This window comes from Juglans microcarpa x Juglans regia, chromosome 4S, assembly GCF_004785595.1.
Source record: "Juglans microcarpa x Juglans regia isolate MS1-56 chromosome 4S, Jm3101_v1.0, whole genome shotgun sequence".
In the NCBI taxonomy this organism is placed as follows: domain Eukaryota; kingdom Viridiplantae; phylum Streptophyta; class Magnoliopsida; order Fagales; family Juglandaceae; genus Juglans; species Juglans microcarpa x Juglans regia.
Window position 1 is genome coordinate 7,342,618 of NC_054601.1, and position 70,796 is coordinate 7,413,413.

General features: G+C 35.2%; 8 protein-coding genes across 9 annotated transcripts in view; 1 reads left to right on the forward strand and 7 right to left on the reverse strand.

Annotated features, from left to right (window-relative positions):
* Positions 1 to 7,382: 7,382 nt before the first annotated feature.
* On the reverse strand, positions 7,383 to 13,447 carry LOC121262912 (rop guanine nucleotide exchange factor 1-like). 2 transcript variants are annotated; one of them, XM_041165607.1, is made up of 6 exons: positions 13,303 to 13,447; positions 12,888 to 13,197; positions 11,886 to 12,002; positions 11,062 to 11,600; positions 8,413 to 8,766; positions 7,383 to 7,980 (listed from the first exon to the last, which is right to left on the reverse strand). In XM_041165607.1, the coding sequence occupies exons 2-6, from the start codon at positions 13,132 to 13,134 to the stop codon at positions 7,654 to 7,656; spliced, it is 1,584 nt and encodes a 527-aa protein (XP_041021541.1). In that variant the 5' UTR covers positions 13,135 to 13,197; positions 13,303 to 13,447; the 3' UTR covers positions 7,383 to 7,653. The 2 variants fall into 2 exon arrangements, with proteins under 2 accessions (XP_041021541.1, XP_041021542.1); XM_041165608.1 differs by having other exon boundaries at positions 12,888 to 13,303.
* Positions 13,448 to 21,790: 8,343 nt separating this feature from the next.
* On the forward strand, positions 21,791 to 27,327 carry LOC121262853 (prolyl endopeptidase-like). The gene is made up of 13 exons (XM_041165512.1): positions 21,791 to 22,004; positions 22,168 to 22,387; positions 22,484 to 22,684; positions 22,810 to 22,880; positions 23,266 to 23,428; positions 24,080 to 24,673; positions 24,787 to 25,167; positions 25,273 to 25,348; positions 25,420 to 25,483; positions 26,332 to 26,467; positions 26,593 to 26,706; positions 26,856 to 26,964; positions 27,153 to 27,327. The coding sequence occupies exons 1-12, from the start codon at positions 21,895 to 21,897 to the stop codon at positions 26,919 to 26,921; spliced, it is 2,196 nt and encodes a 731-aa protein (XP_041021446.1). The 5' UTR covers positions 21,791 to 21,894; the 3' UTR covers positions 26,922 to 26,964; positions 27,153 to 27,327.
* A 1,242-nt stretch (positions 27,328 to 28,569) lies between these two features.
* LOC121263050 (enoyl-CoA hydratase 2, peroxisomal) lies at positions 28,570 to 32,118 on the reverse strand. Its single transcript, XM_041165833.1, has 11 exons — positions 31,877 to 32,118; positions 31,721 to 31,743; positions 31,516 to 31,621; positions 31,225 to 31,295; positions 30,971 to 31,043; positions 30,610 to 30,649; positions 30,267 to 30,339; positions 30,048 to 30,198; positions 29,803 to 29,873; positions 29,048 to 29,221; positions 28,570 to 28,889 (listed from the first exon to the last, which is right to left on the reverse strand). The coding sequence occupies exons 1-11, from the start codon at positions 31,931 to 31,933 to the stop codon at positions 28,802 to 28,804; spliced, it is 927 nt and encodes a 308-aa protein (XP_041021767.1). The 5' UTR covers positions 31,934 to 32,118; the 3' UTR covers positions 28,570 to 28,801.
* Positions 32,119 to 33,198: 1,080 nt separating this feature from the next.
* Positions 33,199 to 38,315, reverse strand: LOC121262911 (T-complex protein 1 subunit beta-like). The gene is given in 13 exon segments (XM_041165606.1): positions 33,199 to 33,565; positions 33,887 to 34,202; positions 34,861 to 35,038; positions 35,041 to 35,345; positions 35,465 to 35,541; positions 35,927 to 36,042; positions 36,280 to 36,351; positions 36,745 to 36,873; positions 37,116 to 37,227; positions 37,342 to 37,407; positions 37,693 to 37,749; positions 37,832 to 37,888; positions 38,179 to 38,315. Coding segments are annotated over 12 exon segments (1,581 nt in total). The 5' UTR covers positions 37,838 to 37,888; positions 38,179 to 38,315; the 3' UTR covers positions 33,199 to 33,418.
* A 1,164-nt stretch (positions 38,316 to 39,479) lies between these two features.
* Positions 39,480 to 46,183, reverse strand: LOC121262897 (L-ascorbate oxidase homolog). The gene is made up of 8 exons (XM_041165579.1): positions 45,785 to 46,183; positions 45,565 to 45,674; positions 42,806 to 43,076; positions 41,771 to 41,873; positions 40,853 to 41,198; positions 40,307 to 40,669; positions 40,087 to 40,165; positions 39,480 to 39,981 (listed from the first exon to the last, which is right to left on the reverse strand). The coding sequence occupies exons 1-8, from the start codon at positions 45,944 to 45,946 to the stop codon at positions 39,769 to 39,771; spliced, it is 1,647 nt and encodes a 548-aa protein (XP_041021513.1). The 5' UTR covers positions 45,947 to 46,183; the 3' UTR covers positions 39,480 to 39,768.
* A 4,747-nt stretch (positions 46,184 to 50,930) lies between these two features.
* LOC121263167 lies at positions 50,931 to 51,610 on the reverse strand. Its single transcript, XM_041165993.1, has one exon. The coding sequence runs from the start codon at positions 51,593 to 51,595 to the stop codon at positions 51,122 to 51,124; it is 474 nt and encodes a 157-aa protein (XP_041021927.1). The 5' UTR covers positions 51,596 to 51,610; the 3' UTR covers positions 50,931 to 51,121.
* A 577-nt stretch (positions 51,611 to 52,187) lies between these two features.
* LOC121263011 (cytoplasmic tRNA 2-thiolation protein 1) lies at positions 52,188 to 57,655 on the reverse strand. Its single transcript, XM_041165769.1, has 10 exons — positions 57,447 to 57,655; positions 56,921 to 57,035; positions 55,536 to 55,678; positions 54,641 to 54,760; positions 54,262 to 54,374; positions 54,086 to 54,178; positions 53,942 to 53,982; positions 53,599 to 53,665; positions 53,376 to 53,487; positions 52,188 to 52,855 (listed from the first exon to the last, which is right to left on the reverse strand). The coding sequence occupies exons 1-10, from the start codon at positions 57,552 to 57,554 to the stop codon at positions 52,691 to 52,693; spliced, it is 1,077 nt and encodes a 358-aa protein (XP_041021703.1). The 5' UTR covers positions 57,555 to 57,655; the 3' UTR covers positions 52,188 to 52,690.
* A 12,038-nt stretch (positions 57,656 to 69,693) lies between these two features.
* The window catches only part of LOC121261985 (ubiquitin-like domain-containing protein CIP73), an 18,752-nt gene continuing 17,649 nt past the window's right edge, over positions 69,694 to 70,796 (reverse strand). The window contains exons 16-17 of the mRNA XM_041164436.1: positions 70,111 to 70,263; positions 69,694 to 69,976 (exon numbers count right to left, since the gene is read on the reverse strand). Of these exons, the coding sequence (XP_041020370.1) occupies positions 69,899 to 69,976; positions 70,111 to 70,263 (231 nt within the window). The 3' untranslated portion in view covers positions 69,694 to 69,898. The remainder of the gene's footprint in view (positions 69,977 to 70,110; positions 70,264 to 70,796) is intronic.

Below are 70,796 nucleotides of genomic sequence, written 5' to 3' on the forward strand. Positions count from 1 at the left end.
TTGATATCAGCTATGCTGTCCATGTTTTGAGCCAATTCATGACTACACCGAGCTCTTCACATCTCCACACTGCTCAGCAGGTCCTTAGATACATCAAGAATGCGCCAGGCCAAGGTCTTCTCTTTCCTTCCAATTCTACACTCCTACTTCAAGGTTACACAGATTCGGACTGGGCCTCTTGCCCCGATTCTCGACGCTCTATCACAGTTTTTTGTATCTTCCTCGGCACTTCACTCATTTCATGGCGTTCGAAGAAACAATCTGTAGTATCTCGCTCCTCGGCTGAAGCCGAATATAGGGCAATGGCCACCACTTCTTGTGAATTACAATGGTTGTCTTATATCCTCAAAGATTTGAACATCTCTCTCTCGCTACCAGTTGACTTGTACTGCGACAATCAAGCTGCACTCAGCATTGCTGCGAATCCCATCTTCCACAAACACACTAAACATATTGAGCTCGATTGTCATCTCATCCGGGATTAAATACAAAGTGGTTTCCTTCGCACCTGCCATGTTCGTTCAGCCTCACAGCTTGCGGATATCTTCACAAAAGCATTACCTTAATCTCAATTTACATTTCTTCTTTCCAAGATGGGAATAGAAAATATCTATTCTCCATCTTGCGGGGGGGATATTACCAGATGATAATACTGCTGATACACAAAAGGAGCACAACAGAACATAGCAAAACAGAGCACCCGTTTCTGCACAACAACATTGCGTGCCTCCCGAATATCCTAACAAACTTTCTGCATTGTATAGTTGTTTAGGGGTAGTTTAGTATATTTAATTGTACATAATATTCTCTTCTTCTTAGATAAATAGTGTACTGTACAGCACAATTCAATATATACAATTTTATAGAAGGAATCAATATTGTCTTCTTCATATTTTCCTCTCTTTTTGTCTGATGGCAAGCACATTAAACCAGACCTCATGCCAACTCTGACAATTCACAATTCATCTCAACTCATCTTCGAATCCAAACGACACTAAGTGATTTTTAAACATCAAAGAAAGTTTTCTATTCTTTTAAAGAAAAATCTGATCATTTGTTTAGGTATTTTTTTTTTAAAATATAGAATAAATTTAAACATTTTTTTTACAGAAATTTAAACCCACCTCGTGATTTTTTCAAACAATCTACGAACAGGCCCGAGTTTGTGCCTAAATTTAGACTTTTTCTTTTTAATAGTATTATTGTTTTAAGATTTTGAAAAATTAAATTGTTTAGTATATTTTGTATAGAAATTTAAAAAGTTATAATAATAAGATTAGATGAGATGAGATGAAACGAAACATTTCTTATATCTAAACGAGACTTTAATGCAACATTCTAGATTATGGAAAGGATTTGAATAAGACTGCATATTATTTGAAATTGATATATAAAAGTTCTGACGAAATCTCATGAAACAAATAAGTTCATGCTTTAAATGGCTAGCGAGCTAGTGAATATTCTTGAAATCAATATAAAATTGTGAATATTGTTGAAATCAATATAAAATTCAGCTCCACAATTAAAAAATTAAATATAAAACTCGACACTCAATACATCTTTATCATAGTTATCATGATTCATGCTTTTGATATATAAAAGTTGTAATGAGATCTCATGAAACATATGAGTTAATCATACTTTAAAGAAATAGCGAGTGCATATTTTAGAAATGTGAGATTGACATTCAATACATCTTTATCATGATTATCGTGATTCATACTTTTACCATTCAAGATCATGGGAAACAAACATCATATCTGATCTCGTGGCAGTCGTACAGATCACTACCATATTTTGGTTTTTCTTCAAAACTTTTTTTAGTAAAAAAATATGAGGAGCATTATTATTAGAGTTTTATTATACATTAATTATTATTTACTTTCGCATTTTATATCTGACAATTTATATATGTATATATATATATATATATGATATGAAATATAAAATAATAAATAATGATTGATAAAAATATTATTTTTATTATTATTATTATTATTTCCTTCAAAACTCTCCTAAAAACAACCCAAAAACACTTTCCGCATATTCACAACACAAAACACCTTTTTAACACAGAAACACCAAAGACACTTAAGTTGACCGTTGAAAAGAATTGTCAAACGGAGCCGATGTAATTAAACATTTGACTTCATCAAGATGATACTCGAGTTCCATAGGTTGTTATGTCCAACGTTTTGTGTAATCAATGCGCGTGTATGGACTCCACCGCAACTATAAAACGGATAAGGGACATCTCTCATCGTCTCTCCGTTGTCTCTTCTGGATTGGAGTGGGAGGGATCGGGACAATTTTATGGAAAAAACAATTTATTTCTCCAATTAAGTAATAATTGAACAAATTCTTGAATATAAGTAAATTTCGATTTTAATTATGTGCTACAAATAGGTACGAGGAGATAGTTTTAGATAAAAATTTAAAATTAAATAAAATATTATTTTTTAATATTATTATTATTTTATAATTTAAAAAAATTAAATTGTTCATTATATTTTAAGTGAGAATTTAAAAAAATTATAATTATAAGATTAAATAAAATACTTTTACTATCTAAACGGGATAATAATATCTCCAAAAGGAGTCATATCCCTCATATATATGTTAATTTTCCAGTATGCATCATGTCATATGCACAAAGTTGAAAAACACATAGATCATATATTTATCTGTGAATAATAGTGAGTTGATATGTTTGAGTGGATTTTATGAATTTTATTGAAATATATTTTTAGATGCATGATATAATTTGATATTATATTGATTTAATATTTTCATGAAAAGTTAAAAAAATAGGGAGTCACAGTAATAATTAATTTGTTATTGTAATAATGAAATAATAATAAAAGTTTTATCAATAAATAATGATGAGTTAAGATGAAAAAAATAAATTATTTTAAATAAAATAAATTGTATAGGTTTGGATGAAGATGATTCATCGTAAGAAATCATTGCAGATGGTGTAGATCACCTTAACACCCAAATTAACAGGAAAATTGGAGATAGACGTTACAGTTCTATTAGTTGCAACAGTAGATAAATTTCTAATATTTCATAGCAGTTAAAACTGGATTAATTTCACGTGAATGAAATTATGAAACTAGAGTTGGTTCAACAGTTTGAAAGACCCATCAAGAAGGAAAGTTCCTGCTAAATCTGCGTCAGATTTTTTGGATCATTTCTTAGTAAGCCCTTGACGGTACGTGTGAGAGATAGCTCATAGCCATTGTCGCATTACATCACATAACTACAGGAGGTGAGATATGTAACTTGAGATTCTCCTTAATCCGAAATCGATTCGGTTGCTAAACTTGGCCAATCCCTTTCCTTCATTTCTGCAGAGAAGATGGGGTGTGGGACTTTCGGCATCAGAAACGAGGGACGAAAAGAGATTAAGAGAGGGGGATGAGAAAGGCAAGAAAAGACTGATGGGAGGGGAAAGGAGGCATAGCCTTAGGGGTTTGTTTCATCAGGAACGAGGGGAAGGGGAAGAATAACTATGATGATCCTTTGATCTTCTAAATATGCCACCTATGTGAATGAACCATCCAATCTGTGATTATTTATTTATTTTTTATTTTTTTACTGAAACCACCTCTACTTCACTTTCCTTCTCAATTATTAATTACACCCACCCCTCCCCCCCCCTCTCTCTCTCTCTCTCATTTAATGTGCTTGCTCCATCACATCTTAAATAGAACCCATCTGCCTATCTCCCTCTTCCTCTCCCATGTAGTTTTCAGTCCCTCCGTTACTGTGTGTATGAGTTTATGTGTTTTGATCTTCAATGGTGAATACAAGGACAGTGCTTTCATGTGGGTTTATCAAAGGGTTTTTAACAGAGTTTATTGGCATTCTGTCCACCTCCCTTCAATAGAAAACCTAGTCCTCTCTCTCTCTCATGGAGGTGGGCATACTGCCAACTGAGCTCTGTTGGCTTCTCTTTGTAAGATCCTCGTGATGTATCCTCTCCAGCCGTTCTATTTGTAAGACCCTCGTGATATATCCCCTCAAGGTATAATAGAGCGTTCATATTTCATGATAGATCTTCATGTTCTGCTGGCTAGCTCCATCCATCATTCTATGTTATTTTTTGCTGATGATGAATGGTAATGCAATGGCAGTTCTTGGAGTTGATGCTTATCTACTGAATTAATTACCCTTACTTTACTTTCGTTTTGTTTCCGAAAAAGAAAGGAACAAATATATATATATATATATATATATATATATTTCATCTATACTTTCTTCTCGTGTTTATTGCCGTTTCCTCTAGTCTGCTTACATAAGTTGTATGCATTTATCAAAAGCATCCTCCATAACAAACCCATGGTTTCTGTTTGATCATATGTAGATACTGTGTGGCTGCACTTGGGAACCCTAATTGATTTCTTCTTTGTGCCTTCTAATAATCTTTTGGGTATTTCTACCTAGGGTCTTTTCTGTATCTTCTTTTATTTCCATCTGATGCAGGAAGGTTAAAAGCTCAAAAACCTTCTGAGGAACGAAAGCCGTCTCTACCTGTACTTTGTACAAAGCAGAAGGTGAAAAAAAAAAATAGATGATGAAAAGTAGAGGGTATGGCGGAAATGGGAAGAAAGACAGTATTCTGTCAGAGCTCATGACACCAAAATTATGGTGACATTCTGGGACTAATTGGAAATTGTTTTTGCAATAATCTTTCCATGTTTTATTATTGTCTTTGTGTATAAACATGGTGAAAGATTCAGTCAAAGGAGAAGAGAGGGGAGAGGTTTGAACTTTGAAGACCTACCGAGTGTTCAGTTATAGCCATAATTTAGTGGTTAGCCTAATTATTTAGGCACTCAGGCTGTTACTGATACTGAATAAGTTGCCCTACTACTTCGGAACCTGCATATACTTAGTAGGCTCATGATTGAAGACTGGCAGTGCTCTTAAATAATGCAATAAAAGCAGTACTTTCCATAGCGCAGTAAAAAAATATATAAGAACACATACAATTGCAAAAACAAAAGTAGAAAACCGGCATCTTTTAACAAAAATAGCGAGAAGGGTCGGATAAATGATGAAAAGTTTCTCTGGCCTCTATCATGTAGCGGTATTATTACATTTTGTTGTTTATTTTCACTGCTGAGTTGAATCATGAAAGGTGCTTGGGTGGGTAGCCTTTTGCTTTCTAGCTAGGTGGGGAGGTCAAGCTTGAAAGCAAAATTGGAAGGCACGGCCACCGCTTCACCTTTCAGCTTTCTCAAGAGGCCTGAGGCTATGGCCGACCCTAGTAGTTGCAGCATTTTATCAAAATCTAGTTGCTGGCAATTCAGTCCAGTACTTATTATTAAAAAATTAATTTTTTTATATGATCTGTATATATTTATTTTTATAGTGATTGTGTGCATTATCGACTGGAACTCTTTGAAAGCATCTTTGATTAAAGGAAGCATATAGTCAAATGTCTGTTCATTTTTTTCCTTGGTTGGATGGCCCCATGTATTCTAATTTTAATCTCTCTTGTATCAGCATTGCATGCAAAGGTGTAGATAGATTAATTGGACGTGTAACAAGCAGAAGCCCTGCATCACTTTATGTAATTTGCTTTATGATGACAATATTACTACCCACACTTGTAAATCTCTACTTTTTGTACACGCCCAAAATTTAATAGAGAGATCAACTCTCACCCCTTCACGTGAAATCAGATCCAATATTCCAAGCAGGAATACATCAGAAAAGAAGGAAGAGTCTGTCCTTGACTGGATAGAATAATGATTGTCCCTATGAAGTTATTACCACAATCCTCAGATAAAAGCTTGGGTGTCTGATACCTCAGTACCATGTTATCTTTTATCCGAACAAGACAAATACCAGCACAAAGTTAGCTGCTAGCGCTTTTGCTGTGCTTGCCGAACAAGTTCTGGATGCAGACATTATGTTCTTTGAGTTGGGGGCCACCTAACATTCTGGATATATTCATTGAACTCTTGTGAACATGCTATATAATATACTGAACACGAGCACAACTCTGTCGCCTTTCGCCTTTCTTGAGGAGTTTCAGTATCACTGGGCTATATCGGGGATGTACCAGCCATTAGGTGAATCATTCCCTGTGATATAATCTGTCGCGATCTCTCCCACAAGGCGGTTGTTGGGCAGTCTCATTACTAGAAAAGGAAATTTGATTCCTGTGATCACAATATTTTGAGAATAGCAAAATTTTAACATAAAATGATCATAATCTAATATGGGAGAGAGATTAAAGACTAGCTCGGTTGGATTGAAAAATATTTTTAACTTATTTCATCTTATTATTATAATTTTTATAAATTTTTATAAAAATATAATAAATAATTTAAATTTTAAAATTTAAAATTTTAAAATAATAATAATATTAAAAAATAATATTTTATTTATATTTTATCTTAACTCATTATCTAAATAATATTATCTGAAATCATTTCAAAGGTTTGAGTAGATTGGGCCAACTCAGCAGATATTGGCCAGTAAAAAGGTGTAACTGAAGTTATGGATTTGAACCCAGCCAGCCTTTTGGACAGACATATAATTGCACTGTTTTTTTAAGTATCTCGAGGTGCGTAGCTTTGCTGTGCTGAGTAAAAGCAGGCAGAGAATTATGGAGGGTAAGTTACTTGAAAACGTGAATCTCGCTTGAGCCTCTGTTCGTAGTCCAAGCAATACCCTCTTACGCATATCCTCTTGCATTATAGAAACATAGATGGAAGCAAATCTCATGGGAGAATGATGGTACGATGCTCTTAATTAGTGAAAATACATGATATCTGCAGTACTGACTAATCATAAGTGGCTGCTGACAGTCTTTGACTATTTGTTTTTTTTTTCCCTTCTCTTATTGTTCTATGCTTAACGGAATTACCCAAAATTTTATGGTCAGAGATGGAAAAACTCGAATTCTTGTACTCTAGGACTGATAAACATCAATTTACTTTTAGCACTTAGGTGTCGTTTAGATTCGAAGATGAGTTAAGATGAATTGAAATAAATTATAAATAGTAATGAGATTGACTGTAAATAGTAGTGAGATTTGTGAGTTAAAATTAATGAATAGTAATAAATAGTAGTGAGATAACTTAAGATGACTTGAAATGACTTACGAATACAAACCATTCCTTGGTCTCTTAGGTTGCGTTCAAAAACATCAATTTAGTTCTGGAGATGATGAACAAAGAAGCCATTAAAAGGAGAGTCCTGCAGCAAAGATGAGTGACTTCCACTTGCTGAGCTCAAAGGCTGCAGCATGGCTTGTAGTCAGAACTACGAACACAGTAAGTCGTATATATTTTTTATACTGGTTTCTGGTGATGCAGTCCCCACACCCGCCCCTGCCCCCACACAAAAATTAAAAATAAAAATAGAGAGAAAATCACACACCACTAGATGCAAGGTACATCAAGAATTTCTGGCATCGTTCTGCAATCATAAAATATACAGAATTGTGGGTTCTAATTTAATTACCGATCAGTCTAATAGTAGATCTTCAGCTGCATTTGACGGACTTATTAGCTCAAACTAATTCAGAAGCATAACAGTTTCGAATGAGGCAATGAGATTCCCAGATCCTATATTCCTATTTCTACATCATTGAAAAGTTAATTTTTCTAACTTCTCATCCAGTGTGTACCTTCAATTCTTTACTGCATGATGTGTCCTTCCACCAGGGCTTTCATCTATTTGACTAGAATGGAATGCCGGTATTGTGAATGGAGAAGCACAGGGCAAGTGTTGAATTGAGAAGGGGCTCTGTGACATCATCCACTTCTGTTTCGGAAGAGCACAACCAAACCTTGCCTGTTCATACAGTGATGTTGAGTCTGCTGCGACTGTTGCTGCTGCAGCACGTTGCTTAGTGGCATCATCTACATATAGAAGATCATCAATTCTTGCCATTATGTTAAAGGCTAAGCTTTCCATCACTCTAGAATAGCTCTCAAGGATCGACTGCCCAACATCCTGCAGTAGAGAAAGAAATTACCCATAACATTTGGCATAAGTGGCTTATTCACTGTGTGTCTGTGCTTTGGAGGAGAAGATGGTGCTGGGGATTATAGAAGCACTTTTTAACAAAAGATATGAGATCCTCTATGTGGTCCATCAGTTATACAATTTCTGTCCTAATTTCAAGCGATTTTAGTTTTCATTTTCATATTTTTATAAGTAAAACAGAATAGTTTTCATTTCCAAGATGTTCATTCTTTAAAATGCCATACAAGATGCTACATTGACATGAGTGGAGGGACAATCTTTCCAAAGAGATTTCTTCTAAATATAGATATTGATATGCTGACCATAGATGTTATTGCCACCTACGCAACCGTAACAAAACTTAGAAGAGGACCAGAGAACTACAAGTTTCATATAAAGATAGATGCTCAGGAAGTACACCTTGTTATACTGAATCTTGCTCATATCCAAAGCAGTCTGTGGGAGACCAGGGAACCTTAGCCTTAAATTCTGTAAGAGGGTCTCAGCCCTACTTGCTAGAAGCTTAGTCTTTTCTATGTCACCGACGAAACCCTTAACCTTGCCACCCCATGTTGACTTCCCAGCTGTTGCATGAATTGGATGCCTTTCCAGATTCTTCCGCCTCCAAATGTGCACAGCAGCCTCTATCCTGTTTGCTATATGCAGAGTTGTGTACTCTGATGAAAACTCTAAGTAGTCAAGGAGAGACTCTGGGGAGAATTTCTCGGCAGTAATGTAACGGTATAAGATTTTGCCTAAATGAGCTTTTCCACTCTGAAGAGAAAGTAAATGTCATACAGGATTGGATAACCCAGTTGTAGAGAAAATGACAAATCAATGTCTTGAGCAGTTAGGTGCTCATTTGAAGATGAAAAAAATAATTGCTTTTAAGATGGATAGAAGGAGATCATATACAAGTACCATGTCGCATGAATTAGTAACTGATAATGTCTAATTATTTGAATCTTTTCTTTTTAAGTAAGAATAAAATTTTATTGAATCAAGTAAGTAGACGCAGCCCAAGCATGCAAGAAGTATACGAAAGCAAATGATGCATGATTTGAATCCTTAATTGTGTGATAAAGAAACTGACAGAAACTAGGTAGATCACCACTTGAGATTAACGAATGCATACAAATACAAACAAAATTGCAGCAAAAGAAATAAATTGCAAAGATAACAAAATGCCTACATAACTTAACATCCTTTCTATCCGGATAAGTGTGTAGATAAATCTATGTTAAATCTTTAAATTTCTCTTGGGCATAACTTTGACATGTGAAATACCATTGCCCTGAAACATCGGTATGACGACATGGAGTGACAGCTCGCTTTATTTTGTGTGTCCTGACCATGCATTGGGCAAGTCAAACAGATACAGAAGATGGAATAGAAACAAAATGTCGGTTTATTTCAAACTTCAATACTAATTTATTCAACAATAAAATATGGAAAATGGTCTCCACCTAAGAATATAACCAAATGATAACTTGAGGACTACCATGAGAATTAGCAACATACTTTCTTCTCCCTCAAAACATATCAGCAGATCGTACCATGGAAAGGGCATGAGACCATCTTAACATCCAAACAACACTCAAACATAAATACTTTTCAGTTTTAAATTTTAACGTTTTTATCTAATCATTACCTAATCATTACAACTTTCTCAAACTTCTAAACAAAACACACAAAAAAAAATCAATTTTTCAAATACCAAAATAAAAATAATATTTTAATAATATTTTAACTTTATAATATTTTTATTTCAAATTTTTCTCTCTCATTTCCCAAAACTCAATAAATCATCTTGACTCAAACCATTTCACTATTATTCAAAAATTTCTCATCTCATCTCAACATCCAAGCAAGGCCTAAATTTTACGTATTGGGCCCACTCATTGAGAGGGAGTCTGGCCCTCACGAGAGGGGAATGTTAAAAATATAATATAAATAATTAAATCTATCACTTCTCAAAAGCTTAAACAAGTGGTGATTTCACACGGTATCAGAGCCAGAACAGAGGTCTTGAGTTCGAACCCTAACTCTACACTCTACCCCATTTAACTAAATATTCCATGTGGAGTCTACTCGTTGAGAGGGAGTCTAACCCACACGTGAGGGGAGAGTATTAAGAATCTAATACAAATAATTAAAATCTACTTTTTTCTTATCAGCTTAAACTTTTTGTATAAGTGGTAATTTTACAGCAAAAGTATTTCAAAAGACTTACATATGAAAAGATTTGCAAGCGCCCAACAAAGAGTTTCGTACAAGTGCACTTCAGGTAATTCAAAGATAAACTCCCTTAGTCCGATGGCTCATAAAAATTGTTTGCATCCAAGAGGATTCAAACCTTAGACTTGGAGGAAGCATACTACTAAGGCCAAAGCCCTTACCACTTGAGTCAACCCCTAGCGATTTATATGTACATTCATGTTCAAATCTGATAATTTCAATGAGTACATATTTGCTCAAAATTGGACAAATCTAAAAGCTGTTTGATAACAGTAGGAAATTCCTGAATTATTTACTTTCTAAGTGTTTCTTAAATTCGCATCATCAATACCTATGCCTCCAGATATATCAATAAAGGTCCTTGCATGTGTTTGATTATATGATTAGTACTTGGTAAAGGATTGTGTACACCAGAACCACTAAACTAAAATATATAAACAAATAACAAAAATCTGAAACCAATACAACCTTCAATCTCTGCTACCATGCAAGTTACCATGGCATGTCTTTGCTTGCATGCTTGCAGATAAATCATGTTGTCAGGAGTTTTATGTCCACCAAAACTGTAATTTAGCAGCCTCCAAACACATTACGAACTATCCAAAGAACTTTCACTAAATAGAAGCACTATATGAAATTATCTGCCATAAGACCATCATGGAGAAAGCCAAAAGTCCCCTTTCAATGTATTCAAATTAATGATGGCTGACGAGCTAGCTTTTCTAGAGTCTGTGATATTGAACAGTTGTTCACTAAAATCAATTTCCAATCCATAATGCATAGATTACTAAGAATATAAAACAGAACAGATTCCCCATGCAGTCCCCATACCTTGGGCAAGCTCTCCAAGTAAGAAATTGGGATTTCCATCTCAGCCAACACACTGCTATTAATTGCCATGGCAGCCTTAAGGATCTGAGTTGTGCATTCCCTGGAGTGCTGCAATTTTTTCCTCACACCTTGAGACAAACCATTTGGTGGGACCTTCGGGAAGGGGAGCCACCATTTCTCTTCCTGCCTAACTGAAGGTCTTACTGGGGATCTAGACAAATTATATGCTTCTATGTCATCACTGCCAGCAACAATTATCCCACGATCAACGTAATAGAACTCTGAATCGTGAAACCCATCTAGAATTCCATGCAACATTGCATCTAATTTTTTGAGTGCTGGGAGGTTCACATATAAATCCGACCGAGGCCGAGTCACCATGACCTCAAAGGTGCCACCTCCGGGGATTTCTTGCACAGATGGAATGAGTTCTACAATAGAGTCACTCACGCATAAAAGCCATCCCATTTCTCGATGCCACATTGATTTCTTCTGAGGAGCCAATGGCTCCAGCTTCCACAGCTCCCCAAACACAGTAGCTGCCAAATGTAATTCAAGATAACCAAATAACCATTAGAAAAAAAAAAAACTGAATCAGGATTGGAACGATATGATGAAAAAAGAACATGAAATTAATTTTTCAAGCCTAATGTTATCTATTGCATTATGAGCCAGTTCCACATAACATAAAATACATAAATTAGACATGGCGAATCTTCACTTTCTTCCTTTTCTCTTTTGACACATTCTGAGAAACAAAATGGAGGACCAATTGAAGTAACAAAAGAAATAGTATCTTTTTGAAAGATAAGGAAGAAACAAACCGGAAAGGTTTGTGATGGCATTGGAGATAGCAAGAGCGGTACAAACTCCCTTCCCTCCACCAGACATATCTTCTCCAAGTAGAAGCTTAGCAAACCGCTCTTTCATCAACTCAACCTCTGCAATTACATGTATTTAGCTATAGACTAAAACGCATGTAGTCATCTATAACATGAACAGGTAGATAATTTTCAGAAGAGTTTTGCTACTCATCATCCCCACACACAATACACACCACATTTATTTTAATTTATTTTTAATTTTATTAATTTTAAGCTAACTGAGTTCTTCTATATTTAGTAAGAGAAAAAAATAAAAATTATGTATGGTGTGTGGGGATGATGAGTAGAATTTTTCTTTTCAGAAATTTCTCAATTTCTTTGTTCTTTTTCTCTCTCTATCTATCTCTGTGCTGTTTTTGTATGGAAGAACTCTCCTTTATACGAGGAATATTTTTCATCACATATAATGAGGTGAAGGCAAACGGATTTTCTTAAAGTAGATTATATTGTCTGGAACAACATATCAAAAAAAGTTTCTGGAACATATGCTTTCATCTTTGATAGTTTTTTATTTTCATTTATTAATTCCTTTGTTGTTGGAGTAAAGAATATTTTCGTAGTTTTTTATTTTCATTTATTAAAAAGATGGTAAATATTTTCGTAGTTAACAAGATGGCAAATGTACTTTTCCAAAACGAATAACAAAATAATAAAAATTAAATATCTAAATAAAAAGAATACATATCATGTTTGAAAAAATCGTAGCTTTTGGTTTGGTTAAATATTCTAGATAGAAATACAACTAATTTTGCCGGGAATGATCTAAATATGTAAACTTCTCATACATTTTACAATTCCTTTTTTTACGGAGTTTTCTCCTCGGCTACTAGAATCTAAAAGCCAAACATATAAGCCATCCAACGTATGATAGGAAATATCACCGTCAAATTTTGTCCGCAATAGGTAAATCTAAGAAAACGCAACGAATAGTAAAGCCCTAACCGGATAACTCCGCCACCGGTTTCTCAGTCCTCTTAGCCGGAATCACGACGTGTCTACCCCCGACCACAGGCAACAACACGGGCACCGGCGCCGGGAAACCGGGATTGTCGACGAAGTCGGGTCCGGCAAGCGGCGAAGACGTCAAAGAACTAGAGGTCTCCGAGTCGCCGATGTCCGCACTCAAACTGTAGCTCTCGAACCGCTCGCTCAATTGGTCGAACCCATCTTCGGACGAAACGCTCCCCATTGATCAAAATCGGGCAGATAAAACTCGGAACAGAATTAAGAATCGATAACGTAGTACATTTCCCTCCAGCATTGAAAGGCTTGCTGATCAAATGCCGGGAAATATAGTCCCAAAAGTAACAGAACAGTATAGAGTGAGAACAGGAAGAAGCAAATAAATGCTACTTACTGCTCTCCTCTCACTGCCGCTTCTGAGTTTGATGCGCTTGGCGTTGAGTTTGCGTTAACAGCAGGGACGGTGACAGAAGGTGGGCCCTTCCCTCTTTTTAATCCAATGGTTGATGATATGCCCAGGCCCCATCCGGGACGATAGAGCGTGAGAACACGACACGGCATGTTAAATGTTATGAATACGGTCGAGAATAACTGGCAAATAATCCATAATATTTTGATAAAGAAAATTTATACTCTCGTCTTATACCACACGTATAATTTTTTATTTTATTTTTATTAAATATGTGATATATAAATAATAAATAAAAGAACTCAATTAATTTAAAAAAATTAGACTAAAAATTTAAAAAATTAAAAATTAAAAATAAGTATAGTACGTAGTGTGTGAAGATCATAAATAACAAAATTAGAATTTTTCTATTCTAAAACTTGAATCTGTTTCAATTCGTTTATTGATTAAATTATTTATAGATATAAAATTATGATTGATTTACTAAATAAATCTAAAATTTGATTCGATTAGTACGAACTTGAATATAATTTTTTATATAGTAATTAAATTATTTTTAAATATAAAATTATAATTGATTTACTAATTAATATAGTCAGTATAAAATCTGAAATTGAATAATTCTGTGATAATCTTTTTTTATATTATTGTTTCAAACTTTCAAGTATATAAAAAATAAGTATTAATCAAGTTGGTGTTGTAAATATTGTTTGGAACTTTACGAATATAATTATTGATATATATAATTATATATATATTTGATGGAATATATAATTATATATAAATTCTGCTCTCAAGATATGTACATAAAATTCTAAGATATTATATAATAATATATTTTGCAAAAATTAAATAGTTTATAAAAAAAATCTGAACTCGATCAAACTAAATAAATTATTTATAAATATAAACTATAACTCAATAACAAGTTTAGATTATATACAAAAATCCAAGATTTTATTTATAAAAAATCGAAGATATAATTATGAGATGTAATATAAAAGTATATATTTTATAAGATTTAAACAATTTATAAATAAATTGAAACTTATTAAAATAATAAATTCAACTAAATATAAAATATAATTAGATAATAAATTCAACTAAACTTGTCTTAAGTTGTAAGTAGAGGTCACACGCGCTGAGATACCTTAGGTATGTATGTATTTGCTATTTAAAGGCCCTTCTCGGCTTAGGTCAATGTCGTAATGGCGCGTACCGGAACTTTACTATTTTTTCGTATTACTTTGATGATTCCTTGTCTACCCCTCACCTGTCTCATTAACGTGTCCCATAAATTCTGTTCTTAAATAAAATATATCGGAATATACGTTAATAATGAGGATTTTATAATTTAATATGATGTGATTATTAAACGTGACCAAGCTTTGTCCCATGCCCTACTCGATTAGGTTCCATTTATGTTGAAAGTAATTTATAACAAAAATTGTAATTAGAAATTCTCTCCGGACAATGGAAATATAACAAAAATTTAATCAAAGTCTTACCTCTAAACTAAATTATGCAAAATAATTAGAGTAGTGTTGATCGTACGCATAATTTTATGTATAATATTTTTATTTTATTTTATCAGTTTTTTCCTTTTTAATTTGAATTTAAATTTAAAAGTTTAAAATTTTCACCTATTTTAATAGCTGATAGCCTGACACACATCAACACGTAAGATTACGTAAGTAAAATTATAAGTATAGATAATATTTTTTAAATAATTAATTAACTATATTAATTTCCACATAGACATGCTAAAAGGTATAAGAAAACATATAATTATTTAGTCGACGCATAGATAAAGTCATGATATATGATATAATTTAAATAATTTGTGAGAATTATTTATATATAATTTACTAAATTACAATATTTGCAATCGAAATTTTACAAGTGGATAGATATTGGTTTATCCAACTAATTTAAATGTTATAATTTTTACTTAATTAACTAACTAATTATTAAAGCAAACTTATGATATATAAACTATTCCAATAATGTAATTTATTTTTATAAGTAAGCCATGAGACAATCCAATTGTTCATTGACAACCTCAAATTCATTTGAAAAATAAATAAATTGATCATTAACTTAAATATAGCTAGCTCGACTGCACTCTTATTAAAAGTGGCAAATTGTTAGTACTTACAAAAAGCTCTCAAGATTTTTTATTATTGAGTAATGTTATGTGCAGGCTGAATAAATTTTGTGTAATCCTTTTTATAAAAATAAGGATTTACTGCAAAAAATAGATTTTTCGTGTGAATAACATGTGTACTCTTGCTTTAAAAGAAAATTATGTAAGATTTTTTTTTTTTTGAAAAAAAACCTTCAAACTTTATTCAAGAAAAACTTCAACAGTACAGACTCACTAGACCACAAACGGCATCCCGAAACCCAAAAAAGTTGTAGAAACATAATACAAATACTCTAAGAGCATTAGTAATGGACTAGTCAAATATTAATGCAAGTCTAAACTTTAGTTAGATGTGAGAAAAAACTTTCACATTGGACTAGCCAATGGTCCAAAACTTAAGACTTGAGCTACAGTAAATCTGAAGTTCTCTCCAAACATGGCTAGTTACTATTCACAATGAAAAGCAATACTTTATTATTTCATCACTTCCCTCTCTCTTTGAATGGTAAAACATGCATGGTATGCATATTATTTATTCTACTAATTGCGAATATTGATAGAGTAGATACATTATTTCTACAAAGCATGAAGATCTAGGAAATATATAAATTGTATTTGTAAAAAAAAATATATATATAATATTATATTATTATTTTAACTTTAAGATAGTTAGTCCAATTTAGACTCATTTAGGCCTCGTTTGTTTTCAGGAAACATCTCATCTCATCTCACTTCATCATTACAACTTTCTCAAATCTCCACACAAAATAAAATAAACAATTCAACTTTTTCAAATCTCAAAACAAAAATAATATTAAAAAATATATTCTAACAATATTTTATTTAACTTTTTAATTTTAATCTCATCTCATCTCATCTCTAAAAACAAACGAGGCCTAGTCAAAAATTGATACTATAGCCAAAAGTTAAGATTCTAGCTAAATTTTGGACTTGGCAATGGCCCATTGCCAATGCTCTAACAGGCAATCCATCAAACAGTTAGCCTCTAAACTCTAAACGAAGGCAAACCCAAACGGTCCATTCGAAGCACCCCCTTTAAACGCCGTGGGATCGAAGCCCCACCAACAAGCCTCAACACAAACCCAGCCTCTCCTTCCCTAGCCAAGTAATATGCCGCTTGATTGGCCTCCGGAACTGATGCGAGATTGAGTAAGAGATCGATGAACGTACCACCTGCAATTCATCCCAAAAATCCCACATGTACCAGATGGTGCAAACGTGTCTTTGAACCCATTTTATGATCACCGTTGAGTCTCCTTCAATCTCTACCTGTGAGTACCCCAAAGACAGACACAAACGCACCCCACCTAGTAAAGCTCTCAACTCAGCTGTTGTGTTAGTGCCGAATCCATAGTTTTCTGAGAACCCAACTAAGAAACGGCCATCGCTATCTCTAATCATCCCTCCTCCACCACACGTCCCAGGATTACCTCTACAACTACCAACTATGTTAAGCTTCACCCACCCCGAAGCTGGTCTTTTCCACCGAATCAACTTAGGCAACCTGTTCTTGATAGCGCAAATTGGGACTTGCAATTCTTCCAATAAGCTGGAAGCTAAGTATTTGGTGGCAAAAGCAGAGTTACAGGAATGGGAGAATAGAGAAGAAATAAGGCTGGCTCAACATGCCAAGAAAAAATGGCTTCTTTAAGGGGATCAAAACTCGAAATTTTTTCACGCGTGTATGAATCAAACGCGCAAGAATATGAGTTTTTCATCCATGAAGTTGGCAGGGGGTCTTAGTGTCGCCATAAGTAGTTCATGAAGCTGCTGTTAATCACTTTAAATCGTTTTTGACAGGTTCAGGAGCAGGAGTGCAACCGGATCTTAGCTCCTTGATTTCCAAAGTTGTCTTTGAGGAGGAAAATATTTTACTCTGCAGCGAACCCACTGAAACTAAGGTGAAGGATGCTCTACTTTCCATTCCATCACAAAGCAGTCTTGGTACTGACGGCTTCGACTCCGGTTTTTATATTTCTTGTTGGGACATAGTTAAAAAGGATGTGTTGGAAGCTGTTTTGGAATTTTTTTTGAGGCCATCCACTCCCCAGGTTTTATTCCGCTTCATATATAGTGCTCATTCTGAAAGTGCAGGATCCTCAAGGCTTAAGTTTCGACCTATAAGCCTTTGTTGTGTTGCATACAAAATTTTCTCCAAAATTTTGGTCGCCCGCTTGACAGGTTTGTTGCATAAGATGGTCTCTCAAGAGCAGGAGGCTTTCATCCGTAGCATTTTTGAAAACATAACACTCGCTCAATGCTTCTAGTGAAAGAACCCTTTCCTCCATATTTTTTATGATGACATCCACCCTCCCAAACACCTGAATGTTCTAGTTGCGAAGGGCTATCTTTGTGCGTTTGAGTTTAGCAACCAACTTTACTAAACCTGACCCAGGAACCTCCTCATTCCATACCTTTTCCACACAAGCTTTGAAGGACTCATGGGAACCCCACATGTTCTGGAACCGAAATGGCTTTGGACCATAGCACACAGATTTCCTCTGGAGGGTGACAATCATCGGGCTATGATCAGAACTTTTCCTTTTCAGATACTCTAAACCAGCTGATGTGAACTTTCTCAAGAAAGCATTGTTTAGAATAGCTCTATCAAGGCGCCTAACTCCTCGATGTGCCTGAATGACCATTGCACCACGACATGCGATTTCTTGAGAATCTCAAATCCACTAGCTTACAATTATCCAAGCATCTATTGAATTCAAGCATCTATTGAATTCCTCCATAGCAGCCAAAGGTCTCGGGTTGCCAGCAATACGCTCCCCATCCTCTTTTATAATCACCACTAGCCATGGGTATTCATTCTCCTGTATCGTATTCAACTCCTGCCATAGGACCCTCATTTCTTGTTGTTGACACTTGCATAAATAAAAGACACTAATATCTTCCGGTTATCCTCGGAAAACCATCTCGTCAAGCTTTGATCCGACATTGTTACCATCTCAAAAGCAATCGCATCACTCCACATCAGCCATATTTTACCACTCAACGCTTCACTAGCGCAGAATTTCGACACACCCATCATATTTGCTATGCGAGGCAATCTCTCTTCACCTTGGAATGGTTTCGAGATAGCGACAATCTGTACCTTATATGTCTTCACCAAACACCTTAACTGACTCATTGGGGTGCCTATCCCGCGCACGTTCCATACCAAAATGGTGTGATTCATAAATTAAGTTTCATCGGGCGAGATATCACTCGCTGGGATTGTCTCACCTGTTGATCCATTTGCCTCTATTTTCTTTGAGAGCTACGAGCCCCTTTATCTGACTCATACCCTTTCTCCTTCGATAAATCTCTCATCTCTCCATCCTCTTCCCTATTCGAAAATATGAAAACTTCCTCACCTGCTTCACCGTCATGAGTAATTTTTGGCCATTGATTTTCTAGCTCCAGCACTTCTGTGTCAGCATCATTACCACCCATATATCCCTGTTCCTCCGTTCCACCATTCCCAACCTCAGCATGTAATAAACAAACAGAGTCCGAAGGAAAACTCATTTGTAAAGTCACAATGGCCCCATTTAAATTGTCCTCCGATAGTTCCTCATTGCCCCCATTCCAACAAGGAGCACCTTCATGCGCCTTCACTCCATCCCCAGATCCTTCCACCTGTTTTCCTTTGTCACCTTTATTGTTCTCCTTTTCCACCATAGCCTCTTGTCTCTCCTCTTCCTGCTTATTATTAATCACCCCTATCATCTCGCCGTTCTCATCAGGCGAAACGATTGACGTATTGACCCCTACTTTACTTTTTCCATCCTCCTTCTGAATGGCTTTTGCCTTTTGACGCCAAACGTCTTTACGGGGCAAATTTCCACCGTCCTCCTTACCCCTACTCTGTGTCCACTCTTCCATGTGACACACAGCTGCTGAATGCCCTTGACTATTGCATTTTCCACAGTAAAATCCCGACTTCTCATACCTTGCCTCTTGCCAAAATTTTTTCGACGCCGTTACAACCGGAAAGCCCTGTATTGGTTCCTCCAATAAATCCGCCTCCACGCAGATAGGAGCCCCAATGGCCTTGGTCCTATGAAGAGTCGCATTGTCTGTTCCTAAAAACCTTTCGAACCTTGTCGCTAATATTTGTAAGCAGTCTGTCCGATACGTATGAAGAGGGAGACTCGGAAGAAAAATCCATTGAGGCGCTAAAGAAGGTTCCTTATGTAGATCAAAGTCTTTAGTCCACCGAAATAACTGGAAAGTGCTGCCCGCCATTAACCTTCCCTCCCTTGCCCAACCATGGATAAAATCACGCTCGTTAGCCATCTGAATAAGAACATGGTGACTATCCATAAAACTTATTGTAGGAATATCATTTAACCCCCAAGTTTTTACCACAGATAACTGGATAACATCAATGGGAGGTCTGGACCGAGTGAACTTTAGAACAATGGCAAAACGAAAATACTCTACTTTGGCCATTTCTTGATCCGAGAAGTCAAAACCCTACTCGCCATGGATATCGATGGGATAATGCATTTGCAGTTTGAACGAAGGGGCCTCAGGCGTCCGAGAAACAGCCTGCCTGCACGTCCTTTGCATGGCTCCACCATGATCCGTAGACCCCACTAGCGGCACAAACACCAGCGAGCCCGTAGGTGCCGTCATGGTAGAATGCCAAAAGAGACAAAACCTAGATAAAATAATCGCGCACACTCTCTCTATCGCTTCAACAATGTATTTCCATTTTATTAATTGTTGTAAAAGACTTATGTAAGACTTATATAATCAAAAACTGATCAAATATTTTCCTTTAGACTTTATATCCAAGTACTAAACTTGACTTGTCCTCATTGCATTCTCATCCAATTTCTCATAAAGTTTTCTATAATTTAACTAAAAAGTATATTTTCTGTACTCATCTTTCAAAAACATCATACGTCTCATTCCATATTATTTTCCTGTTCTATTAAATAATATTTCTTTATTATTTTTTTCTCTCACTTCCATTTACAAAATTAACTACTCAATATTTTTTCTTATATTTTGTACTATTACTCTAGTGAATATTTTAAACAAGAATTTAATTTTTTTTGTGGATATGATAATATTTTTAAAATTAATTTTTTATATTTTTGTAATTAATTAAATTAGTTTTAAAATTATTATTTAAAACTATAATAAATACGAATATGAGAGAAAGTGTAAATGATTAGAAGAATAATTTATTTTATGTATTATAATAAAATATTGATAAAAAATAATTTAGGAGATGAATAGTGATTCTCTATATTTGAAAAACCATTATTCATCTTCTAAACATTTTTCCTAAAATAGAGATTCGGATGTATGGAGTATTTTGATCAAAACTGTAAAATAAACCTCAAATTATAGGAAAAATGGTGCTTTGGGACACTGAATTTGAATGCTCTAAGCTAGTTAACTTTAAACTACATTTAGATGTTGAGATGAGTTTAATTGAGTTGGGAATAATAATATTTTGTGAGCTCTATCGAGATGAATTTAACTTTTTTAAATTGAGATCAAATGTATGAAATAAGTTAATATAAGTTTAAATTTTTTATGAAAAGTTAAAAAAATAGTAGGTTCTATTGATGATTGGTTTGAAATTAATTGAGTTTGGTTTAACAACCAAACACAATCTTAAGATTCATTTGTCAACACAACCGTTTTAAAGTAGTTTCAAATATTATCATATATTATTAGATATTTCATTTTCAAACATCACTCCGTAAAATATTTTTTAATTTCAAATATTTAGCTAAATTTTTTAATATTTTAATATTAAAATAAAACTAAATTTTATAATATTTTTATTGATATTTTTAAAAATTTAATAAAATATTAACTATTTTACTATTATCGATGAATATTTTCCGCGCGGCTGTAATCCTAGATTCCTAGTATACTTTTTCACTTTTGAAAGTTCCCTCCATGGTGGTGCTTTTTTCTTTGAATAATGTTATATATATTGATAGAATATGTAAATAGTATAGTTATTTAAAAAATAAAAGTCAAACTTATTATTAAAATATTAAATTTCTTTTTATAAAATAAGAAAAAATCTAATTGTAAGCGATTCTACGTATTAATACGCGCACTCATTCAATATGATTGGTCAGAAAATAGATTTTATTAAAAATAATATTAATTTAAATTTAGAATATAAAGACAATAATATTAATATATAGATTGGTACGCAAACTTACTTGTACATAATAAAACTCATAAAATAATTATACAACACTTACATCAGCTATCATTTCCCTTTTACTTTTGTCTACCGTGGATTTGAAGCTGAATAGAAATAAATTATAATACGATTCGCATTAGCTCATTGACTCTCTAATCATTCCAAGCCCAAGCCGCTTTTACAAACTATAATCCAATCTTCTCCTTCCTCTTCTTTGTTCTCAACCCCCACAATGGGTTCGATTGGTGCCCTAGAAGAGCATTTGCAGTACCCGATTGCTCGCAGAGACGAGTCCGTCGTCGACGACTATCACGGCGTTAAGGTCTCCGACCCCTATAGATGGTAATTAAACAAAACTGATTCCCACTGGAATACCGTTTATGAGTACAAGGTTTCTCAGTTTCTCTTCTCGATTCCCGTGGAGGTTTAATCGACGAACTATTCAAAAGGAAATTTGACGAAATTTTTGTTTTTGTTTTTGTTTTTTTTAAATTTCAATCTTTAGGCTTGAGGATCCGGACGCCGAGGAAGTGAAAGAATTTGTGCAGAAGCAGGTGAAATTGACCGAGTCGCTGCTTGAGAAATGCGAGACGAGAGAGAAGCTTCGAGAGAGCATCACGAAGCTCTTCGATCACCCGCGTTACGAAGCGCCTTTCAGGCGAGGGGACAAATACTTTTACTTCCACAACACCGGGCTTCAAGCCCAAAACGTCCTCTACGTGCAGGTTTGTGATCTGTAATTTGAATTATGAGACCTCTATTCGCTTGGTTTTGTCTATGACTATTCACAATCCCCCCACCCCCCCTCGCGTCCAATTCAGGATAGCTTGGATGGAAAACCTGAGGTTTTGCTGGATCCAAATTCGCTTAGTGAAGATGGAACTGTCTCTTTGAACACGCTTTCGGTCAGTGAAGACGCCAAGTACTTGGCTTACGGGCTTAGCACTAGTGGTAGCGATTGGGTGACGATCAAATTAACACGGGTGGAGGACAAAAAGGTTGAAGCTGATACTTTATCATGGGTGAGTATCTTATTGCATCTTATTCATCCAAAAAAAAAAAAAAAAAAAAGAAAAAAGAAAAAAAGGTACAGAAAATGCTTTTTTTAGTAAGACTGATGAAAGACGTTATATATGTTGTAATTCAGGTTAAGTTTTCGTCTATTAGTTGGACTCATGACAGCAAAGGGTTTTTCTACAGTCGATATCCTGCTCCCAAGTAAGTGATCATCATCGGATTCTTACGTTTCAGCTAAGTATCAAATTTGGATTCTGACACGTGCCCCTCAGATGATCGTGGGTGTTAGAAATTGCATGTACTGATTCTAAGAATTTGGCAAGAATCTGGAGAGAAAAATACTTGGGGAAGTTAAAGTGGATATTGAAACTGCAAAAAATCCAGTTTTACCAGAATTTTAGCGGACAAAAGAAGCAATAAATAGAATATTATCATTAATGAACCAGAATTATGGTATAGAATACCTATAAAAAAAATTATGGTATTGCAAAATAAGTTTGGGAAGGACTAATTGGATTTAATACATTATTTTTGCGATCACATAGCTTGTTATGTTTAATCCAAAATAAGTAGTGTTTCTCTGTAGAGAGGGAGAAGGTATAGATGCTGGAACGGAGACCAATTCTAATCTTTACCATGAGCTATACTATCATTTCTTGGGTACGGATCAATCTGAAGATATTTTATGCTGGAGAGATTCTGAAAACCCTAAATACTTGTTCGGAGCTGGTGTTACAGATGATGGGAAGGTAATCTCTCGTTTCATGGTATTTTTGGTTATACCACAGTAGTGGCCACTGTCTTGTGCTGTTGTTAATCTAAGTGCATGATTCTTAACGCTCTTTTTTAATGGATCCAGCTTGTTTTCAATGATTTTATTCTTTATAATCTTTCTACCTAAAACACTCTCTTCAGTTGAGTAAAATTAAGGCCTGGTTTGTATTCGCAAGTCATCTCAACTCATCTTACTACTATTCATTATTATTCATCAACTTTAACTCACAAATCTCACTACTATTCACAACTCATCTCACTACTATTCACAATTCATCTCAACTCATCTCAACTCATCTTCGAATCCAAACGATACCTAAGATCCATGTATATTGTGCTTATATGCATGTTATGTGCATTCACGAGCTTGAGTACCTAAACAATGACTTTGAGCTATTCTACTCAGCAGCCCTACACCACACATCTGTTGAGGAAAAACTATAAAAAGATAAAAAATAAAAACAGGTGTGTCGTGTAAGGCTGTTGAGTAGAATTTTTCCTAAACAACTTATCAAAAAGAATTTTTCCTAAACAATATGGTCTAGATAAGAATGAAAATGATTTTTTTTTTTTTGTTTAAAAATGGGTTTCCATCGAACTGACTCCACTTTGATGTTATTGTGCAGTATGTTCTTTTGCACATTGAGGAGGGTTGTGACCCTGTCAACAAGTTTTATTACTGTGACTTGTCTGCACTTCCTAATGGGCTTGCTGGGATGAAGGGGAAAAATGATCTACTCCCATTTATTAAGCTTATTGATGAATTTGACGCGCAGTATGTTGCCATTGCAAATGATGACACTCTATTTACCTTTCATACAAATAAAGATGCTCCAAAGTATAAGTTAGTCCGAGTTGATCTTAAGGAACCAACTGTTTGGACTGATGTTATCCAAGAGGCCAAAAATGATGTACTTGAATCGGCTTGTGCTGTTAATGGTAACCAGATGATTGTGTGTTACCTGAGTGATGTCAAGTATGTTCTGCAGATAAGGGACTTGAAATCAGGTTCCTTGCTACATCAATTACCCATTGATATTGGGACAGTTGTAGGGATTTCTGCAAGGCGTGAAGACAATGTTGTTTTTATTGGGTTCACTAGCTTTCTTACACCTGGTATTGTTTATCAGTGTAATCTAGGAACTGAGGTTCCTGAGAGGAAGATATTTCGTGAAATTGTTGTTCCTGGGTTTGATCGCTCAGAGTTCCATGTCAAGCAGGTATCTTGTTACCTTGTTGATACGCTAGTTACTCTAATTTGCTGCTTCTTTTTCCACCTTGCCAAGCTGTATTTTGATGTTCATCTTACTTGATTGGGTTTTCTCATATCCAGGTTTTTGTGCCCAGTAAGGATGGTACCAAGATACCGATGTTCATTGTGGCAAGAAAGAATATTCTTTTGGATGGATCACACCCATGTTTGTTATATGGTTATGGTGGATTTAACATTAGTCTCACACCATCATTTAGTGTTGGTCGAATTGTGCTCACAAGGCATCTAGGTGTTGTTTTTTGCATAGCAAACATTCGTGGTGGTGGAGAATATGGAGAGGAATGGCATAAAGCAGGCGCACTTGCAAGAAAGCAGAATTGCTTTGATGATTTCATTTCTGCTGCTGAATACCTTACATCTGCTGGTTATACCCAGCCCAAAAAGTTGTGTATTGAAGGTGGAAGCAATGGTGGACTTCTTATTGGGGCTTGCATAAATCAGGTATTGCTGTATTAGAGGGCCATTTTTTTTATTGTATTCTAGGTTCTATCTCCATTATAACCGTTTTGAGTTGCTTAGAATAATTACTTTTGTGGGTTTTGGCAGAGACCGGATCTTTTTGGTTGTGCTTTGGCTCATGTTGGTGTTATGGACATGCTGCGATTCCATAAGTTTACCATAGGTTGGTCTAAATTCGTGGATCCACTAATTAAAAGTTTTGAGTCAATGTATTGAATTTAGATTGCTTTCTAGGCCATGCATGGACTTCTGATTATGGCTGTTCAGACAAGGAGGAAGAGTTCCATTGGCTAATCAAGTGAGTAAAGTTTATCTTATATCAAATATCTGATAGCAATCTTCTCATCTTTCTTTTGTAATTTATACCACATTACATAAGATTCTAAGAAACTAAACAACTTCTGAATTTTCTCTATGTTGTGGTTTGAACTTGAGATTTATTTATTCACCCTATTTTGTATTTGTGATATTTTTGCTTGTTTTAACCTCATAGTTCTAGCATTATCTGTATTGATTTTTCTTTCCCGATTCATTGGCCTAGTATCTAATTTACCTTGTTTAGATGTTATTTGCCATGAATATTTATGTTTGCTGAAGCTCAGATAATATTTTTTTTAAGTAAAAGTAAAACTGTTTTGATAGTAAAAGGCATAGCCCAAGCACCAATTTAAGGATACATGGTGTATGTTTACAGTAAAAAATGGTATCTAGAGATAAGAGTACTCACTGTTTAAAAAATAATAATATATTGAACCTTAACAAGGAAAAGTGTTAAAGAAAATTCCAAGGAAAATGAAGAAAAGTCTTGCTTATAAAAGATAAAGTAGAAGAGAATAAAGAAAAGATTGAAGGAGAAATAAAGGAGAATATAAAAATAGTACATGCATTGAGTCCTATTTTTTAGGGTGTGTTCGCGCATGCGTGTGTAATATTTGGCCTCTACATAACTTTTTGGGCTACTTATTAAGAAAAAAAAAGAGCTATGTAGGCCATACTTTTTAGTTTTTAAGAAAATTTCAATTTTTATTTATATATTAAGATTTGGGGTTAGGTTATGAACTTTAACATGAAGCTAAATGTATTCATTTTGATTTTTTTTTATGGGATTCTTTGCATGTTACTCACAGTTGATTTTATTGTTTTTAGGTATTCTCCACTGCATAATGTGAGGAGACATTGGGAAGAGCATCCAGATCAAACCTGCCAGTACCCATCCACAATGTTGTTGACTGCCGATCATGATGATAGGGTTGTGCCATTGCACTCATTGAAGTTATTGGCGGTTAGTCTTTTTCTCTCTTTTTATCTTTAGCACTCATTGAAGTTATTAGTCATTGCATATGCGCACTGCATGCCTGTATTTCGTTCTCTTTTCCTCTTTAGAAAATCCTTTCTATTCATTATCAGACTATGCAATACGTTCTTTGCACGAGCTTGAAGAACAGCCCCCAGACCAATCCTATTATTGGTCGCATTGAGTGCAAGGCAGGGCATGGAGCTGGACGTCCTACACAGAAATTGGTAATCATTTTTTTCTAAGCGAAATAAGTTACCATTTAACTATATACATACATATATATATATATATGTATATAGATATATATTCTCTTTTCTAAAATAGTTCTATTTTATCCTCTGATTGTTTATTGGCCATTGGCTCTCTTACTCAGATCGATGAAGCTGCTGATCGGTATGGTTTTATGGCCAAGATGTTGGATGCTACATGGATTGACTAGGTGAATGTATGGATTGACAGAATGCATCGTGCATTTGGGAGATTTAGGGTGGGTTTGGATGTTAAAATAAGTTGAGATGATAAAATATTATTAGAATATTATTATTTATTATTATTATTATTTTGGGATTTGAAAAAATTGAATTATTTATTATATTTTATGTTGAGATTTAAAAAAATTGTAATGATGAGTTGAGATGAGTTGAGATGAGCTCAACTTCCAAACGAAGCCTTAATGGGAGGTTGGATTAAAAACATTTTTTCCCCCTTTTTTAAAGAATTACAACCACAACAAAGAAAAATACCATACGCAATAATCTTGTTTGAAAGTTCCAATTATGATTATCAGCAGTTGTCTATACTTGCTTTTTGGCCATAATTTAACTGATTTTGAAGTATTTCTTTTTTCTTTTTTGTTCTTTCCTCTTGCTAGTCATTTAATATCGAGTACATACTATAAAATACAAATATTATTGATTAGATGGTAAGCGACACAGAATGATATAAAATGATTTTCGATAAACATGTGTTCTTCACATTCTATGTCATTGCAATTAGACAGTCCATTCGAGCACGTAGAATGAGGGAGGTTGGCTCATGCTAATGCTTTGATTCCTGAGTCCTGCTTCATATGTGAAAGCAATGTGTACTCACCCGCTAATTTGGGCAATTACTTGAAAACAAAAGAAACTACTTTCATGCTACACTGCAACTCATCCGAGGATCTGAGGCACCAGGGGTTGCAGGAGCTGTTCTTGCGTCCCAAGGCGGCGGAGAGAAGAATACACACCAATACTAGATTCAATTCCCTACAAAAACAAACAATAATAGGGCGACTGTCCACCTATAAAGAACGGTTCGATCACCCATTTCCAGATCGGCTACGACCACTTGTGTGTTAGGAACCCGCTAATGACTTGCATGATTCGGCCGAAGAGGAAGAAAAAGGCACCCAATGATGGCCTTAAGGCTGGTGTATTTGGATTTACCGATATGCATGATTTGGATTATTAAGAGTAAGAGGGAGCGACCTTTTCATCCAGGCCCTGCATGGCAGTAGAGGATCCACTATCAATTGCATTCCCTCGGCTAAAAGGAAAAAAAAAAAAAAAAAAAAAAAATGTAAAAATCAATAGCATTTGGTTCATGCTTGAAAATCATACAGAAGAGAATTGTATGAGGTGGTTTGAAGGCTTGAAGCATCCCCGATCAATAATAAAAAGGGCAATGCTACCCTGCGCCCAGCATTTACCGCTGGGCGTGCCGCCCAGTCTTTTTTTTTTTTCTTATTTTTTTTTTCACATTTTTTAATACATTTTTATCTTTTAAAAAAATAAAAAAAATACATCAATACACTTAAAATTACTTCTTTAATCACTAAGTGAAAAAAAATAATAATAAAAAAATAAAAATTGACCAGCGGTCAAAACAAGTGGGCAAAGAAGCTTTTTTCTAATAAAAAACAATCTTTAAAGATGTCAGAATTTAATTGTATAAGGTAATTTTAACAGAAAAATTTATTTATAAGCCAGTGTGGACAAACATATCTAATAAAGTACTTATATGATATAATTTAATTTAGAAGAAGAATTTTAAAATTTGAAACTTACAAATAAGATCTTTGTGATGTAGATGAAGCTAGACACCAGTTTTGAGTATAGAATAACCCATTTTAATAGGAGGACAAAACTGCGTCAAATGATTGCCCATAGATCACTAAAGGCTCTCTTTTCTCATGTTATTATGAAGAGCAACATTAGGCTTTTAAAAGCCTCTTATTGAATACGCTCTCCAAGAACAACCTAAGAAAATAACTACTTTTGACCACACTAAAATACAACCAAACCAGAGTACTGTATGTTTATTCTGCACCCAATTAATTCATAATGCTGAACTTAAACGATGGATATCCACATAGCCAGATAGCACTGTCCGGTTTCGTTCTTTCACCTTCGCCTGGTATATAACCCTGCACATTTCAACAAAGATCTCAATGCTCCACGCATTTAGATTGAAGTGGAACAATGCTAGAAGCTAATGTTGAACTTCAGATTGAGTATATGCTATGGGTATCAAAAGAGAGGTAAAATTTTCATGATCTCATGAATGGCACAAAAAAGGTTCTACCTTAAGCCTTCGAGCCACATCTCAGTGATCAAAGTTTCACCAGGGTACACATGTAAAAGGAACCGTGCTGATATGCTTTTGACCAAGTTTGGATCTCCTCCGCAGATACACTTAATGATTGCCCGAACTGAAAACCCGAGTGTGCACAACCCATGCAATATTGGTCGCGAGAATCTGGACAAATTGTTAAGAGTGAAAATAGTTAGATAAACACAACTTTCGGTTGCATTCAGATTTCCCCTATAATAAAGTCAACTCTATATCAAGGGGAACCTTTATGGCAAGTCATTTCATACATCCCAATAAAAACCCCACGTGCACGACAGAAACTGACTCATTTAAGATTGAATAATCACGTAAGTTTGATTTAAATACTATATAAACATTTCGCCAATCATGCTTTGATGTACATGAAGATAATCAATCGAAATGAGAACAAGCAAAGAATGAACATAGATCCTACTGGGATACACCTATTCTGTTTCACTTATAAGTATAGCTGGGAGTGAAATATGGTATACAGAATGGTTGAGATCTACTTCAAATGTTTGATCATGACACGAAGATTCAAGCCCAGAAGGCTGCTTAACTGATATTTTCTTTTTAATTTGTTTCCTTCAACGTCCAAACACAGAAAAGAAAAACAAAGGCAAATAGCATTACAGTGAACACATAAATGAGTTCCTATTTGAAAGAAAAAGTTCAATATGGTAGAATAGCAGTTATGCAACCAAGTGGACTTGGGGAGTACAAACCCAGCAACTTTTGCAACCATAGGATCTGAATGCAAAGGATTATAATCACCAGAGAGCCTATACAGCAATGCCTGCAGAACAACACTAAAACAGTATTACTATCAGAATCTTTTTCATTCCATGTTATGAGAGTTCAAAATACTAGATTTACAAAATTTATAGCATACAAACTAAAATATGGTGCTATCAACAGTCAGCCATTATGTAGCTCCAGTCCCAGCAAGAATAAAATAAATAATACATGCCTGAGATGGTTGGGTACAATCCTCAAACACTGCAAATGGTTGACTTTTTGGGATTTTCACACTCAAAACCTTGTTGGATGAATAGCTTGAGTAGGAATATGGCTGAGATGATTTTGAGAAGCCACCAGCACCCCGCAGAAAACCTGTCATCCTGCAAAGTAATATTATAGCTGAGTCACTTGCAAAGGAGGATTAATCAGATGTTTAAAGAGAACTTACCGGTTTATGCATAATAATTCACCAGAATCTTTCTCATAGCTTTTTGTCTCGATCTCAATAATAGCTGCTTTGCCTGAAGATAAAATCAAAATAATGAAGAAGAATCTCAATAAGTGCTTAGCATACCACTGCGCTTCTCGGGAGGCTGCTAACAAAATTAGGAAGTTATGAAAAGTATCAGCTCGTCCCTCAAGCATGCCTTTATTTCTCACTTCATATAAAAGATGTGAACTTCAAAACCAATATCTACCCACAAAGAGAGGCAGAGTTTTGACTCATAAGACAGTCTTACATTTGATTAACAAAATGAGAGCATATTTCCTTTTTGGCAACAAATACAAACCTTTATCATGCAATCCTGCAAGACTGACTTTATTGTGTATCTGAATCAACAATACAGGAATATAGGACATTTGGTCAGTGTAATTTTTAGGAAACAACTAGAAAACAAATAACACGGAAAAGAAACTAAAGATGATCTTATAGTAGAAATGGTACTAAAACAAGATGAGAAACAATAAACTTAGCACGTTCATCAACATTGTCTACACTATTTGGACCAAATACGAATGAAGGAGCTTGATTTTTTCTCCAAAGAAATTCGAGACTTGGATCACATGAAATCCGGCAGAACGAAGCCAAAAGTATTACGCATTCAGGCATATTATGAAGCATCATCAAAAGCTTCAAGTCAGAAATCGTACACAACCACTTGATGGAAACGGCCTGTGTAATTCTATGTATTGTTGTCCGTGCAACAGAAGCCGTGGGTCGTATCTGGTAGCAACGAAAACCAAAGAAGTCCATTAGTTTTTCTTCCATACACCGAAAGCGCTAAAGAAAATACAAGGAGAGCTTATGACCCATCGAAACGGAATAGATTCTAGAATGATGAATCATTCAAAGGAGCAGTCAGATAAGAAACGCGTAAATAAAACCCATCAGATCAAGTACTTACTGCAACCCCGGCAGATCGAAACCATTTGGCGCGGATGCAAGCGAAAACAGAGCGGCAAATGTTGGCAAGACCTGCAATTACAGAGACGAATACATATCATAACTCTATATGCACAAGCAAACGAAAAATTAACTTACCAACCAAATCAGTTAATGATAGAGATTGCGATTATCACCATTTTCTACGAACAAACAACGGGTAAAGAAACTAATAGTTAACGAAGTGAATAGCCAAATGAACAGAAAGCACTAGCTTACTTCAACAATCGCTGCACCGATAAATTAACAGTACCTGGACAAATTGTTGCCCATTTTCATGGTAAATATATTTAAGTTCGTCCCCATCCACGGCGTCCCGTCCGCAAGCTCCTACACCCAACGCATAGAGCACAACATCTCTGTTCACAAGCAGAGTGATTATTCAATTGTTACGTTGAAGCAACCAGACGCCACAACCAATTGCAGCAACCAGATTAAAAAAGATAAAAAAGACTCACCTTTCGGTATAGGTGTATGTGGTCTGAGGCCCGTTCCACACATGAACCAAAATTCAAAAAAAAAGAAAGAAATATCAAAACAAAGAATTTGTAAATCTCGAAGAGAACGAAACCAATTTGAAAGGGATTGAGAAAGAGAGACAAGAGAAAGGGTACATCAGGGTATTTGTGAGAAAGAATAGATTGAGGATCAAACTCTGAAGAGTCGGCCATCGCTGCTTAATCGGCAACAAAAGCTCAAGCTTTGAGACTCCGGAAGGGAAAGGAGAGTATATAAATAGCAAATAGCTTGATTATCCGGTTTTGTATTTCCCCGTACAAAAGAAGGAAGCAGTCATAAATTGATCGGTATGGACGAGTAGAAGAAAGAAGAAAATTGTAGCAAACGGCTATCGAGGTGTACTCTATTATTTCGAGAATGAGTGAGATTTATTATTAAAATATTATTTTTTTAAAAATTAAGTTATTAGGAGATTGACATAAAAAATATTTTTTAATAAAAAATCTTATTCTTTTTTAAAAAGATTATATGATATTTATATATTTTACAACCATATGTAGTATTATACTTTTCTTTTTAAGACCCAACAATACTACGATGTGTACTAAAATCTTCCACACCATCGGTATATTAAATATAAATTTACGGTGTCCATGTTCTATATAATTTTTTTGAAAAACATTACATGAAAACTTTTAAAGTCCGATTTTCTGTATAGGAAAATATTTCATTACAAAGATATTTATTTTGTTAAGGTGTGCGTATTTTCAATAGAAAGATTTAAAATTTACATGAAAATAATAATAATTTTTTTAATGATAAGTCTTACTTTTTTTTTTTTTTTTTTAAGGAATGTTTATGCATTCTAATAAACGTATTTAACATTTCTATTTATAAATTGATATATTTTGAAGGGATATGTGAAATTGTAAATTAGTACATCAAAGTCAAACCACATTATTATGTAAATTTACTTTTATAATATCTTTGTATAAATTTAATAATTCTCTTAAAACAAATCATTTTCTTTCTTTTTATATTTTTGCTCTTTCAATTTGTTGGGCCACAACTTGACCTGATCAATGGTAATGAACCATAGGCCGAACTCAGTATTTGAGCCCCGGGCCGTGAAATCGGATTTGGATAGAAGATCCGGACGTCTCTCCAACATCACAGTATTCTATCTTATCGTTTTAGTATAGTTAATACCACAAAACTGGAAAATATATTACTTGTTTTGTTCCTTCTTTCGAATGAGTTGAACTTCATAAACTGCAAAAGTGGAACCCCTGATTTATTAGAATGACACCCGTCCGGCGAGTTTTCCTCACATTGAACTTCTTAGATACTCCATACAGTCTTCAATATTGAAACCCCGTAACCTAGGCCACTAATTCAAGTGGGAATGAGTAGGGAAGGCTTTGAACAGAGACTCAGCTCGTTATAAGCATATCTGAACAGCGAAAGTTGATGCTCATTACTCAAAAGACTGCTAAAATGCATTAAAGAGATGATGGATTCACATTCACAGGACTCTCAGAAGCCCCGTCTCAACAACAGCTCTTCTCAAAATGGGAAAAATAATTGCTCCAAAATCTCACATTAGTAATTGCCATGTTTCCCATCTAACACGGCAAATACAATATGACATGATGACAAAAAGAGGTCTCTCAATTAGCCAATGATCTAATGCATCTTCACATTCTATTCTCTCTCTTCCGTGGAGCGCATGTGATGATTTCATCAACTCGGAGAATCATCTCAGCAGCCTCTGTGGCAGAGAGCAATATGGCCTGCTTTACTTTGAATGATTCAGAGATTCCCAGCTGTGCCACATCTCCTACCTGCCACGACATTAGGTTCCATCAAGACTTGAAATTTAAGATGCGACTTCATAGAAAAGCAACCAACAATCCATAACGTTCTAAGCAAACACACTTATCAAAGGCTCTTTCCAACCAAATAGAAACCAAAAACATTGGCTGGAACTAGGTGCAATAATCAAATGAGAAGATGAATCAGGCCGATCAAAATTGATGTTCATCTCAAAATTAATAAATATTGGATCTGTTAATTCCAAAGGTAGACCAGTGAATCAATATTGACCATATCAAAATTGATGCACACGTGTAATCAAAATGTAAATATTCCTTTTATATACTCACAGATCCAGAGATGACATCAATCCCTGCAGTGCATCCCTCCTTCTGGTGCTCAGCACGGAGCTGGGCAACCAACTCAGCACTGTCCAAACCAGCATTGTCAGCAATGATTGTTGGAATGGCCACAAGTGCCCGTGAAAAAGCTTCGATAGCATGAGACTTCTTCCCAGGAGTCTTCCGCGCCAGCTCATCCACATCCTTTGCCATCACCATCTCAGGCCACCCACCTCCAAGCAAAACCCTACTGTCATTGACAGTCTGCGACAGCACACACAAGGCATCATGCAGAGACCTTTCAGCCTCGTCAAGTACATGGTGGCTGTAAAGAGTTTACAACAAAACAAGATACGTTACTCAGAAACTAAATCAAATGACCGGCAATCAAAGCAACAATGCTAGTATGCTACAGAAAAGCTAATCTATAGTACCCCAAAGCAAACGTAATCAAGAAGTAGGAGAAAACAAACATGTGACAGTTAGACTATCTATACCAAATCTGGTAACGGGCCAGGATAAAGGAAAAATCTATCTGTAGAAAAGCAGCTTGTATATTCCCAAAACCAGTAAAATGAATAAATAATAGGCATGTATTCTATTAGCTTCATGAAGTTGTGGGAATACATATCCATCCCTTAAGTGCAAATGTTACAGATTAAATCACCCCGATAGAACACCCATTTCCAAGTTTCTCTGCCAGAATTGAATTTAATAGAATTTTAATGAAGGTATGTTATAACTTTTATGGTTTGAACTTTGATAAAAAAAGTCCCAGACTTCAAGAACAAGATAGGCGGACAATGGCTCAGTTGGAGAAATAATTCAAACCAATGACCCACTATTGCATTTCCTATTATGTGTCTTATCACAGACGTGCACATAAACTGAAACCACTTCGGACGACATAGCTGTATGATTTGAATGCAGACTACCTTATTTACAGGAGAGAAAAATTAAGAAAGAAAATTCAGGCTACATACCTTGCACCTCTCAGTACAATTGTGCAAGCCTCACCCAGTTTGACACCAGAAAAGTGGATCAACTTGTCCTCGCCAATCATGATTTCCTCAATGAGCTTGCAGTGTCCAAGCTTAACTGATTCTGGATTGTCAAATGTTGATGCAATTTCACCACCGGTAACTAGAGCAAGGCGCTCAATCCATCAAAATCTGCATGCTCAATAGCGAGTATGCCCGCATCAGCAAAGAGTTCTTCAGGAAAATTGTAAATTAACTGTCTGTTGACAAAGCAGTTGATGCCATGAGCTATGATCTTTTGCACTTTTTCTTTCATCTTTTCCTTCTCAGCTGTTTCAATCTCAGCAACCCTAGACATTGAATCAACACGGACTCGTGCCCCATATATCTTCACTTTATCTGTGTCCATCGCGGTGTTTGACACCAAAATCTTTGCATTTTCTATGCGTTTTGGTTGTCCAATACCGATTTTCTTGTCAAGAATAAATCTGAACAAGCAAGCAACTCCCATAAGAACAAACATCCCATGGAAAACATACAAAATGTCATCATGAAGAAAGGTGCAGAGAAGTAGCTAATAAGGAGCTTGCAACTTTAGAGGCCTCACCCTTCATCTAAAAAGGATTCCTTTAGAGATCCTCCGGGCTTCTTAATGATTTGTATAGACTCTAAGTTCGTGCTTCCCTTCCATTTCCAACAGCATTATCAATAAAAAAAATTATAAATACAAAAGCCACCATGATGTGACAAGATAGTCAAAAGAACCATGTAAAACATAATCCCAGCATTAAGAATACGTTCTTCTTAAAACGAGCATGAAGGATGGCTAAAAACATGACTTCAGTCAACTGACCTTAATCCCCACAACTGGCATCAGCTACATGGCTAAAAGTTCAATAAAAAGGATGCCTTGCACAACAAATCAGATATTTTCTCTACTACATAAGCCACAAAATTGCCAATGGCTTTCAGGTTGAAAGGACCATGGGTCCCCAGTTGAGGGTTCGAACCCAACTACTAGGGTTTTATTGCTGAAAAAAATTCCTGGAAAAAAGGTTCCCACACTTACCTTGAGCCTTATAACAGCATCCACAGCCAGTTTTGCGAAATGTTCTTTATCCTGTGAGAGTATCTTGGAACTCAAAGTAGTCATCGCAATCTTCATCAAGTCTGACTTGAATTTCTCTGCATAATCCAATGATGATATGCATTAAACATAAAATTATAAAGGAAGGCCAAAGAAACTCAAAGCCTGGTCACACAAATTAGAAGTCGCCATCCCTGTTTAAAGCACCACGCTTGTACATCAGCTTATTCCATAAGTAATCACCATTATCACATCAAAATGATCTCAATGAAAACAAAATCTTTCAAGAAGAAAAATGAATGATGATAAAGTTAATGTAGAACACTAAACAATACCAGCGTCCTCCTTATTATCGATGACTTTATGCAACAAAGCATTTCGTGCACATTCTGCTGCCATTCGATAACCTAAACAACCAAATAATCTATTAGAAAACCTGGTACTGCACATGCCAAAGATGGTAACCACAAATGGCAAACTTTATTGTCTTTATAACTAATAAACAATTGCAAATTATTTCACATATGCCCAACAAATGAATACATGCACGCAGACTCACACACACACACACACACTACCAAAGCAAAGGAAACAAATCTCATCCTTTGCAAGTATTTCAAGAAGCAATCAGTTGACTGAAACGATAATCATCCTCTGTGGACATTATACATACGATAAGAATAAATAAAACTCACGATACCCCGCTACTAGTTTAGCAATTAAGAAACCTACATAAGAATAATGCTTCACAAAGAAAGCAAAATAATGAAAGATCACATATAATTCTTAAGCATCCAGACCTGATATAATGGTCATTGGGTGTATCTTTGCTGCAACAAGCTTTTCTGCCTCCCTCAGAAGTTCCCCAGCCAAGACAACAACAGAGGTTGTCCCGTCACCAACTTCATCATCTTGAACTTTTGAAATGTCTGATGCTTGAATTAAGGATGATAAATGATATGATATTTTATTCAATAAATTCCTAGTGGTCACAGTGTTCAATATTGGCTTGGGAACTTACACTAGCATAAGTTCCATTGACATATACTTGCCTGAAACAAGCCATTTTGCTAAAAGAAATAACTTTGTCAATCACAAAAAGACTACTAATCAATTATCAAATAAATTCTCAAAACCATGATCATCAAGCAAAGAACAATTACAAGGATACCAACAAGAACTTTAGCAGCTGGATTATCAATATGAAGGGACTTTAAGATGGTGGCACCATCGTTTGTGACCGTGACTTCACGTCCCCTACCTGTCGATTGTAAAATTTTATCCTGATAAATACGAATCAACAGTCAGGCCATAAATTAAGTTCACAATGGAGGCCAGTGGCCTAAAAGAACGGCATCATCACATTTGACAGCACCCTTGAGTAATAAGAAATTTACCATCCCCTTTGGCCCCAAGGTTGTCTTGACCAGGTCAGCAATTGCCATTGCACCAATAAACGATGCCTAATAAAAGAAAAAAAAACCGATTTAGCCATTTTGCTCATATTGAACATAAAATATATGAAAGATGCACCAAATTCAAAATATTATAAATTTAGAATCATGAAGCCAGTCAACGGTACCAATACCCTTTGCTATAAGTACCAACACTCCAATTTAAGCAACTAATTTGATTTTCATTAATGAATTTTATAACTTACTGCATCAATATTTTTTTATCGGTAACTTAGAACATCAATATTATAGCACAAAAAATATGTAAATCGGTCACTTTCACATAAGACTCACCATTCTGGCACGCTCCCCCTTTTCTTCACTAGCTTCATCTTTAAAAATTCTATCGATCTACAAACATTCTCAAGCAAGAAAAAATATATTGAAGGAAAAGAAACAAAACAAAAAAATAAATTAACAGCATCTAACATACCGCCATGAAAAGTGATGTAGTGAGGCTAGCTGGAACCAAGATGCTCAGGTAATTTATCTGAAGCAATATTAACACAAGAAACCGAAACTTAAACCCTTCGTAAATCACCCGACAAAATATAAGTGATATTTACAGCATTTTCCAACCCTTAATCATTTTCTCAATAACCTAACGAATAAGCAAGGAACAAAGAAAATACTACGCATAACATACTATATTAAAGATTAAAGAGTGAGATAGAACTGTGAGCTTGTATTCGATACTGCAAAAGAAAGCATAAAAGCGGAATAAAACCCCAAAAATTCAAGAAAACACAACGAAACCCTAAAGTATAGTTATTCCATTACCTGGTCGTGAAGACGGAGAGGTTGGATGGAGATTTTGAGACACTGGATCCCGCCGAAACGAGCGTTAAGGCGACACACAAGGTTTGGCTTTTTTCTCACTTAAATAGTTAAATGCTACAGGCACTTGGCGACATCGGAGTCGTTTGGGTTTGGATTATTATAAATTTTTTAAATTTTTATATAAAATATAATAAAAATTAAAATTTTAAAATTTTAAAATAATAATAATATTAAAAAATAATATTTTATTAAAACTATCTCAATATCCAATATTCAAACAGGTCAATAGTATTGCTGCATTTATTGTTTATTTTTTAATCTGCACGTAACATTCAGAATAAAGTCACGCATAATTTTAGATAAATATTTTAACAACAAAAATATTATATAAAAGTTAAATTTTTTGGTTAATATTTTTGTTAAGGGATATAAAAGTTAAACTGATAATAATATGATAATAATATATTTATAACTTCTTTATGATTATGTTATAACTCGTTTTAAATTGAGTAATATTATATATAGTTTTAAAATATGCAAGTACGCACACTCTTTTAACAAATATAATTATGCTATTTTATTAAAAAATAATTTTAATTTTACATAACTATTCTTCATTTTAAGTAAAGTTGTAGAATAATTATAGGTTTAATATTTTCTAAAGTAAATGTGTAGTATGTCTGATCATAAAATTATTTTTATTGTAAAATAAATATAAAAGATTACATAAAAATATATCAATTTGTAATTTTATTTTTGTGTAATCCATTTATATCCATATCACTTCTCTTAATTTTGGACTATATATTATATATCCTTGACAAAAAACTTACACCAAGTACATGCCATATTTTCCTCGAATATGATTTTGTTGGACTTCATGTAGGTACATCTTTTTCCTCGAGTGTGAATTGCTCTCTAATTTCGATGACGATCAAGGGAAAAGATTAGAGATATTATGGCATTAATATTTTCTTGATTTAAACAATAAATACCAATATTATAAATATTTCAATTTAAAAATATATTATGCAAATAAAATTACTAGGTACTTGAATTGTCAGTAACATTTCATTCCAACGTCACCATAAAAATTACATGAAAATTACTCATAATATATAAAAAAACATTCTTTAATGATATGAAATCCTGTGATAAAACAAGATTACCATGTGCTCGTGCTTAAAAAAATATCGAATAATTACTAAATATTCATATTTTTGAGCTCGAACACAATAAATATGGTTTAAAAAAATCATCAAATAAAATAGGATATCTCAGTATAAGAGACCCAACAAGGATTGATCATGAAGAACATCACCTTACTTCATATATATATATATATATATATATATATATAGTTCTAATACAGGTATGAAAACTTTAAGAACAACGAAGGGGATAAAGAGTCTTTCCAGAAAAGAATGCGACCTCGAGCTAAGGTCATTTGGAGTCCTAATGATACATTAGCATTTCTCACATTAAAATCACTCAATACTAATATCAAGAAGCAACACAAAATCCCTCTAAGCTAGACAGGCTTTCCCCCTACTACCCAACTGCGGATTCTTGTATTTATTTGCTATTAGCTTAGAGAGGCCGTGTGTGTCGGCCTGCAGCTTTTCCACAAAGAAGTGCATTCTTTGGAATGGGGTATTCATCTCTGAGTGAAGTTGAGTCAGTATAAACCCGCAAATAAAGCTGTTGTCCGAGATATTGTCGTGCCCAGAACTCGGATCTCAAGTTCCACATTCCTACATTATCAAGCGCCACATATATAGCAGTCCATGACTTGGGATATACCTGCACTCTCACCGAGAATAAACAAACCATCATGTTAATGTCATTTTGCTTAAATTTCTGAGGTATCTCTGAGTTGGCGAAAACGAAAATGGCGTTGAAACTCACCTGAGTGGTGCAACGTGCAACTGCATCTCGGAGATTGTATTGGTTTCTACTAGCTGGAGTCCACTGCCCTCCATCCATACTGCGTTAATTGCAGAGTTTTTAGATATTAGTCACAGCAAGAAAAACTAGACCCCAAAAAGAAAAAAAAGGCAAGCAATGGTTCAGAAACAAACTCGGGCATGGAATCCACATATTATGCAATGTTAATATGGTGACTTACCCAACCACCCAGAAAGAATAGCCACTAAGGTGCCAGCTTTGAATTATATCCTCAGGGTTTTCAAATACAATCTCGATAAATGCTCTGTAGTCAACACCCATCACTGATGTGTCAAGGTAAATTCCACCACCTGTAGGAACGCTGGATATACTCCCAACACGGAAAACTCCAAGTTTGAAGTAATCAGCAAGCTTCAAGGGAGTGTCTGCTGGGACAAATGATACACTGTTTACCGCATATCTTTGTTTGCCGTTGACTTGACCGGCGGAGCTTTGTAGCCTGATGGTCTTGGTTGTGTTGATTAGACCATAGTGATACGAGCCTTGTGGGTTCGGCCTTGGTCCACTTGCAGTCAGATTAGTCCTGTAATCGACATGATGATTAGTTCCATATGTATGAAAGTCAAAGTTAGAGTTTGCAATAATATTTTTTTGACGTGATATTAAATGATTGACAGAAATAAAAAATAACAAGGCAAAAGTGTTATTGTACAAAGAAGTACAGGCCTGGATTTAAAAAGAGAGGAATGACATGGGTCTTATGTACCTGATAGAGCGGGCCTGGTTCAGAGACCAGTCAATTTGAATGGTAGGTCCACCAGGGGGTGGGCCTGAGACTTTGCCGGCGGAGTTGCTGTAACGAAGAATGCCGGTGGTTGTGAGTATAGTAGAGGTGAACCGAGAGGAAACCACAATGTAATAGTCTTGTGCAGGCTGATCGGCAGTGACTAGAACAGAGTAAGATTGACCAACATGAACATCAAGCGAGGAGTAGGTAACTTGAAGAGTGTGAGTTCCTTCTACTTCCACCAACTTCATCTTGTGGCCCTGAATGCGGAAGTTGAGGGAGTTTTGCAACCCAACATTTGATATTCTAAGCCTATAGGTTTTTCCTGTAAATTGATAATGACAGACTACAATGTTAGGCCATGAATGGGAATTGACAGCAAAATAATTATGGTTAATTATCACATTAACATATGGATATTAATGAGGTGCTCACAAAGTTCTTTAACATTACATATAGAATAATCCATATATACAATTGGCTTCTAATCGAATTTAAAACAATGCAAACACAATGCCATCGAGGGAGATTTATAGAGAAAAAGAGTCTTGCATAAAACTTAAACATTTCAAGTGGGAGACAGATAGATGCATGAAATCTACTCTATAAGCAGCATTAAATGCTCAATTAATGTTGTAGAACTCGTTTTCACGTATCTATCTTACGTTTGAAGCATTCAATTTTGAACAAAAACTTAAAGAAATATTGATCCAATTTATCATTTTATCCTCACACCTTCCCAATGTAAAGAGTCTAAATAGCATGTCCCAAAAATGGGGGCTTCCATTAGTTTTTTAACTGCCCATCCAAAAGTTCATGACAAAGATAGCAAAGACACAACCAAGGAGAATTTACTATATACGAGAAAATCTTGGCAGATATTGAAGGAGATCGTACCTTGTTCTACATTGAAAGAAACACCACCGGGTCCGCGACCGTTGATAAGGATTCCATCAGGAAAAGGCAGCTTCTTACCGCGATCTAGAATAGCCTTCAAGGCCTGCACAGACATACATAAATTCATTACACACCAAGTACGAGCTTGAAACCTGCATTTATGAACTTTAAAACCAACACGTTATGGCCCTGAATGTGGACAGTTGGTGATAATCTTTTTTCCAAAATTTAAATAAACGAAAAAACTGTTCACATAAACTAAAATTGAATTATAATGAGTTTTTTTTTTTAATTTATTCAAGCGAGAGTTTTTTAAAAAGTTTATTAAAATAATAAGTACAATATCAACTTATATTTTTACTTGTTTATTTGAAGAACTTTTATGCCCAGAAACAAAGTCATACTCCATCACTGCCAATAAGTTGAACACGATTTATCCATTGGGATTCACCGATCAGAATTATCGAGGATGAAAGTAGGGAGAACATGTGCGACCCACAAACCAGGACATGGGTCTGTGATCTGAAACAATCCATGTCACCATGTGCTAGACATTTATGGAAAGTAACATACATTAATTGTGTTCTAAAATATGATCATCTGCATAGTCAGCAAATGCCAAAAGGGCCCAAAAAACACGTAGATTTGCTGACATAGTTTGACAAGATGCATCCAGAACAAGGGACAACCAGTATAAAAGGACAGAAAAAAAAGAAAAAAAAGCATGTTGGCGTTTTTCAACTAGTCTCCCTGTACAAATTGTGGTATTTATGAACTTAAAAAATCAGCAGTGGGTTTGTTTTAGAATGTGCTCTTCTTCCAAGTTCCAACAACAAAGGTAGTCAGGAAAACAGCTGGCAGCAGAGAGGAAGCATCATTAAAAAGTTGAATGTTTTAATATTCACAGCAAAGAACCCCCATATGCCACCGACACAAACGCAAGGTGACAATCCCAGAGAATCAAAACATTCAAATCCTCGAGTTGAAGAGGATTCCATTACCAGCGAATGCTGAAAGAGAAAAAAGCGAAATTACCGTGTAATTGGACTTGTACCAATCTCCGATAAGAACAGTGTAATCGCCGGCGGGGTCAGGGAAGGGGACAGGGATTCGTGGCCTGCTAAGGATTCTGATACCTCCAAACCCACCGGCAGCCTTGTGGAATGCGAGGGAAGGGAAGTAGTAATAACTCCCAATCTGATCCTTGACTTGGAGAATGTAGGTGAAGTTCTTCCCAGGGGGTATTGGGCATGTTGTTCCGTATACACCATCCTCAAACGAATTCCTCCTGTTCTGAATTCCATTCCTATAGATACCAGAAACGAAAACAGGTTAACATCTTTTATTCATTGCTTACATACTATCTATAATGTATTGTATGCAACAACAGAACATTCCTGGGTGTTATTGATCTTTCACAAGTGTTCGAGATTTATCGTGCGTTATCTAAAAATAAAAAATAAAAAAAGTTTTGCACATGCCCATGTTCAATAAGCACTGATTTTCCGAGGGCATGATAATGAATGAGACTGCGATCTCGGCTGCCTAATTGTTAGCAGCTTGCAGTCATCTAAAGGTGTCAATCAAGTTTCGTCAAGTTCTTGCTTGAACTCCGTCGAGCATGAGAGAGAAAGATATATAGAGTCATTATAATATTTATTATTATTTATAAAAATATTTTAGATAATAATAAATATATAAAACTCACTTAATATGTGAAACTTTTAAATTCAAGCAACATCATATAAGGCGAGTTGGATAGTATATATAATTTTTTATTTTTTTTTATCAATATTCTTTACTTGTTATAACATGTCATGTTATAAATAAAAGAGCAATTATATAAATAATTTTAAGTTGGGACATTTTGTGAAAAGTGAAAATGTCATCTTATCCCTGCTTTGAAAGACATCTGATAAATTATTCATGTAAAAACAAAGGGTGATTGCCCGAAATTTTTCATATAAATCATCAATCTTAAATAGTTTTTTTTTGATATTTTTACTTTAGATTCTATATTAAGAAATTTAATATTGTATAATAAAAAATTTTGAGGTCAATGTTAATAGTTTATTATTTCTCATAATCTTAATTTTAATTTAATTTTAGTGTGGCCACATCCTTGAAAATAGATAATATATAGAAATTATACAAAATTTAGAAGTTATAAGAAAAAAATTAGAGAGAGACATTTCTATATATATTGAAATTTTACAAAATTTTAGAAAATATATGAGAATAAGGAAATTATAATTTTTTTTGGGACGGGGGGAGGGGGGGGGGGGGGGGGGGGGCAATTTTTATATACATGGAATTATAAATAAAATTTAGGGGTATTTTGAATTTTGAAAAAATTTTGGGGGTCTAAGATGTCTTTTAAGCGATAAACATAAATGAAATGGTTTATCCACTTGCATAAAATCATTTTTCGAGTAGATAAATTTCTTTTTGTAATTTTTTAATTTACAATCCAAGGAGAACTAGTGAACTCATTATATGCTGCCCAGAGAGTCGACAATATAAATATAAATTCCAATATTGATTATAATAAAACCTACATATTGTACCTATTTTTCTTTTTGCACGTTGTGACAAACTCCACTCACTCCATTTTAAAAAAATAGGCAAATCAGTGACCCATATTAAAAAAATCTATTTTTTAATAATAAATATTAATTCTTTTCAAAATGATTGCATTATACTGGCACATCCTAATTCTAACACTATGTTTAACATTACTATTCTTTCTTTAAACTGTAAACATATTTTGATGATAAAATTGTGCATATATTTAGTTTAAACCATGAATAATTCTATTTATTATCTCTACATACCATACCCTGTACCTATTTTATTTTTTTTCATTTTTCTTATAATAAATATGTGGTGTATAGATGATAAGTAGAACAACTCAATTAATTTAATAAAAATAGAATAAAATAAAATAATAAATAAAAAATAATATTAAAATATATAAAATGTATAGTGTGGAATGATCTGCAGCATCCTCCTGAAGGACAAAGGTCAACATTCTCGCTTTGGAGTTGGTGGCCAATCCCTAAAAGAGTGGAAGACAGCTAAAACTCTTACAAATAATAAGTTGAGAGATGTTTAAAAAGTTTCCCACTAATCCGCCCCGCCACGCCCCGCCCCGCCCCGCCCATCTATTTCTGTCACTGAATCATAGAAGAGTCGCTTTCCGTTTAAAGAAGGCTAATCCCCTCAGCACTAAGCTTGGTATATAATTTTATAAGGGGAAATTGCTCCAATTCTCATGCAATGAATCATAACAGTGACTGCATTTATGAACTCCAATAACGAACTGAACTCCTCACGGGCTACTCTCTTCTTATGTTTTTATAAATCTCTGCTATCTATACCCGTGACTGTATATACTGAGTCCGACCCAAAAGTGAGATCTTAATCAGATCAATGTCCAGTACATGGGTTTTCTCTTAGGATTCACATTAAATATGGGGGATAAAGAACTAGACAGTAGACAGATTTAAAAAAAGGTAATGCATGTGAAACTAACCCCAAGTCATTAGACAACCTTTTTATGTGTTTTTGTGGGCACCTTAGATATTCTCTTGACCGTAATCTAAGAAAATGTACGAGCAGAGTTAGGCCTTGTCCAGTGCAAACCAATGTAAATACAAATATGCCCTTAACACTGGCAGTGTCGTACAAGAACAACATGTAACACACCGAATCTGTCGTTTATCGAAGGGCGCGCTGATCACTGCACATGATATTTGTTTGGGGAGAGAGAGAGAGAGAGAGAGAGAGTGTACCAGGAGAGGAGGAAGGACTCGTTCAAGTTGTTGAACACGTTGATAATGAGGTTGTCATTGGTGACGGAGTGAATATCAGGGCCTGGGAATTGTCCATTGATGAGGATTCCCTACAAGGCGCGCGCGCGTTGGGTGTAATTTGTCCATTAGATCAAACTAAAATAAGCACAACCCAGATCACAAAATACCACCAAGAATCCAGCAGATCTGAGCCACAAACCTGTTGGCGAACGCCGAGTGGGTAAATGTCACCGTAAGTGATGTTCCAGTTGAAGAACTTGTAGGGATCTTCGGCCCCAGCGAGGGAAAGGAAGAGGAGAGAAACCGCGACACATAGCATGGCACTGAACAGTGCACTTCCTCCCGCCAAGTTTAGCGGCATTTCCTTCAACCAAGAGAGAGGCAGGAAGTTCTGCCTAGCACAGCTCGGCTCCCTTGTGCGTCGTGTGTGAGTGTGTTAGTTGGGAAAGGCTGAAAGAGATGGAAAGCGAGAGGCAGTGTTTTAAAGAAGAGGAGGTGAGGTTAGGAAATGATGAGCAACATGGCACGTATTTAAGTGCTTTACAGAGGTGGTGAGATGGGTGTGTAGCCGTGATTCGTGAAGAATGGGAGGGAAAAATAAAAGAAAATTCTGTAAGTGTCGGTAGCAGTGGGGTACAACAGTATCATATGAGATTGGTCTCTCGCACTTTGAACAATGGAGGTTTTGTTTGGAAGCGAAAGGAAGAGAGAAGAGCGCATGTGATGAGTTTTAACACGCAGTGGGCCCCCTGATCACTTTGTTGTGGACATGTCATGTGGTTATGAGCATTTAGGAGCATGATTTAAGTCGTGTTGGGGGGGGTCTGGGTCAGGATGGTTCTGTAAAGGTGGTATTGTGGTTGAAGTTGCTAAGCCCTTTTATTTTTATTTTTAAATGTATTACTGAGAAAATCCGAAATGAAAGGTATGTTGGTTTTGGAGATAGAGAATTTTTTTAATTTTGTTTTTTTTATCCATTGAACATAGATACACGAATAAGAAGATGCCCCATCATTCAGATCTTTTTGTCATTGACTACTATGAATTAACGATATACGCACAATATTTTTTTTTATATAATTATATTTTAAATAAAAGTATTTATATAAAGAATACTTTTCAAAATATTATTTTTCATTTTTCATTTTCATTTTTAATGCAATTTTTTTATTATTTTAAATACTTTTTATTTTTATTTTCATAATCTTCAACAATCATTTTCATTTTAATTTTCACAATCCAACAATCTATGCATATGACTTGCGGGAAATAATAAAAAATACCTATGCATATGACTTGTGGGAAATAATAAAAAATACATGACTTTGCTACAATTTAAGTCATATATGACTTGTGAGATATATTTACTGTAGCTCATATGTTGGATGACTTTAATTTGATTAATCCAATGTAGCCCAAATATTAATGATATTAGCTCAATTTATAGCTTGCATTTAGCTAAGCAATGCCAATGCTGTCAAGTTGGTCGAATATAGACTTGGAGTTAGACCGACACTTCTCTAAATAGTAGTTGAATATGTACTTGGGGTGCATATGAAAGGTCAGAAAGGACACTAGCTTTCGGCATTTCTTTTGTCCTATAAATACCAAGCTCGGAGTTAGGGCTACGAATCTTATTGTTCTGTTTTCTATATATAAGTAGCTTTTACATCATCGGGTCTATTGCTATTCATATGCATGCTTCTATACACATAGAGAAGCCAAAAAGCATATGAAATAGCCAAATATACCAAGTTAAACATACCAACTTAGGTCAAACATCTAAAATGTTAACGTTTTAATTTTTAATATACTAACTAAAGTATAATACTAAATACAGTCTTAGAATGTACAAACTTCATACACTCATTTTGAGAAAAAGTGAAACCTACTATTAAAAAAATAAATTTTTATATAAATCTCATATTTATCTTTTTTTTTTTAAGGACAATGCACATAATTTACAAACCTTAATACTGTAAATATTATTTCTCTTAACGAGATTACAATGTTAAATGTTCACATTTCTTTGATTATCTTACAGTTGATGCCAGCAAAACATAAAGATTTGGACCCATCAATAAATTAAGATTTGAACGATATGTGTGTGACCCACCATTTTGATTAGTTTTGTAATTACAAACAATCCTACAATGAATAGATTAACTTGTACTTAAACTCATCACCTAGCTAAGCTCTATCTTAAACCTAATCACATTTCAACACTATTCGATCATAATTATTTTTTCCACAAGGACTTTGACATGCCAATTTCATATAAAGCACTAGTCACATTTCAACACTAGTCACATTTCCACAAAAGGACTCGTCCTTGCATTGTGACTTTTTTGACAACACATGTATCCGAAACATAAAAAGGCATAGATGTGCAGCAAATAATAAAATAAATCAAACAGATACATGTAATATGGGAAGTCCCCACAATGAATAAACACTAGTGACTTTATCACACGTGCAATCATTGAACATGTTTTTGTATTAAATAGTGGATGATTATATAAAATTTATAAGTTTTAATAATAATAATAAAACTTTAGTATTCTTAATGAAGCAATCCAGTATCATCAGTTAGTTGTAATATGGGTTATAAATAATGAGTAATACTAAATATATCTTAAGATATGCAAGTCCCATGCATTTTCTTTGATAAATAAAAAAAAAAAAAAAAAAAAAACTACTAAAAAAAAATGATTTTTTTTTTTTTCATGTAGATCCCAGCTTTACTCACTTTTTTCAAAGACACAGGACCTCCACAACTTAAAACTAAAAATATCATTATTCTTTCATTTCTCCATAAAGTTTGAGGGTACGAAGATTTCATGTCCGGATGTTTTTGAGAAAAAAATAAAAATAAGAACAGCCTTCGAAAATCATCAACGACCTTGTTGAATGAGTGATTTAATATATCAATTTAAAATCATCACAAGACTCAGGAGACATGAATTAAAATGATGCCGCAGATATTAGAAAAAACTTATACTATAATCTATTGGTAACGGGTCTGAAATACAATTTATAAGAGGCTTAGAAGCCAACAAATTAGAATGACATATCTGTCTAGTGAAAGTAGTTGGGGGTGGTGTGTTTGATGGTCCCGCAGGAACCATCCACCCACAATCAGTGGGCATGTTACGCTCAAACCATACACGCAAGGAAAGCATTGATCATGTCACTCCCTACAGCTGTTCAGACATTAGCACTTATGCCAAAGTTGCAGCTAACTCGGTTCCAGACTTCCAGTACCATTAACTTGCGAAATACCATGTTTGTTTTATGCAAAAACAATGGTACTGATCCCTCCCTACTCGCAAGTCAAAATCTATTATGTATAAATCCTTTCATCAGTCGTCGAATCGGTTGGGGTAGTACATAGGTATGATAGTAAGGCGTCTACAACCGCATCACATTTTCCAAACATATATCCTCATTTCATGCCCAAGAATCTTTTTGAGTTACAGCTGTATATTGCTCCTTGGAAAATTAAGAATTTTTGAGAAGTGCTCGGTCTACACAAAGATCTTATAAAAGTGAACTTACAAATTAACATGACATAATTTGATTTTTTTTTTTTTGTCGGAGAACCTTTCTAAGACAGTGCCCTTCGGACTCACCCCTGCAAAGTAAACCCTGGTCCCGTGCACCGCACCCTCAGAAGTTTCCCTACACGAAACTGGTTAAATCACTAGCTTTTCACCAGGGAGTGACCCCAAAGGATTGTTTGCACCCATGACATAATTTGAAATTTGAGATCTACTTTACAATAAAAAAAGATATACAATCAAACTGCATTAGTTTTGTAAGTTCATTTTTGTAAGATCTGCGTGTAAACCATGCATTCTCTTCAAGAATCCCATTAGCTAGCTCCTTCTTCCCACAGGCACCTATACTCTTACCTATTTACTCCTCAGCCTACTCTTCAAAACCAATCTCTAAAATGATCTTTTTTTTTCCCTCTCAAAACTAATGGCTTCTATTTCTAATTCCAGTGATCCATGAGTCACCCCCCTTCCCCCTTCCCCCTTTCTCTTCACCAAAAAAAGCACCAATTCTGTGGAATCAAGAATCATATTTGATGGCCTTAGTTAGATCACCACTTTGTACAGAAATGCTCATAAAAGCTTTTTTTTCCAAAAAAAAAAAAAAAAAAAAAAAAAACACTAAAATTGTCCTCCAACTCAGTCCTTGAATTTTTTTTGTCAACTCAGCCAAATTCAAGCATATCAACACTTCATCCAAAATCAAAAGGAAAAGATACACTTGACTTCCTTAAACTATTACCATCATTGCAGTATCACCATCAAACTATCAAAGTTATCAATCCGTCCCCAATTTCAATCGTATGTTACAATTTACCCCGTTATTAAAATTTGAATGGTAGATAGATGAAAAATTGATAACAATGCAGAAGTAATAGTTTGTGGAGATAAAAGTGTGATTTTCTTTAAAAAAAAAAAAAAAAAAAAAAGAAAAAAAAAAAAAAAAAGAAAAGAAAAAAGGACACAAAAAATACTGATGAAGACAAAAGCTTTGGCAAACCTCAATCAAAATGCTAAATTATAATCAAATCAAACTTCATACGGAGTCAACTGTTAAGTAGTCTAGTAGAAAGTCTAGAAGAGCCATAAATACTAAATACCCTTACGCCAATCAATCCGTTTAGAAGAGCCATATCCAAACCCCTAGCTACTTATCATCCAACCCACGCTTTTTTAAGTCCCACCGGAAGAGAAGTGGTTGGGGATTTACATGCAACCATAAATACTGAACACCCTTACACCAATCAATCCGTTTAGAAGAGCCATATCCAATCCCCTATCTACTTATTATCCAACCCAAGCTTTTTTAAGTCCCACCGGAAGATAAGTGGTTGGGGATTACATGCATCTCATTACGATCATGCAGGGAAGATATCCAACCATCTCGTGCGATCCTCTTTCCCAATTAACTAACCACATTAAATATGTATCAGAGACAGGCAGCTACTATGGCCCTATGAACGTCGTCCAAACAATTCATAAGCCCGATTCTGGGCAAAAAAGTCTGCATCAATCCAAAACTAGTGTTTTTGGAATTTTTTTTAACCACAAAAACAATACTACCCAAACTGATCATAGTAATAGAAGAAAACACCGAAGACGAAGAAAACACCAAAGGCCCAAAAACCCTAACTAGAGCAGAGTACAGGGTAACTTACAAAACCCTCCGACTCGTCGTCATCTTCGTCCCAATCAGAGCAAAACGTAATCATCGAAGAACGCGAAACAACTTTTAAAAAAACCCTATACTTTGTAAATTTCCAAGAGTTCAGAAGATGGCGAGCCAAATAATCAAAGCAATTCACTGAAGCCTGTCCATTTCGAGTTTCTTTTAGAGCAATTTGTTGTCAAAATGATCATATCACAGTCATGCGAAAGACATTTCACGGGACTCCTAGAGCAAAAAAACATAGATTCAGGACTAATCTAACTCACAGAAGCGAAAATGAAGAACTCACAGTACAGTGACCTCGGCCCGGTCAATCCTCCTCGCCGAATAGAAGCCGAAGCCTAGAGGAGAGGAAACCGGTGGGATCGAGAGAGGCCTCGTGTAGGAGGTCGTGCTTGATGTTCTTCATGCGCTCGGTGAGGGTGTCTCGCTCCTCTATGAGAGCAGACGTGTCCTCTTGGAGGTCGTGGATGCGGTACTTCTGGCCCAAGGATCTAATGCTCAGGAGCAAAATCCCCGTCATAGCGAAGAACTGTATAAAGCTGTCTTTGCGCTTCATTGCGTTCGCTAAAAGCCCCATCGGTCGCCTAGGGTTTTGGACGCCTGGACCTGAGCTGGGTGGTGCTGAGGAAGCCATGGAGGAGAGAGCGTCGGCCGGTTCAGAACGGGATGCTTCGAATCGGCTGTGAGCTTCGAGTCCGCAACTTGTTGAGGCGTTGGTTAAGTGGAAAATAAGTTTTGGGCTTCGGACCAATGGCTTGTGGATTCTAACTATCTTAGCCATTTGCTTGATTTATGTAGCAATAAGCCCAATCAGAGCCCAATGGGAAGTCCATGCAGGGCAGAGCTTCCTACATTACTTAAATATGACTATTGTGTTATTTTGACCTCATATATAAAAATTGAGGTAAGCCAAAGCAATAAAAAATACAGCTCTAATAAATTAAAATTTTTTTTGTATTTATAAATTTTAATTTATAATTTTAATTATATTATTATTTGGGTCCAATTTTTTTTAAATCAAAAAATAGTTTTTAGACCCAATGGGTTGTGTGGCTTGGGCAAGGGGATGCGGGAAAGAGTCTACCCCGCCCCACACCATGCAGGTATTACCCTTAATTATCATTGATGGAAGATTGATCCTAACATTTCTAACGAGTAATGTTAAATAGAGTCATAGATCGTGTAAGCGTTGCACTAGTTTTTTTAAAAAAAAAAAAAAAAAAATTCACTATTAAAAATTAATTTTTTTCCAAGTAGATCTTATATTTATTTAATTTTTTTCAAAATAAGTATACGCCACTTGAACACTCTATAACTGCAAATATCAATTCTTTTTTTCAAGAGGTCTGCACGAAATCTTGCACACCTAAAGCACACATAAGACTTGTTCCTAGCATTATTCATCAATAAACATGTGTACTAGTAAGTTGTCTCGTTAAATAATAGAAACTATAATTTTTTTTTTCATCAAACAATGGAAGCTGTCATCGTTCAAGTTTGCATAACTAGCAAACTGCGAAGAACTTCCCTGAAAGCAAATTGGTTTTTTAACGTGTACCGACAAAAATTATGAAGGGCAAAGGGCCACTTCAGCCATTGTCATAGCTGAGGGCAGTCTCCGCCATGTCAACTCCATGCTATGTAATGGGATCTGCCCAGATAAATGAGACTATAACCCTACCAAAAAACAACTCCTTTCCTCTAATTGGCTCCCAGGTCTTTTTCTTTGTCCTTTCATTTAGTTCGTATGGAACCAAAAGGCTGGATTCAATCCAAGCAACCAATTCTACAACTTCATTGTCACGTCAGCTGCATTAGTGGGGCTTGGGCCCTGGAGTTGCTTTCACAAAAAGCTAAGTGATGCTAACATGTTATATCAGAAGTCTAAAGTTCCACATTGCTTGCTCTCAATACTCTTTGTTCCAATATTTTCCTTTATTCCCTTCTTACGATCATCATTAAGACCTCGACTCCGCCCAATGCCCAGCTTTGGCAATCCCCGATTCAGTCCCTCGAGCAAAACACAAGCTTTACACCATTTCTGCAAAATAAAACAAGAATGATGAATCCCGTGCTCTAACTGGGTGTAAACTGGGGTAGCGCACATGTATGCATCTGCAGTCTTGCAAAACATACAGACACTGACAGAGAAAGGAAGAAGGGGGAAACTGATGGCAATCGCAACATCAAATATGGTGATGACAGTTTGATTTAGCCACGAGTCTGATCTCAGAACTGTCCTTACAAATATAATTCGCATGAAATCTCAAAAAGAAGCACTGGTTCACAGAAGAAAATTACAGAGACCAGAGCCAGTAGCTGATATGTTCTCGTAGGGGAAAAATATGGTTGATCTTTTGGTACCACGAATTCGAAAGATAAAACCTAAGGCGAGAACTGGACAGTTTCTATAATTGTAGCATTGATTGTATGGTACTGAGTTTTGGTTAAACACATGGTCATGGAATATACTGGTCAATGCTGCATATAGAGTGCTGAATAACTTATAACTCTATGAAATCTTCAGGTTTATTGCAGATGGAAGTAGAAGCAATGCTTACCTGGCTCGAAATGTAGCCACAGCGTTCACAAGTCCCTTGCTCTGGCATTTTAGTGGAAGTGGAAATCCTGAAATCCTCCCCTGACTGGATTATGTCAAGTATGGCCCTAGGTCTGCCTCAGTAGGATTCCATGTAAAATGTCAAACTTAAAATAGATAATTAAATTAATAATGAACAGCCGAAATGCCAACCACAGATGAAACAGACTCAACTAGATAAGAACCTGATTCTTTCCAAATCCTTTATGAACTCACGAGCAAAACCACGATATGCATTTGGAGAGTAAATGCCTGCAATTTCAAAATGAAAAAAAAAAAAAAAATCGTAGTAATGAGTATACCTAAGAATCCACTCACCAGAAACAAAAGTAGAACACTAAAAGTAACATCTCGTGATTGATTGACTTTACATCATGAAATCTATATTGGTAAGATCAGTTGCAAATTCGTAAAATAGCATTGAACTTTGTTAAGTTTCACGAAATCCTGGTCTTAAAGGAAACAAACAAAGAAAATGCAATGAGCCGCCAAAAAGAGAATTAATGAAAAATGAAATTAAAGACATACATTCAGTGGAGAAGTAGTCCAGCCTCTTGAAATATGCATACGTGAGCATCTGGTTAAGGTTTCATATAGAGTACAATCAAAGAATTAAATGATAATACATTGCTAGACATTCAAATCCGTTGGTAATTTCAATAAAAAGGATATATAACAATCTCCTTCTCATACGTGTACTTAAAAGGTTTGCATCTTGGAATTGGTCCATCTTCACCGGTGATTATTGAAGTGCATCTACTCAATCTATAAAGCAAAAGAATCAATGACTTTATCACAAAAAGCCTTTAGCAGAAACAACAAACATAAGAGTTGACGAATGCATTCACCTTGCAATATCTCCTCGTAAAATGTTCAAAAGAACTGTTTCAGCAATATCATCTGCATTATGTCCAGTAGCAAGCTTGTCTACTTTCAACAACGCAGCACCTCGATCAAGGGCCTAAAAGATAAGACAGCCAAGATATGATTAATCATTCCATCTACTTTCACCTCTAATGAAACTTTCATCCTTGTGATTAAAGACAGCATAAGCCGGCAGAAAAAACTTTAGTTCTTGGTTTAGCATCAAATCATGCTATGCATGTCGAGTGTTAATCATCAGTGCAAAGTGCCTGCCACCGTTAGCAGAAATGGCAGAACAGGTTGATGATGCCATAATGAACATCTATATATGTTTAATTCTTTATAGGAAGTCATGTCCAATACCTGGCGGCGGAAAACACCACAAAATGTGCAATTATTCTTTAAACCTATCATCTTCACAATTTCATCCATTGTCCACCCGTACAGATCCTTGTATGAGACAATTTTTAGTGGTAGTTCATACTGAAAGTAAAAAGTTACAACAATACCCAGTCATCAGAATAATAGAAAGAATCAAAGTAAATAAAGTCAGAAAATAATAAATGGAATGCTGAGAAAGGAAATTAACAAGCCCAAGCATTCAAACACTCAAAGCTCTAGATTTTTTTTAAAGAAATAGGACAATACCCCAATTTTATTTATCTACCCTCACTTCTCATGGAGGAATACCATACACAAGCAAACCAAAAACAAAACCTTTGCAAAACTTTACCCCCTATGAACTAAAGACAAAGCAGTAAGACCATCAAATAAAGTATAACTAGTTAAGAGCAGCTATATCAATGTCGGAATTGAGGCAAACCATTCTTATCCAAAACATACTCAAAGCTCTAGAATGAGTTTCATACAGTAGACAACATGGAATAACAACGATGCAAAGAAGATAGTAGCACAACTACCCTCTAAGTACTGAAACAAGCAAGAGTTAATTTTAATAAATTAACTCCAAAATCCACAAGCCCACAGACAACACTGTGAATTGAAAATTATCATATGATGAAGCAGCATGCTTGGACATTAAAATATGGTTACCGTGTTTCTCTCAAATTCAGGAATAACAGAATAAGTTAAAGAATGAAAACTTTATTAGAACTTATTCAAAACATCAACAAAATGGTAAGAATCGAAATTTGAATGAATAAGAAAACATCTGATCTGGAAAATGGTGTTGAAGTCTTAATAATAGCACAATATGATTGAAAATGAAATGGAATATTAATAACAAATATTTGCTCACCTGAATTTCATTTCGTTTGACAGTTTCAAGAGAGTCATCCCTGTACCCTGTAATGCCCTCATCAACTGACAATAGGAAGAGATCCAGACCATAATTGTGTCGCCGATTCAATTCTGATAATACATAAGCAAGGACTGTGGAATCTGCAAGCAAGGGAAGAGATAATGAGATACAAAAAGGAAAAAAAAAAAAAAAACTGAATTTAGCATCATATAACATAAAACACAAAGAAGTCAAATAACTCACGAATACGTCGAATAGGACATGAGAACAACTTTCAATGTCTAGCATCTTAGGACTTGAAACAAACCCTGAGCCATAAAGTATAGATATATTCTACTTCAGCTATTAGGCAACCTGTGCTCCTAAATTTTGTGGAATACATAATTGAACTAATACCTCTTTCTTTTACAAGGGAAATTTATACATTGCAATATCAATTGAATGGGAGAAAAGGTGTATAACCAAGGGGTTGGCCCAAGTGGGGAAAGCCTTGGTCTTGGGGTATCACTCCCTTCAAGGTCCAAGGTTCAATACCTCATGGGTGCAAACAATCCTTTGGGGCCACACCTTTTGGTGAAAAGCCAACGATTTAACCAGTTCATGTAGGGAAACTTCCAAGGGTGTGGTGTACGGAATTGGGTTTACTCTGCAGGAGTGGGTCCGAAGGGCCCTGCCTCGGCGAGTTTCCCTGACATAAAAAAAAAAAAAAAAAAAAAAACATCGCACATGTTCCGACAAACCCAATCATATATGTTCCTATGTCATAATCTGGAGAGGTGAGTATCTATTAAGTTAAGGTGATCTGATTCATCACATGAATAATTCAGTCAATCCTCATATACCCCCAACTCTGTTATGGATTTATTGATTGCTGCTCCCAGACACTCTCAAGCACGCATTAGCATTTAATTGACTAAAATAAAATTTCATCGTCAAAATTTCTGTATCATTCTTAGTATATGTTGATTACCAAACATTTATACAACATTTCACATGGTAAAAATAAGATATATGACTATTTTTTCCCCAAAGCATCATAGAATTGTTGAGCGATGTCATGAATGGAACAAAGCTTGACTTAATTTAAGGAACCAAACTTGGAGACCCATTATTATAATGAAACCATAAATTGTCAGTTTCCTCCATATCCCTGGAGGTAATAAAAAGCGACTTGTTCAAATCACGCGGGTAATAAAATGCAAAATCAAAAGGAACCAAACACAGAGAAATTAGGTGACACCCAAATCCGAATGAAAATATTTGCTTCTGTCAGTATGAAGTAAACCTAGCGTTTCCCCTGGGATGTAACCCAGAATGTATCATAAGCTAACAAGCATGATCACTGGAATGTAAAAGAACATAAAAACGAACAAAGCAATCACCTTTTCCACCAGAGGCGCCAATAGCAATTCGTTCACCCGGCTTGAATAATTGGTTCTCCACAATTACCTGATGGATCTCCTCCTCAAAGACCTCATAGAAACACTCCCTGCAAATCTTCACAGAGATTAAAATTTTTCAGCCCCGCCATAGTGCCATCGTTTCTCTCTTTCAATTCCATTGGGGCACCACTATGTTCAGCTCAATATACTTACAGATATGAATGTAGCCTAAACCCTAATCACGCAAACAAAGTGGAGAGAAATAATCAAGTAGCGGAGCTCAAATATAATTGCCCATTACTTAAAAATTCTTCTCTTTTTTTTTTTTTTTCTTCCGAGCCGAATAAGAACTAGAACTTTCAAATTTGCTTTAGCAATAAACTCTTCACGGTAATTTGCAATCAGTTCAATTAAGAAATCTAATAAAATACAAAAATCAATCTGCTCTGCCTTTGTACTTAGCTTCACCGTTCTTTGCTGAACTAATTCATTGGAAGGCGGAGGGAGGGAGGGAAGGAAGAGTCACCTGCTCAAGGGTTTTGGGTCTTTTGAGGGCGGCCCTTCTCTTGTTACAGATGCAGCACAGGCGACCCCTGCCCTTCATGGACTTCCCGTTTCCGTCGGCTTCCTCCATTCCAACCGGTTTCCGTTGTTTTTCTCGGAAAGAGTACGGAGGAAAAATGATTGAAAATCATGGATCGCATTAACTCAGCTTAAATATACAAGTAGTACGACGCATTAAAACCGATAATGATATTTAACTGTTTTGTATTATTTAAAAAAAAAAATATAAGATATATATAAAAAATTTAATTTTTTAATAATAAATCTCCTTCATTTCTAAAATAATTACACAACCATAAATCTAACATTACTCTTTTGGTAAAGTTTTGCTCCCACGGACGACATTATGCGCTTTACTTTGTAGTCTAATTAGTAAATTATGGAGTTATAATTTGAACTTAAGTCATGAAATGGTCCTAAGATGTAGCACGTGTAACCCTTTTTTTTTAGATTAACTTTAAATCGAACTAGGTGAATAAGGGGCTTTTACACCCTCTAATAAGATTAACACATAAGCATTTTAAAAGAATAATAATAAAACCACACACAATCAAGCAAATCTACTCTCTCATTTCCCTTCACTCTCTCTCTCTCTCTCTCTCTCTCTCTCTCCCTTTTTCTACTCTCTTTCTCTGTTTTTTCCGTGCCGAGCTAATTTTTGGCATATGTACCCAAATTTGTGTGCTTTTCTTTAAGAATTTACAAATATTTTATAGACAGACAACAAACATCCAAAAAAATTGAAGCACCAAAAATCCATATTCACGAGAGCAAACCCTCTCCTAGTATACAACCTCTCCGTAAACTCTCCAAATTTGGACAAGAAGAGAAGGTTGAGAAAATTATATTCCTCTTTCTATTTTTCCCTATCTCTGTTTTTTTTTTTTTTTAAACCATTTTCTTGATTTGTGTAAGGTATCAATACAAGATATCAACCTGCTACTTGCCCAGAAACACTAAACTCACAAAATTAGAGATGAAACCAAGAACCCACTTTTATTGATTCTTGAACAAGATTTTCGAGGAATCTTGAACCTCCATACAAGAAATGAAAACAATCTTTAAGCCAGAAGATTAATAAATGAATCTGATGAATTACATTATATTTATGCACTTAGGAAGATGAACAAAATGACGTCGTAATGAGATAGAATTTCTACCTTCAGTCCGTTATTTTCGTTACTCGCTACGCACTGTTTCACTAAGTTGCCAATGCACCGTTTTGATATTTTGTTTCCCACGACACAAGCCTCTTAGTTTCCATACTTAGCCAATTTCTGCTACTGCAACATACACTCCTTTCAGCGCACACACTATACTACTACATATTTCCATGAACCTTACATTCTCCACCTCTTCAAGGACCTTGTCCACAAGGCCCTAACACTCCCCCCTTCTCAAAGAACCTTGCCCACAAGGTGTGGGTATAAGTTCCTCAATTTCCACATAATCTTCCACGAGCTATCTTCAAGTGGAGCACCAATCCATTTGATCGGTACTTCAGTTACTGCTTGATTGCTCACTTTCTTCATCCTTCTTTCAATATTACTTCAAGTCCAGGCTGTACTTAACCCTGTATGTCAACTGGGGGTAGAACTGGTAATGGAAGAACATCTTGGCCTAGTTTCCTTTTGAGATAAGAGACATGAAAAGCATGATGGATTCTTGATAAACTTGGCAAATCCAACTTGTAAGCCACTGATCCAATTCTTTCAATCACCTGAAATGGACCATAAAATCTTGGAGATAGCCTCAAATTGTGTCTTAAAGCCACTGTTTTCTGTCTATAGGGTTGGAGTCTTAGGAAGATCCAATGCCTTACCTGGAATTCCATTGGTTTTTATGTGCTAGGCTTTTTGAATATTTTCTTTTAACAAAGAAAACAACTCATCTCTGGATCTTAGTTGCTGATCTACAGTTGCATTAGCAGTGGTTCCAGGTACATAAGTCATCAACTTGGGAGGAGCATATCCATAGAGGGCTTCAAAATGGGAAATTCTAATTGGGGAATGACAGGTGGTGTTGTAACATCATTTTGCCATAGTCAACCAACCACTCCATTCTCTTGGCTTATCACTTGCATAGCATCTCAAATAACATTCCACATTCTTGTTTAGATTCTCAGGTTTGCCCATCAGATTGTGGGTGATACGCTGAACTATAGTGAAATGAAACCCCTTGCAACTTAAACATCTCTTTCCAAAAAGAATTTGTAAATAATGGATCTCTGTCAGAAACAATGGACTTAGGCATTTCATGAAACTTGAACACTCCTGAGAATAAAATCTAAGCCACCTTAGCTGCTATAAATGGATGAGATAAAGAAATGAAATGAGCAAATTTAGTTAATCTGTCAATCACAGAAAAAATGACAGAAAAACCAATGGAATTAGGAATGTTTTCTACAAAATTCATGGATATATCCAACCATGGAAACTGAGGAATTGGCAAAGGTTGCAAAAGTCCTGCTGGCTTCATTGTCTCATGTTTACTAGTCTAGCATATTACACATTCTCTCACCAAAGTTCGAATGTCATCTCTCATTCCTTGCCAATAAAACTCCCTTCTAGCTTTTTGAAGTGTTTTCTTATAACCAACATGCCCAGCTTAAGGACTATTATGGATATACTTGAGGATCTTTGTTTTGAAAGGAGAGTTAGGAACCAGAACTAGTTCCTTCTTTTTTAACAATAACCCTTGCTTCAATCTGTAGTTTTTAGGTCCTGACAAACCACTTTTGAGTTTCTGCACAATCTCATCTAACTCAGGAGATAGTTTATAACTATCTTTCAATTCCTCAATCCACAAAAGAGTAGGAAATGTAATTAAGGCCAACATAGCAGAATCTTCTTCATTCTTTCTTGATAACCCATCAACAACTACATTCTCCTTACCTTTTTTGTAATTAATAGTAAAATCATATCCCAGCAACTTAGACAACCACTTTTGCTGGAATATAGTGCCAATTATTTGCTCAAGGAGATATTTCAAAGCCTATTGATATATTTTAATCTTGAAAGATTGCCCTAACAGATAAGGCCTCCATCTACTCACTGTTGATACAAGAGTTAGAAGCTTTTTTTCATAGGTTGATAACAATAGTGCTTTTCCTTTTAATACTTTGCTATAAAAAGAAATTGGTTACCTATCTTGCATAAGCACAGCTCCAAGTCCAATATCTGAAGCATTACATTCTATAGTGAAAACTTTTGAAAAGTCAGGTAGCCTCAACACAGGAGGCTGAGTCACTGCCTCCTTCAATTTCTGAAAAGCTTGAGTTGTAGATTCAGTCCAATGGAATGCATTCTTCTCAAGCAAATCTGTCAAAGGGGCTACTATTGTACCATAATTCATTGTGAACTTCCTATAGTACCCAATCAGACCTAAGAAGCCCCTTAATGCCTTTAAGGAACCAGGTATGGGCCAATCAACCATTGCTGCCACACCTTTAACTGAAATTAAATGGCCTAAGTACAATCTCTTGCAAGCCAAACTTGCACTTAAACCTCTTTGCAAAAAAGGTGTGCTACCTCGAGACTTCCAAAACCATCATCAAATGCTTCAAATGATCAACCACAGAAGTGTTGTAAATGAGGATGTCATAAAAAAAAGAGAAAATCTACTCTTAGGCCGGTTTTTATTCTAACACCACACACCCATGACGTGGTAAATCCGGTCTGATCGCTACGTCACAGTTTTACACCCATCGCTAGATCCCTCTCACTTCCCCTCAAATCTCTCCCTCATTTCTCCCAGACGTAGAATGCAGAAAGGCCTCTGGAGTATGTCTTCTCCTCTCGTTTGAGTACCTCTCTCCCTCTCTCACTTCTGTAGTCCTCTCTCCCTCACGATAAGATCTCCCCTCCCGGCTCCCATAGCCTCTTTCTCTCTCTAACCTCGATCTGTGCCTGCATCCCCAATCTGTGACTCGATACCATATTGGAGGAAACTACTGCGTCCAGATCTGTGACTCGAAGACATACGTGCCTGCGTGTCCAGCTTAGCTCATTCCCTACATCATTGTAAGTTTTCGGTCGAACCCTTCTTTTGGTTCCCCAGTACAGTGACAATGTTTAAGTTTTCTGGTATACACTGAGTAGAAGAAAGACATTGAGTTGGGTTTGCTGTTTTGTTTAATTTTTTGTATGGAAGTTGTTTTCTCTTAATCGTTGGTTGAATGTTGGATTTTTTGGGTTCTGACCATCAACTGTTTGATGGAATTATTGAGCGAAAGGAACAATATGTGAGTCCATGGTTGTGCCAATCATGGTCTGTGTTATGGTTTGGAAACCTTAGGAGAAAAGAAGAAATCGAAGATAATGGGAATAAGAGATTATTTAGAAGGAAAACTCATCCTCTTTCATTCTCTGGTGTGCATGCCAGCTTTTCTTCATTTATCTTTATTTTTTTACCTTTGTTTTTTGGTAGGGAGGTGGGGTGGGTTAGTATGAATTTATACTTCTTTCTGTATTATCTGCTTCTCATTTCCCATTTATTGCTTCCCATCCATTTACAACAACTAACTACTTATTGTTGTACTTGAACTTGACTTCTTTTCTAAACCATTGCAGTTCTTTTAGAATATACATATTTTAGTCGGTGGCACAACCCCATTCATACCAAACAATCCCCTATTTTTGCTATGAACTTCTTATTTAACTCACTTCGGAACGTTTCAAGATTTCAACTCTTTGTTTCCTATAATTGTTTTTCTTGTTCCAAAATCATATTTATCAAACTTGTGCTTTTCCACCCGAGTTCTGATATAGTTGATAAATATAAAATATACTTTCACATATATTTTTTGTAGGCATACTTATATATATATTTGATACAACATAATTAGCTAGATAAACCATGTGTATGTACGCTGCTATCTTCATCTCATATTGTCTATTATTCTGTTCTGGGATATCCCAAAATATTATCCACTTAGAAGAGTCAATAAACACAATTTTAATAACTCCCCTTACCCTTTCTTTAAAAAGTGAATAAACCTTTTTATTTGCTTTATTTGGGTTGAAATTAAGGGGGACTCCTCATTTAAAATTGTGAACTTATCTTCATCTCCTACACACCATGACGCGGCAAAAATCTACTCATATATGGGTATAATTGTATGCATTTTTTTTTTTTTTTTGTATTTTTCTGTTGCTTTTCAATTTGTCATATTTAATGTTTGAAATTCTTGAACTGTATGCAGGGAGAAACAAGATGCCAATTTTTCAAATGGGCAGATATACTTCAACAGTTAGAGAAGAAAAATCTGACAAGAGAAAATGCAGTTCGGAAGAGGGAGGATGATTTATTGTTGTGCGAGTATGAAGTTCCTAAAAAAAAGATAAACTAATGGAGAGAGATAATGCTCTTCACAAACAAGAGGACGAAGTTTGAAAGCGGATCGTAGATAATAGATGTACACGTATATTATTGTGCATATATTGGGTGTTATCTATTGTAATAGTTTTTGATTGGTTCGGACTATAGATGTATCGTTTTATTGTTAATTGTAAATGGATGGTGAGGATTATGTTTCTTACAGATATTGCTAATTTGATTATGTGGTTGTTGTCCATTAATATTCTTCATTTTCCAGTAATACCTGTATATAGGATTTTAGTAGGACAAGAAGGTATCCACAGCCCGTGGTTCCATCTTGTATGATTATAATTTTTTAAGCACGTGGTGGTTATATCAGATTGAAATGCCACAATGTGTCCACAATGTGTTACACAACTATCCCAATTAGACGTAAAAAAAAAATGTAAATAACTCATAAGATCATTAGGCAATATGTTGTCTAATTACACTGCAATATCCACCTCTAGTCGTCACCTGTTGCTTACAGCTCAGTTTTGGCTGATGTTGCAATCTGCTAATTAATAATGTAGAACTTTCACCAGACCATATTAACCATTTTATATTGATCGATCTCCTTTTAATGTACATAAGTTTATTTGTGGTATTCTCTGTGATGTTGTGGTCAACAAAAACATCATCATTTATGGTCCTTGTTTTCTTCTATATTCATACCAGTAATAAAATATAGTGGTGCACCACAAACCTATCTACCTACAAGTGCAAACAAAAAAAAATAAAAAAACTAACCCAACATAATATACACACCCAACTGCTACACCAAGAATATCATATTGCATCCAAAACCAAAATAAATTCAATAAACTAGTTTGCTAAAAATACATGAGTTATTTGCCAAAAGCATAGTATAATTATCTATTGGGAACAAACTGAAGTGGCACAAGACGGTGTCATTGTCAACATGATTTAAAAACTTCCTGCATATTACAAAACACAACAGAAGTTAATGAAATCCTCAATGAACTTCTCAGCTCTTTAAACTACATATTACAAATCACAAGAAGCTACAATTTACAAATTACATTCTTTACAACAAATTCTACGCTTTACATTAAAGAGTCTCATACCCACAACATATTTCATCACAAAGCCTTACAACCACAACAAATTACTAAATTACAACTTACAACCATAACCTCAGGCCTCCTTATTGTCTGATGGCGTTGGTTGTGTGACAGTACTACACTATGTTTCGACACAATCGTCAATGTTAGCACCAAGTTGAGCTTCCGAGACCTGACCATGCTGTGATTCATCATCAAATATTTTTCTGCAGGTTTAAATTTTTAACCAAAAATACACATCTATTAGAAATGAATATGCATGATGTCTAATATATATATAATTAATAGAAACAATTTACTACATGTTTCTTCTTTCTCTTAGTTGTAGCCTTTTCCACAATCAAAACCTTATTTTCATTGGGGCCCTCCCTTTCCCTCGGACAATATGGGAACTTAATATTTTCTTCTACCAAATGGTAGCTGCCATTTACACAAAAGGAAACTTTGTTTTCTGCTCTTTTGGCTGTGATGTGCAACATCATTGCTGCCCGCATGTCTTTCTTTGTAGGTTAAAAATGCTCCAAATGCCAGCACTAGTGAGTTAACTTTTAATACTGTGGCATTGTAACTCTTATATCCCTTTTTTTTTTCCTAGGAAAATGATAATTAATTTGTTAAGAAGATGAAAAACAAAACTTTTCTATTATGTCTCACGCATTTTTACAATGAAGAGTATGCTATATAAATAGATATATGCTATCAATAGTTGTCTGGGTAACATGTTGGCTCTCAATAGTTGTCTGGTTTCCCTTTAAATGTGCTATCATAGCTTTCATAAACACATTTTAGATGCTTCGGTTTGGTTCTAGGCAAGAAAACCCAAACATGTCCAGATTCAGGGAAAAAAAAAACCCAATCCTTATATATCCCACAACTCAGTCATGTACAAACAAATAAATTACATTACTTTGTATTTGAGGAAAAACAAACATGTCCAGCTTCCAGATTCCAGAGAAAAAAAAAAAACCCAATCCTTCTATATAGAGCAACGACTCAGCCATGTACAAAAAATAAATAAATTACATTACTTGAGACTATTTGAGGAAAACCCAAATAAAGAGGACAGAGTTGGGCCATATAAAATTGACAGAGAGATTTCCATAGAGAGAGAGCCTGGGTGTGCTTTCTTTCATCAATCAGAGTCTTCGATTGTAGCAAATTGTGGCAAGGCAAGCGGAGGGGTGAATCTATGGAGGGAGAACATGGGGAGGGAAAAAATTCGAATGAAATGAATTAGGGGTAAAACAATGACTAACGTGGGGTTAAAACCGTGTGCTTTATTGAAATAAAAAAATAAAAATAATGCCACCTCATCGGTGTGTGGTGTTGGAGATTTAAGTGGCAGATGAGTAGAACTACTCTAAAAAAATAAAAAATAAACTTCTTGAGAAAAGACTTGAATATGTCATTCATTAAACTTTGGAAAGTTGCAAGTGCATTAGTAAGCCCAAAATGCATTACTAAGAACTCATAACTGCCCTCATGAGTTCTAAAAACTGTTTTTCAATGTCTCTTTCCTTAACCCTAATCTGGTGGTAACCAAGTCTAACGTCCAGCTTTGAAAAAAAAATAGCATCAAATAATTCATCAAATAACTCATCAATAACAGGAATGAGAAACTTGTCCTTAATGGTTTCTTGATTAAGTGCACGATAATCAATGCACATTCTCCATGAAGCATTAGCCTTTTTCACCAAAAGGACAGGTGAAGAAAAATGACTTTGACTAGGCCACACAACTCCAAATTTCAGCAAATCTTTAACAATATTTTCTACTTTTGTTTTCTGATAATGGAGGTATCTATAAGGTCGAACTGAGACAAGTGTATTATTATCTTTCAAGAGAATTTAGTGATCAAAACTCCTTTTAGGAGGTAGCCCCACTAGTTCAGCAAAAATGTCTACAAATTTATCAATTACTGCAGTCACTTCTTCGACACAAATGCCCACTGCCTGACCAGAATCTTATGCCATCCATTGTAAAAACCAACCATGTTAGCTAACAAAAGAAGACTTCAAATATTTTGTTCCCTCACACAACTTCAAATCTGCATTCAACATACCACTCATCTTCACCTCAGACTGACCAACTGTAAAACTCATTGACATAGTAGAAAAGTCCCAAATAATGGGTCCCAAAGTCTTCAACCACTGAACTTCTAGAATGACATCACATCCTCCCAAGCTAAGCACATGTAAAGGAATTAGGAACTTAAAACTTTGAATCTTGAGAACTTCTTCACATCTCCCATTACTGAAAAGAGTAGCTTAATTTGTAACTCAAACTTGCAAACTAGTGTCATTCTTAACTTTTAGTTTAGCTACCACAACAACAAGAGGGTCCAGAAAATTACAAGTGGATCCAGAATCCACTAATATCTCAATAGAAACATCTTCAATTCTACCCAACAATTGAATTGAATTGTTACTCATGCATCCTAACAATGCATGTATAGAAATTTTCATCCCTCCCTCATTGTTGTCAACATTTCCTCCTGATTCCATTTCTTGGTCACTAGACTCTTGCAATACTAAATCTTCTTGCCCTTCCCCATGTAACAAATACACTCTAGGCTTTTTGCAAACATGAGTTGGGCTTCACTTTTCATCACAGTGGTAGCACATCTCTTTCTTTCTTTTTTTATCCATTTGCGAAGAAAAAAATTCTCTTGACAAGTCCTACAAACCTCTGACCTTGTTCACTAGACGCCTCAAAATGCCCCTTATCAAAATTAATGCCCATAACTCTAGTTGACTTCCTTGAAGCCACAACATATTCTTCTTAGATCTTGGCTAATCCAAATGCAGCATTAAGGTTAACAGGATTAAGCATTCTAACTGGCAACTGAATCTCATTCCTCAACCCACTTAAAAAATAACTTAACTTATGCCTTTTAGAAAGACCCTTAAGTCTATTAGATAAAGCCTCAAATTGAGCCTTACAAATGGTGGATGTACTGGTATGCTTGAAACCAGTTAAAACCTCCATAGGATCATCATAGGCAGTGGGCCCGAATCTAACTTGTAATGCCTTAATGAAAGTATCACAACTATTAAAGATTCCCTCATCTAAGACATCTTGGTACCAGACCAAAGCCTTCCCTTCCATGTGATAACCTGCTATCACTAACCTCTGATTCAAAGATGTTTGATGGTAGTAAAAAAATTGGATTGTTTTAAAGATCCAACCTGAGGGATCAATGCCATCAAAATGAGAAAATTACAGCCTCACTCCTCGAGGCAAAACAAATCTTTCTTCCCCACTACCCATATACATCAAAATTGGAAACCACTGGTTAACTTTCAACCAAAGATTTAATCATATCATATAATTGCTCTAACTTGTCAGCAATATTATAGATTGCATTGTTGTGATCATCCAATTGCCTTTGAATTGCTTCCTAATGTTTTCCTTTGACATGGGACCTAATAGCCCCTAGCATGCCTTCAGCCATCTAAGATATCTCCAAGAGAGGATTGTCCTCTCTGATACCAATTTGTAAGGTATCAATACAAGATACCAGCCTGCGACTTACCTAGAAACACTCATCTCACACAAAAACAGAGATGAAACCAAGAACCCACTTTTATTGATTCTTGAACAAGGTTTTTGAGGAACCTTGAACCTCCTTACAAGAAATAAAAACAATATTTAAACCAGAAGATGAATGAATGAATCTGATGAATTACACTATATTTATACACTCAGGAAGATGAACAAAATGATGCCGTAATGAGATAGAATTCCTGTATTCAGTCTGTTATTTCTGTTACTCGTTGCACACCATTTCATTAAATTGCCAATGTACCGTTTTGATATTTTGTTTCCCACGACATAAGCCTCTCAGTTTCCATACTTGGTCAATTGCTGCTATTGCAACATACACTCCTTTCAACAGACAAACTACACTACTACACATTCCCATGAACCTTACAATTTGTATTTCAAACTTTATTTGATTTCTTGTTTGAATTTGGAGATTTTAGGCCAATAATGGCAGAGTGAGGAGAGAGAGTGCACTGCCAAGCACAGAGAGAGAGAGAGAGAGAGCGCGCGATGGGAAAAGAGAGGGAGAGAATGAAGAAAAGAAAAAATAGGTTTTACTTGCATGTTGTGCAGTTCTATTATTTTTCTTTTAGAATGCTTATGAGTCAAAATTCTATTAGAAGGTGTAAAAGTTCCTAATTCACCCATCCGGCCCCTAGCCTCTCCCTTTTCTTTTATGTTAAGAAAGTAACAAATTGAACTTATTGCCTTTGGTAGAGTGGAAGAGAATAGAAAGATTGTGATTGCGTTTGGTTTGGTAGATGATCTAATCTCATATTTTATAATTATTACAAATTTCTCAAACTCTCATACAAAATATAATAAATAATTCAACTTTTTCAAATTTCAAAACAAAAATTATATTAAAAAATTATATTCTAATAACATTTTATTCTACTTTTAACTTTTATATCATCTTATCTCATCTGTGTAACTAAACGAAACCTTAATCTCTATGAAAAATTATTTATACAGTTCTAGAGTGTACATTACTTTTGAAAAAAGTCGGAAAAATCTAAAACTTGTGTATAAAAAACCATCTTGATAAAAAAAAAAACCAATTTTTTCATGGTGAATTCCACTATTTTTAAAATGTGCATGCAAAACTTGCACATACTAAGACTGTATTTAACATTGTTCATTTTCTAAACAATATATAATTTAGAAAAATACTTTATCGATAAAAAGATCCCATAAAAGAAAAATGTTATACATCAGTCATTATTCACCCCCATATCTCATATCTGATAGTTTTTTTTTTTTTTTTCTAATAGGGTGTGAGATATGAAATAGCGAATAGTGACCGATGAGAATAATTTTTTTTACTATAATTTGATATGCGGTCCTCACTCCCAAGGGCATGTTTGGTTTTCATATTTGTAGTGTTTTTTTTCTTTCATCTTTATTGTAATTTAGCATCACGTCTGATTTTATAGATGTTTTGCGTCAACGGATTTTGATTTTATTGTCCTTTTTTTTTTTTTTTTTTTTTTTTGTTAAAGATGCTATCTTGAGATAAAAAGATGATTTAATCAACTTGAAAAAAAACCAAACAAACACATCCCATTAATTAATTACTATTATTCTCGCTAGTGATCTCTCGGAAAGCCTATGATGACATGAGCCAGCATCAATTGGCGTTAATGGTTTTGATTGGAAAAAACAGGAATCCCCATTCTATGGAAATTCAAGCTGACTCAACTTTTTGGGTTTAAATTTAATTAAATAATTAAAATTTTATCATATACCAATGTTATAAAAAACAAAAATAGTCGTAAACATAATGCCAAGAGATCACCATGGAACACGAATGTTCACAAGAGTTCAAAGCCTGGAAGTGGAAGCCATCTTACGGGTGAAGAACATTTGATCGAAACTTGAGCAAAATGTTATTGGCCGTTGGATTCACGCAGGCTGATGAATTATGACCACAGCTGCTATGTCCCCCCCCACTTTGGCAATCCTTCTTTCTTCTTTCAATGATAGACATGTATCAAACCAATTAAATGTTGCACCCACATGTTAGATCAAACGTTTTCAGAAGGAAAAATGATTCATGCTCCAAAATTGTAGGTACTCATAATTTATGCATGCTGAAAGACCAGGATCGGTCAATATGTATTTTCATATGTTTGTTCCGCATTTACCTGCGGCGGGGCTGCATTTGCGCACGGTCGAACAAGTTTGGAAAAAATTAGAAACGGATAGTTGCCATGATCATGCATAATATCCCTTTGGTCTTAAAATATTATCAACTCAATAATTTGTGATAGTAATTTGATACAACTATGAACCAGATAAGTGACTCTTAACAAAATATATCAACTATAAATCAAAAGCAAACCATATAACAAACCTACATTGTACAAAGACGCCAAGTAACTGCAAATAAACCCCTAGTAGATTCAATAATTACCAGCAAAACCTATGGTGAGCAGTTGTCCGGCCTAGACTCGCCATGAAGTCGTTGATGAACATCACGGTGCAACATCTCCATATATTCCTGTATATATAAGCCAGAAATATCTCACGAGCTCAAACCATGGAAGTTCATAACTTTTGAAGCAGCAACTGAAGAGTCGCACTTCAATCAATTGGCAGGATTGGGTTCACAAATCATAACATTGGAACACTTACGTTAGCAAGACCTTCATCGCTGCACAATTCATTAATAAGATCTTCAGAACCACTTCTGCCAGATAACTGAGCTGCATTTTCAACTACAGAATGGAAAACATTTCCGGGTGGATTCAGTCGCTCAATCCTCTGAGCCACTTGTTGGAGATTGGTCTGAAAAACAAATAAGATAGAGACAATTAGAACAGAAGATGGTATCAACAGAATCAAGAGAAATAAAACATCAGCCCAAGAAAACGGCAAGACAGAATCACCAGTTTCAAATGACTAGATATGGTAACAGATGATCCAAATAGACGGAAAGAGGCAGAATGGTGACTTTAATTTTATTTTAGCTAAAGTACAAAATTTTAGTATTAAGCACCGGACCCACATAAGAACAATCATGAAAACAATGGTCCACAAAATAATAGTCCAGAAAATGTTATCATAGTATGTAATCTAAGCAGTCCTTCAATTTCTCGGTTAGCAACAATAATATACAGATTTACTTTCCAAAACTTGGTTTGTCAACAGAGGTGCTCCAAAGGAAAAAACAAGTCCATCAACAACCTGAAGCAGTTCAATAAGGTAGCAGTATCAAAACAAATCCAAGTATTGAAGCCATGGCTAAAAAGTTGGACTCATGCAAGCGAAGCACTGTTAGTATATTTGACTTAAAGCCCATAAAAAGTAACAAACGTAAA

What these genes read in the sequence shown, in the direction of transcription:
- LOC121263050 (XM_041165833.1), bottom strand. Translation starts at nt 31,933, where the DNA reads ATGGCCGACTCTTCAGAGTTTGATCCTCAATCTATTCTTTCTCACAAA. An exon ending in TGCAGGATTGCATGATAAAG is followed by an intron (nt 30,340 to 30,609) that starts GTTTGTATTTGT and finishes TTTTATCTTCAG; the next exon opens with GCAAAGCAGCTATTATTGAG. An exon ending in ATGGTTGCAAAAGTTGCTGG is followed by an intron (nt 29,222 to 29,802) that starts GTTTGTACTCCC and finishes CAATTTGTCCAG; the next exon opens with ATTCTCGCGACCAATATTGC.
- LOC121262853 (XM_041165512.1), top strand. Translation starts at nt 21,895, where the DNA reads ATGGGTTCGATTGGTGCCCTAGAAGAGCATTTGCAGTACCCGATTGCT. An exon ending in AGTCGATATCCTGCTCCCAA is followed by an intron (nt 22,881 to 23,265) that starts GTAAGTGATCAT and finishes GTTTCTCTGTAG; the next exon opens with AGAGGGAGAAGGTATAGATG. An exon ending in ACTCATTGAAGTTATTGGCG is followed by an intron (nt 26,468 to 26,592) that starts GTTAGTCTTTTT and finishes ATTCATTATCAG; the next exon opens with ACTATGCAATACGTTCTTTG.
- LOC121262897 (XM_041165579.1), bottom strand. Translation starts at nt 45,946, where the DNA reads ATGCCGCTAAACTTGGCGGGAGGAAGTGCACTGTTCAGTGCCATGCTA. An exon ending in GAGTCCTTCCTCCTCTCCTG is followed by an intron (nt 43,077 to 45,564) that starts GTACACTCTCTC and finishes TGGTATCTATAG; the next exon opens with GAATGGAATTCAGAACAGGA. An exon ending in TTCTTTCAATGTAGAACAAG is followed by an intron (nt 41,199 to 41,770) that starts GTACGATCTCCT and finishes ATCAATTTACAG; the next exon opens with GAAAAACCTATAGGCTTAGA.
- LOC121263167 (XM_041165993.1), bottom strand. Translation starts at nt 51,595, where the DNA reads ATGGCTAAGATAGTTAGAATCCACAAGCCATTGGTCCGAAGCCCAAAA.
- LOC121262912 (XM_041165607.1), bottom strand. Translation starts at nt 13,134, where the DNA reads ATGGGGAGCGTTTCGTCCGAAGATGGGTTCGACCAATTGAGCGAGCGG. An exon ending in TGCCATCACAAACCTTTCCG is followed by an intron (nt 11,601 to 11,885) that starts GTTTGTTTCTTC and finishes TACATTTGGCAG; the next exon opens with CTACTGTGTTTGGGGAGCTG. An exon ending in GCAAGATTCAGTATAACAAG is followed by an intron (nt 7,981 to 8,412) that starts GTGTACTTCCTG and finishes TCTCTACTGCAG; the next exon opens with GATGTTGGGCAGTCGATCCT.
- LOC121263011 (XM_041165769.1), bottom strand. Translation starts at nt 57,554, where the DNA reads ATGGAGGAAGCCGACGGAAACGGGAAGTCCATGAAGGGCAGGGGTCGC. An exon ending in TGGCGCCTCTGGTGGAAAAG is followed by an intron (nt 55,679 to 56,920) that starts GTGATTGCTTTG and finishes CCTTGCTTGCAG; the next exon opens with ATTCCACAGTCCTTGCTTAT. An exon ending in TTACGAGGAGATATTGCAAG is followed by an intron (nt 54,179 to 54,261) that starts GTGAATGCATTC and finishes TTTGCTTTATAG; the next exon opens with ATTGAGTAGATGCACTTCAA.